Here is a 72,089-nt window from a genome sequence, read left to right on the forward strand (position 1 = left end):
TTTCTTTCTTTCTTTCTTTCTTTCTTTCTTTCTTCTTTCTCTTTCTTTTCTTTTCTTTTCTTTTCTTTCTTCTCTCTCTCTCTTCCTTCCTTCCTTCTTTCCTTCCTTCTTTCTCCCTCTCTCTCTTTCTTCCTTTTTTTTTTTTTTTTTTTGAGATGAAATCTCACTTGGTCATGCAGGCTGGAGTGTAGTGGTGCAATCTTAGCTCACTGCAGCCTCTGCCCCCCGGATTTAAGCAATTCTCATGCATCAGCCTCCCCAGTAGCTGGGATTACAGGCGTGAGACCCCACGCTCTCTGCCTCACAAAAATAAACTTTCTTTTTTCTTTTCTCCTTCCTTCTTTCTTTCTTCCTTCTTTCTTTCTTTCTTTCTTTCTTTCTTTCTTTCTTTCTTTCTTTCTTTCTTTCTTTCTTTCTTTCTGTCTTTCATCCATCCTCTCTCTCTCTCTTTCTTTTTCTCTTCCTGTCCTTGTTTTTGATTAGGTGATTTTCTCTAGCTATGTACTTTGCTTATTTTTTATCTTTTGTGTATCTACGATAGGTTTTTGCTTTGTGCTTACCATGGGGCTCACATAAAACATCTTATAATAAGCCATTTTAAGCTGATAACAACTTAAATTTTATCACATTGAAAAACTCAAAATGTTTATTCTATCCTCCCCATTTTATCTTTTGTGGGTCACAATCTATTTCTTTTCACATTGTGTATCCTTTAACAAATTATTATACTATCATTGTTTTTAATAATTTGGTCTTTTTGCCTTTATACTAAAGATATAAGTGATTAACACACTACTATTATGGTATTACAATATTCTGATTTTGACTGTTTACTTACTTTTGCCAGTGTGTGTTTTTTTTAAATTATTTTATTTTTTATTATTATTATACTTTAAGTTCTAATCTACTCATGTGACAAAGGGCTAATATCCAGAACCTACAAAGAACTCAAACAAATTTACAAGAAAAAAACAAACAACCCCATCAAAAAGTGGGCAAAGGATATGAACAGACATTTCTCAAAAGAAGACATTCATACAGCCAACAGACACATGAAAAAATGCTCATCATCACTGGCCATCAGAGAAATGCAAATCAAAACCACAATGAGATACCATCTCACACCAGTTAGAATGGCGATCATTAAAATGTCAGGAAACAACAGGTGCTGGAGAGGATGTGGAGAAATAGGAACACTTTTACACTGTTGGTGGGATTGTAAACTAGTTCAACCATTATGGAAAACAGTATGGCGATTCCTCAAGGATCTAGAACTAGAGGTACCATATGACCCAGCCATCCCATTACTGGGTATATACCCAAAGGATTATAAATCATGCTGCTATAAAGACACGTGCACACGTATGTTTATTGCGGCACTATTCACAATAGCAAAGACTTGGAATCAACCCAAATGTCCATCAGTGACAGACTGGATTAAGAAAATGTGGCACATATACACCATGGAATACTATGCAGCCATATTTTTATACATTTTCCTATTACCAATTAATTTCTTTCTCTTTTGACTGAAAAACTCTTTTTAGCATTTCCTGTAAGACAGGTCTGGTGGTGGTAAACTCCCTAAGTTTTTGTTTTTTGGGAAAGTCATTGTCTCTCCTTCATTTCTGAAGGATAAGTTTTCCAGATACAGTAATCTTGGTTAGTAGTTTTTTTTTCCCTTTCAACACCTCAGATATATCATCTGACTCTCTCTTGGCCTGCAAAGCTTTTGCTTAAAAATCTGCTGCTAGACTTATTGAAATTCCCTTATATGTGATTTGCTTCTTTTCTCTTTCTGCTTTTAGGATATTCTCATTGTCTTTGATTTTGGATAGTTTGATTATAATATGTATTGATGTAGCCTTGTTTGGATTGAATCTGATTGGACACTTTTAATCTCCTATATATTTATATTTGGAAAGTTATCTGCTTTTATTTTGTAAAAATAAGCTTTCTACTACTTGTCCTCTCTCCCCTCCTTCTTAAACTCCTAAAACTCAAACATTTGCTCTTTTGATACTACCCAATAAATCCCATAATTTTTCTTCATTCCTTTTTATTTTTTCTCCTCTGACTATATATTTTTAAATAAGCTGTCTACAGGTTGACAGATTTTATTTTCTGCTTGATCAGTTCTGCTGTTGATGCTCTCTACTGCTTTTCTCATTTCACTTATTATAATTTTCAGCTCTAGAATTTGTTTTTTAAAAAATAATTTTAATCTCTCCATTAAATTTCTAATTTTGGTCATTTATTGTTTTCCTGATTTCATTGGTTTGTATTTTTTTGAAGTTCACTTATCATTCTTAAAACTATTATTTTGAATTCTTTATCAAGCAGTTCATATATCTTCATTTTTGGACGGTCATTCACTAGGAGATTATTGTGTTCTTTTGCTGGTATTACACATCCTTGGTCTTTCATACTTCTTGTTGCCTTACAGTGATGTCTGTGCATTTGAAGAAAGAGAGAGGCATCCTAGTCTTTGCAGACTGACTTTATTTGGGAAAGTCCTTTGGCTGTCAGCCCACTCAAAGATTTTGGGCAGGCTATTTGGCATGATCCACAGACAGGATTGCTGCTGGAGTTCTCTGGAAGTTCGCCTTGGTGTCTGGGCCCATAAAGTTGAGCCTGAGACTTGGATCCACTGGACCCACCTGTTGGTTGGGTCCACAGAGAGGATGTGATTGCAGCCTGTGTCTGTGAAGCCTGGGTCCATAGAGGCTGCTCTGGTGGTTTGGGTTCTGAGCCTGAGTCTGCAAGGACTGGCCAGGTGCTGGGATTGGCTTGGTACCTGGGTCCACTGGGGTGGGTCTAGCACCTGAGTCCATGGGAATGGCCATGGGCCCTGGGTCTACTGACGGGAACCTGGAGCCTTGGTCCATGGGAACTGGTCTATCTACCAAGGCCTCCCAGACTCCAGCTGGGTCTGTTGAAGCATGGGGCTAGAGGGGTCGGCCTGGTGGGTGAGGCTGCAGGGACCCACCTGGGACTAAGCAAGCCCAGAGTTTGTGTCCACAGGTGCTGCAGGCATAGGGCATGAGGCCAGGGGTGCCAGCCTGGAGCAGGTTCAAATTCTAGGACTCTGTGGGCCAACCTAGTTCTGGGCTGTTCTAAAATCTTGGACAGGCTTGGAGTTTGAGCCACAGGGGCTTGCATGTTGCTAGGTATGCCTGGTGCCTTTACCCACAGGTGGGTCAATGATAATCTTGAAAGACACAATCTCAAATGCCATCATCTCAAATGTTTAAAATTCTGAAAGATCAAAATCCCAAAAATATAATTCTGAAAAAAATAATTAAAAAATTCTTTAAAAGACATTATTTACATTTTAAAAGGAGATTTACTTTACAAACACATAAAAACATGACAGAATACTTCATAGGCCGTTTTACACAATAAAATAGAAAATAATAACTTACATATTATTGCAAAAGACTTATTGCACGTGCTTATTGCAAGCATAAGCACTCAAGTATGCTACTGACAGTAGCATGAGTAGAACAGTTAGGAGCAGAGAATCATATTCATAAAGAATTAGATCAAAAAGCAAAATGTATGAACACACATCACTATGGTTGGTAATTGTGTGCAACCAGCTTTATAACTACAGTGATCTAAAATACCATGATGAGCTATCTAAGTCTTTTGGCAAGATCAGTCAAAAACCACAATGGGTTACTACTGCATATGCAGTTGCCCAAAGAGCTGAGATCTTGAGAATCTTATATTTCACAAATGCAGATGTATAAAAAAGGACATCTCTTCATTTATTGAAGGAAATTTCAATGATTTTACATTGAGAGTCAGAGAAGCTGATGGTATTACTCTCAGTCCAAGCCTGAAAGGCTCAGGACCTAGGTGTCTGGTAGTATAAGCCCTGGAGTCCAAAAGCTGGCAAGCCTGGAGTTCTGATGTCCAAGGAAGCAGAAGAAAAGTCTTTCCCAGCTCTCAGACAGAGATCAGTTTACCTTCTGTATTTCTTCTCTCTGGGACCCTTGCTAATTTGATGGTGCCCATCAAAGCTGAGGACAGATCTTCCCCACCTAGCCCACACAGACTCACATACACACTAATCTACTCTGGAAACACTCTCACAGACACACCCCAAATAATTTTCTATTAGGTTTCTAGATATTCCTTAATTCAGTCAAATTGATTCTAAAAGTAAGTCCACAAGGCTACCCTTTGTCAACCTGTACCCATACATAGCTCCTTAAACCATATTTAATTTTCAATCAAAGGCAGAAACAAAGTATATTTCATCTAAAATGACACAACTATCCTGTGGTTGTGATGTTTGAAATTTTATTTATTTATTTATTTTTGAGATGGAGTCTCACTCCGTCACCCAGGCTGGAGTGCAGTGGCATGATCTCAGCTCACTCCATTTCCTGGGTTCAAGCGATTCTACTGCCTCAGTCTCCTGAGTAGCTGGGAGTAGAGGCGTGTGCCACCCCAGCTGGCTAATTTTTGTGCTTTAGTAGAGATGGGGTTTCACCATGTTGTCCAGGTTGGTCTTGAACTTCTGACCTCAGGGCATCCGTCCGCCTTGGCGTCCCAAAGTGCTGGGATTACAGGAGTGAGCCAACACGTCTGGCTTGATATTTAAAATTTTAGATGTTAGGGATTTTTTACATTTCCGCATTTGGGATTATGGCATTAAGGATTGTATTTTTTGGGATTGTGGTCTAAACTTGCAGGGGTCAGCCTGGAGGATGGGTCCAAGGGTGCTGGCTGGATGACTAGGGCTACAGGAACTGACCTGGTGTGTGGGTGGACCTGAGGCCTGGGCCTGTGGAGCCCAGCCCTGTGATACCTAGTCTATCAGACTGGCCTGGAACTTGGGGTTGCAAGATCCTATTTGTGGCTGGTGCAGACTTAAAGGCTCAGTCCATGGGTGCTGTCCTGGAGCTTAGGGCCACAGGGTCTGGTCTGGTGCTGAGAAAGCCTGTGCCTGTATCTCAACTGATGGGTCCCTGGCCTGTAGGTGCTAGTTTGATGGCTTGGGCTCTGGGTGCCAGCCTGGTGCTGGGCCATGCCTGAAGCCTGGTGCTGTGGGGGTCAGCCTGGTGCTGGAGGTGGTCTAGAGACTGGGTTGGCTGGGGTTGGCTTAGTGGTGGGGTAGTTCAGAGACTGATTCTACATTGCAGGCCTGGGGTTTGGGCCTATGGGATCCAGTCTGGTGCCTGGGTAGGCCTGGAAGTTTAGTCTGTGGGTATTGAGCCTGAGTCTGTGTCCGTCTGCACCTGCCCAGTGCTGGGTTTTACTGCAGTGGGCTGGGTATTGGAGTTCAAGGCAAAGTCCTATGCTCTCCTTCCTTTCCTTCCCCCAAGCAGAAGGTATCTCCTCTCCAGCCTGTGCTGCCTGGACATGGGGGAGAGGTGACATGGGTAATGTGAAACTGTCTTTCTGACCCTCTTCAGTGTGCCTTTTCTCGTTTTGTGCCACACCCAGGTGCTGTAATCTCTTACTTGGTTTCCTTACCTCTTGCAAATGTATTTTCATGCATGGATAGTTGTTCAAATCAATGTTTCTGTGAGAGGCATGAGTGCAGGAAAATTCAATTCCACAATCTTGCCAACATTTTTTCACATAATTTTTCTTAATATCGCTAATGGTCTTTACAACTTTGTAATTGATTTATTTTCCTGTTTGGAGTGTTAAAATGTACAGTGATGGAAAATGATGGTATATTGGAAAGACTTCATCTAAAGATGTGAGAAATTAAAGGAAATTTTAATGCATTCACCAGATATTAATTATATAGCTGCTCTGTGCAAGGTGCATAATAAATGAATATTTACCAAGGACATTTATATTTTAGAATGATCTAGATATTGTATGACATTGATTGGAATGTCCTTTATTTGAATGAACATTGTTACTTGAGCCATGCGTAAAAGAATTTCCTGGGAGAAATGAATCTTTGAGAAAAGCAGTCTTGATTTAGTGGAGATATAGTGGAAAGAACCTTTTCTAAAAATGGGAAGAATGGCAACAAAATAGAGAAATAAAAGTTTTAAAAGGGCTAAATCAAGTATGCATTTTCAGTTTAGGAGCTTTGCCCTAATTGACTTTATGTAAGACAATATATTTAATGTCCTGAAAAAAGGGGATAATGAAATAATGATGTTAGGGAGGCACTGTTACTGAAAAGTTTTAAAGACCATGGTGAGGAAGCCAACTAGACAATAGTTGAGAGATTGATTTTTACACCCTTTTCTTTATGTTTAACCCAATCTTCTGGAGTGGTAATGTTTTCCTCTTTGAGTTGTTAATTAGATCATCTTAATTAAGAATAAAAAATGTGAAAGAAAATACATAGTATTCTTAAGAAAAGTAATTGATCTACTCTCAGTGCCCAGTGAAGTGCCTGGAATGTGATATTTGCTCAATAAGCAAGGAATGTTCAGATGAATGACAGGTCCCAAGCAAGTTCAACTCTTCACTTCCCTGAGCGTTTATTGCACATGCTCATTGTTGATCACAGATTCCTCTTTAACTGAATAATCACTACTCTTTATATGTTGAAATCTCACCCTTGACCATTTCACAGAAACTCAGAAACTTTCCTAGATGGGAATAGTCCGTCTGAACGGTAGTAAACAAGATACTAAAGTTTGCATTATGGAAAACAAATGATGCATAAAAGTTGTGTGCAATGACTTAGAAAGAAAAAAAATGACAATTTTTAACCTACATCTGCTTCTTTAATTGTTTTGGCATGTGAGAATCAGAGTCATGCAGGCATGCAAATATTAGCACATCAGAAGACTGCCCCATGGCTGCTCAGATGCCTTTTTGGTATACCTCTACGCTGCAGAATAGATTCAAAATAGCAAAAAGCAAGTCAGTGTTGTCATATGTGAAATGACTGAAGGTAGTCTTGAACCTTCTCACTGGAGCAACTGTCATGGGGTTAAAGACTTCTACCAAGGCTGCAATGAACCATAAAATCATCCCCACATCTGACATATGGTTCATAACAGGTTGAACACCCATCAAAGATTACAGAGTGATATTTGACAGCAAATACTTTTGTGGTATCATTTGTTTGGATTTTTAAGAGTGAATATATATATTATTAATATTTCCTTTCCTTTGTGTTTATTGCCTTCCCATACATTTTTTTAGGAGTTTGAAAGAAAAACTTCAGAAAAATGCCATAAGTGTCAATAAATTTTCTGAAGAGAGTTTAATGACATAGTGAAGATTTTTCCTTTTTTTTTTTGGATGGAGTCTCGCTCTGTCACCTAGATGGGAGTGTGGTGGTGCGATCTCGGCTCATTGAAACCTCCACCTCCCAGGTTCAAGTGATTCTTCTGCCTCAGCCTCCCAAGTAGCTGGGATTACAAGCATGCACCACCATGCCTGGCTAACTGTTGTATTTTTAGTAGAGATGGGGTTTTGTCATGTTGGCCAGGCTGGTCTTGAACTTCTGACCTCAAGTGATCTGCTTGCCTTGGCTTCCCAAAGTGCTGGGATTATATCACCATGCCTAGCTGTGATATGATCTCGGCTCATTGCCTCCCTCCTGGTTTCCAGCCATTCTCCTGCCTCAGCCTCACGAGTAGCTAGGATTACAGGCATGCACTAGCATGCCCAGCCAATTTTTGTATTGTTAATAGAGATGGGGTTTCGCTATGTTGGCCAGGCTGGTCTCGAACTACTGACCTCAGGTGATCCGCCTGCCTTGGTCTCCCGAAGTGCTGGAATTACAGGTGTGAGCCACCACTCCTGGAAAGATTTCTTAAATAAAAAATTGTCTCTTGTCACAGACATGGATGTTCTTCCGGTTATTGAGTGAAAGGAGACTGCCAACACCACCACAACCACATCGACAATACTGACAATAGCAGAGAACAACCATATTTTACAGATGCAGCAAGTGAGGCTGGTGGTGGGTAAATAGCAAAACCAAGGTTACATCACTACAGCTAGTAAATGGCAAAGCTATGGTTTGATTCCAGGATTTTCCAACTCTCTAAACTACTGTTGAGTTCCCAATTATGTCTTATTACATATACAGTTGTATATCTATCTATCAATACATGAGGTGTCTATGCAAGATTGGTTCCAGAACCTTCCATGGATACCAAAATCCAAGGATACTAAAGTCCCTTGTATAAAATGGTGTAGTATTTGCAAATAACCTATGTACATCCTCCTGTATACTTTAAATCACCTCTAGATTACTGAAAACACCTACTACAAAGCCTACATATGACTTCATTTGTGTGGATTCAAAGTAGTACTTGGCATGCACCAAATTCAAGTTTTGCTTTTTGGAACTTTCTAGAATTTTTTTTTCCATATACTTTCAATCTACAGTTGTTGAATCTACAGACATGGAACCCATTGATATGGAGAGCAGACTACCTATGATGGTGCTAGTCTTGGTGGTTGAGTCATCCAGTATAAGACATATCCCTGCTGTTTCAAGGATCATATTCTTGTCAGGAAGATAAGAAATGTTTAAACAGGCCAGGAACCGTGGCTCACACCTGTAATCCCAGCACTTTGGGAGGCCGAGGTGAGCGGATCACCTGAGGTCGGGAGTTTGAGACCAGCCTGGTCAACATGGAAAAATCTCGTCTCTACTAAAAATACAAAAAAACTAGCCAGGTGTGTTGATGCGTGCCTGCAATCCTAGCCACTCAGGGGACTGAGGCAAGAGAATCGCTTGAACCAGGGAGGCGGAGGTTGCAGTGAGCTGAGATTATGCCACTGCATTCCAGCCTGGGTGACAGAGTGAGACTCCATCTCAAAAACAAAACAAAACAAAACACACACACAAAAAAGAAAAAGAAATGTTTAAACAAGAACTCATCAAAATACAGGGCAATAAACAAGATGTGAAAACTTAACAGAACTCTACACAGGAAAGTGGAGGAGAGAGTTAAAAGAATAGGTAATCATTTTTTTCAAGATAGATGTATGTTTTGGTCCAAATCGGTTGTTTTCTGTAATATAAAACATGCTATTATTTACCAGGACATGCAAATCTACTTGAGGAGAAAAGACACAGCATTTTCATGAACGTTACAGCTCTGTATAGTTTCAGAAGATACTGATGCGATCAGGGAGGGCTACGCAGAAAAAGGTGGGGCTTGAGTGGGGCCTTGAAAGATGAGTGAGATCTGGATGGGAAGAGGAGAATGTTCCAGGCCACTACAACGGTTCACATAACAGCATGGAGTTGAGTGTGTGTGAGGAGTGACTGTAACATACTGAGCAAATTGGCCTTTATAGAAAATAGGTTTTCTGGGGAAGTGGTACAAGATAAGACTAGAAACTTATAATAACCAACAGAGACCACCTGGCAGGAAGAGGGAAGCTAACTGCAGGGGAAAAAGAAGATACACACTTCATCTCTCAAAATTGCCTCGGGGTTGGCTGTGTTCACATATTAACGTTTCAGCCTGAGATCTTTCCTCAAAAACTCTTATTTTACCATTAAGCACCAAAACCAGATGAATACTGAAATAATTATCTGAAAAAGAGGAAGTAAAAGTTGGGAAATTATTTCCATAACAGCAGAGCATTTCCTTAGGTGAAACAATGTGAGTTGTATCTTTTATTATTTTTAATATTTTACTAAAAGTAAAGTCCTTGGAGGGTCAAAAATAAACTTTTATCTTCAGTCATTCTTCTTATCTTTGAAACTTATCCGATAAGAGTATTTTCAACTTTTGAGTTGCAGGAACAAACATTCTTAATAAAATTATATGGTACTTTCTTTGATATCTGATTTCTAGCTCTGTTTATTGTCTTTCTTTTGGCATTACTGTTACTATTACTGTGCTTTTAAAAACAAGTCATGCAGATTTGTTACTTTTAAGTACATAGAAAACCTTCGAATGAAATGTTTTTCTAGACATTTCTTTTATAAGAACAGGAGCAAGTCTATATATTTTTTCTCATTTTAACTGACTACGAATATGCAGTATTAGCAAGTCAATTTTGGGCATTTCAGGAAACAATAATAAAAAAGTAAGATATTCTTATCCTGATATTTTACTTCTTTTTCTATTTCATGGTTATAAATGAAAACATTTAGGAAGTTCTACTTAGAAAGGTCCTCTTGAGTTATATACTCCTTGTTAATAAATTGATGTAGAACGTGATTTTCCTTTCAGGAACCCGTTAGGTGGAGATTTTGTCCTGCTTTAAAGTTAGCTTCCCTTTGTATTCTCCACAGGAAGTATACCAAGGCAAAATGAAGTATGCAGACATTAAAGAAATACACAGTCCTTTAAATCATTGGAGTCAGTCAAGCAAAGACCTTAAGATGCAGTCTCAGGCCTCCCAGATTATGTAAATCTCTCTGAGGGAAAAAGACTTATGTGCAAGAAGTAGTGAAGTGACATTGCAGATTAGAACGCCAAAATTTATTACTATTATGTAGAGGATATTAGAAGAATTCAGAGAAGTTGAGAGGCCAATGAGCAGCACAAGTCATTCTTGACATCTATTCACGGAGGTAATAGGGCAAATTTTACATATATGGAAAGTGTGAGAGGTGCTCTTCAGAGCTAGAGAAACTTGAGTCTGAACTGATGCGGGTAAACTACCTGGGACAGTGGGGGTCGTTTAGACATGGTGGACAAAAGTTGGAGTCAGATTATGAACAGATTTGAAGTCTGGGTTGAAATGTATGGGGGCAGACATCGCCTATGATAAATTCAGTATCTAAGGCATGTTATATGGTACAACATTTATCCATTAAATAATTCTTTCATTTATTTATTGAACAAATAGTCCTTGACTCCTAATATTCGCTGAACATGCAGTCAATTGTTGGGTGTATAAGGTTTTAGAGAAAGGAGAGACTAGAATAAGAGAAACCAAGAGGTTGATGTAGTTGTCCAGATACGAGAAAATGAGAACTATTACTGGAATAAAGTAATGAAAACAAAGAGGAAGGATTGGATTTAGGAGACTTTTTGAACTAGGATTAGACCGATCATTTTAACTGGTTGGCTATGGGGCATAAAGGAAAGAAAAGAGTAGAAGACAGTTTCAGATTTTCAGTGGGCTGACTGAGAGAATCCTATTGATAGAAAGAATGGAATTAAGTAAGCGGATTCAATTTTAGTGTGAAGAGGACAGGCATCACCTTAAAATAGCAGGGTCTTGTATGCAGTTGGAGATATAGGACTGAAGCTTAAATTAAAGATCAAGATTGGAAATAGATATTAGAGTCATTAACAGTATAAAGTTAAAGTCAATACATCTAAATTTAATAAGGCAAATTACCTATTTTCTATGCTTGATATCACAGAGGCAAGAAATAAATATCACACATGTTCACAACTGCTAGGAGAGATCACAGAGAGATGAAGAGAAACTTATGAGGGGCAGAAAAATGGGAGGGAAATGGGAGCAGCCAAGTGTCACATGTGTTGAGGTTTTCAATGTTAATTTTGGTAGACTTCTTATTCACAAATATTGTTGCATGCCTACTATGAGCTAGGTATATTTTTGTCACTAAGTTTCTAAGACTGAGTATAAAAGTCCCTGACTTCATGGAGGTCACCTGTTGGTGGGGTGAGTGCAAGAGAGGTTGAAATACCATAATATTGTGTGATACAATACACAGGCATTTTAACTAACTGACATAGATATATAGATATGAAGATACATACTATGAGCGTAACCCCCAAATAGTATAAAATATATTTTAAAATGGAACATTTTTCCTCTTAGGTTTATGATTCAGTAATCTCAATGACAATAAAATAGAGCCATAAAATAAAGATAAGATGAAATGTGGAATGAACAGAACCTGAGGTGTATGACTTACGCCCATCACCATCGTATATAATATAGTTTCTTTCCAAGTCTATACAATGTTCAAGTCCTTGAAAGAGGGAGTCGGTAAAGGGACAGGGCAGGACTAGGCATCGGAGATGTGTTTGTTACTCTGGGGAATGAAGCTGCTGAGTAGACCTTTTCTGCATTGTTAGAAAAGTGTGTAATAAACGGAAGAAGCTTCAGTAAGCTGGACAACACACATGAGTGATAATCAGAAGGTCTCTCCTTTGCAAATACACATCTTTTGCAAGGATAGTGTTGTATCTTATGGAAAACATCTGCATAAATATCAGGATCCTGTTTATACTAGTTAGACACATAAAACATGCTTTCACATGCTCACATACATAAACACAAACACAGTCACACAGTCGGCCCTTGGGTAATTGTCATCATTTCTCATAAGTTTTTCCACGGAACTGATGATAATTCAGGTAACGGTTAAGTATGGCCCTACATAAATGCTTGCTTGTTTAACCAGGAAGCATTTGGTATGAACGGCAAGGTGTGACTGTAAATGGGTTGCTGATATGTATGTGTGGAGTCAATGTGTATTTTGTGAGTTATGAGATAATTTGTTGCAGGGCTATTGATATTTTGAAAGACAAGGATAAGAACGCCTTTGCTAGGTGGCATGGAAAAGAAATAAAGACATTTTGAAACTTTTAAAGACCTATGTGATAGGTCTCTGATATAGGTCATTAAAATAATCATTAATTTACTGAAGAGTCATCAAACCATAACTATTTATGAGGTTTGGAGAAGGTGAAAGAAAACTAACAAAATAAGCCTTTGCAAAGTGCCAGACGATAGTGCAGAAAATAAAAATGATGGGAGTTTAGAAAGGGTGGAGAGTAATGAGATAACCAAATATGAAAAATAATGGACAGTGTCTTAACAATTATGGTGGTGTGTGTCATGTAAGATAAAGTGAATCCTGTAGAGATAGCAGTTCGGGCTGGACAGATGATTTTATTTTCACCTCCTTGGTCCTTGGGAGATGAGAGATTCTTTTGAAGGGAGGCTGGATGTAGGAGCAACTTTAAGCACAGGACCTTATTGAGTGGCCTGGGGGAGGTATCAGTGTTTGGCTTGAGGGAATTTTTCGGTTCAACAGTAGACTTTTCAGGTGAAGAAGAAAGAAACCAAATTTCCTAGTATGAGCAGAGAGACGAGAGCTGAAAATGTTGGAAGAGACAACGTATGGGGATTTCGTGACCAAAGGCAGCAAACCCTGCAATGCTGGTGATTCATTCATGGTCCTTTATATCATAAGAATTAACACCCAGGTTATAAAGTTAATTATATTATATCGCTTCAGCATTTGGGAGAACATAATTTGACACAGCACATTAAAAGTTCCCAGCATAATGAATATATTACTCTAGGATTCTAGCAAGATCTAACGAATAAATATTTAAAGTTTAAGCACATTCCCAAGAACTTAGTCTAGATTCACTTGATAAACTAGATAAGCTTACAGTTAATGAATTTGTTCTGGTTGACTGAGTTAATAATGAGTGCTTGAAACTCGCCTAATGCATATTTACTCAAAAGTCTTAGGATGGTATGAGTGATGACTCTATGTGCAGTTGGAAACCCAGTGTAATAAATATGTATTCAAAAGCTTCAAAAACGATTACTACGCATTAGAATTACATAATTTTTATTTTGCTTTCTGCCCTCTACCCCACCTAATTGCTATATGGCAGGACTTTATTTTTATTACTGCAAATAAATAGTGTAATTATCCTTTAAAGAAATGTGTATGGTCTGCTGGAGAATTAATAAAAATCATTATAATTGCACTGTGTACAAATGAAATATTTTCAACACATATCTTGGCAGTAGCTATTTGGAAATGTAACAAATAATTTTTATTCTCTACCTCTGCAACTTCTGTGTTTGTTACTTTTAAATTTAAGTCTATGGGGAAGATTCTTTTGGTTTGGAAATGAGCAACATTTTAAATATTTGGATTCAGGGCTAATATGAATATAAGTATGCAATAAATTTCCTTTGTGATAATGAGAGATATGGCAAATCAAATGTTATAGTCATAATCTTTACGCAACTTTCCACCTTGTTGTGCCCCAAGCCAAATGCTCTAGGGAGAGATTGCCTTGATACTCCTCTTAGCCTTTTAAGTTTTCTGTTGTTCACTGACTCCTCAGGCATTTTTGTGGGTACCTTATATCTAAGGCAACTCCAGTGACAGGGATCAACAGGTCTGTAAATTAGGAATCCTCCTAGCTGCAAGTGATAACATATCTGGGTAACAACAGATTAAGTAAGTAGGTGTTTGTTTTGCTTAGGTGTCAAGTCTACAGGCTGGCAGCTGTTGGCTTTGCTTCAGTGGCTCAACACTGCTATAGCTGGTTCTGTGCTGTTCTATAGTCGCAGTTGCAGCACCAGGCAACCCTTTGTCTTTAAGGCAGGAGGAGGTGGGAGAAGGGTCAATGGCAGGTGCCTCTATTACCTCGATAGCAACATCAACAAAAAATTACCAAAGGCTTTGCTAGAATCTTCCTGAAGAGATTTCTGCTTCTATGTAATTGTCTAAAAATGTGTTAACATGGCTACCTAGCTGCAAATGAAGGTTGACATGTGTGTTTTTAGTTGAGGTGGGAATCGGAGAGGGGGTTGGAAATGAGTGCTGGGTTAACCAGACAATAATGTCTGCCACACCTGAAAAGCCTGTGCCTTACTGGTGAGGGGCAGAGATTCCTAGGGCCAGTGGGAAGGAAGAAGGTACAGATGGCAGAAACTGCAAGACCAATGGAGACATTCATTTCTCTCCACTCCTTCCATACTCAACAGACCCATACATTGACCCCAGGGGAGCCATGTTAACCCTTGAAGCCACTTTTAATATTTCTTTCTCTTGATTTTATTGTCGCAGATATCATAGGATAGTAAAGAAAAATATTGAAAAAGCAACCTCAAGGTCTCATTTCCTTAAAAAAAAAAACAAAAAAACCATTAATGTTTCTCCTCCTTTTTATTTCCTATCATTTGCATGGATTGCAATATAAATATAATTAACTACCAGTTTGCTTTCTTCACTTAACATGATTTCATAACCCTTTTCCTTCCCTGTCTCATTTTGTTCTTAATGAATATCTGTATTATCTTCACTGACTCCTTTAAAGGATTGACATTAGCGATACAGCTTAGAAGGCTTAGCCTTATGTTTCTTATGCCACGAGGCATAAAAGAGTCATTATGTCCTAGTAGCCAAAGGACAGAATTGTATTTGTTATTTTTCAAAGCTATTCTTTTAAAATTCTTCTGATTTGAGAACAGTAACCACAATGACTTAAGAATTCACTTATACTGTATAAATCAATCAAGCAGCCGAAAGCCCTGCTGGTTTGACATGTAAGTAATCTTTGTATTTAAACATCCTAAACTACTATTTTTAATTTTAAATGATGATACTGTCTCTCTTATTACTTATTGGTGTATTTGTTGGTATGTACTTATTCCCAGCAAAGGCAATGATCATTTCTTAGAATTAATTTTTCCCTACCAGCTTTATAACACTGAACCGGTTTTACATGTACTACTTAGCAAATTAATAGAAGGTCAAACCACTGGAATTTAGAAAATAAAAGAAACTTGGTTACATAACTCCAAAACAATTTTTAAAGCTGATGTATACTTTGTACATTCTTAGCTGATGTTTAACATTTGTTATTATAAGGTTAAATAATTACAAGTTCAATTTCTGACAAAAGCTGAAAATACAATTTGATAAAAATGGAAATTTAAAACTAAAGTGATACATCACTTTTAAATATATCCATTGAAATCTACACAGCTCATAGTTATGATATTTATTACCTGTTTTTTTAAAAATGAGAAGCTCTGCCTTCATTTTTGAGAATTTTACATTGTTTTTCTTTTGACTTGAATTTATGTTAATCCATTTTCCATTATAGAATTTTATTCTAATGTAATATATTTATGAAAATTTTGACACTTTGTGTATTTTTGGATAAATATTATGTAGTTTAGTGCTGTGGTCAACAGTACAGAATATACAGCTAAACTTCTGGAGTTCAAGTTTCGCCCGTTGAAAGCTGAGAGACATTGGGAAATTTATTTAACAATTCTGTGCCTAAGTTCCCTCAATTATAAAAGTGGGAGAAATATTACCTATCCTGTAGAGTTTTTGTGAGGACTAAATGAGTTCACATATATAAATAACTTAGACGAAAGCCTGGAATGCAATGTACACTATCCTGTTATTGTTAGACTGAGGCAGAGTTCAACCACCATTTTGTGCCTCTTTTTTATGGATTTCAGTGCTTATAAACCTTGTTCACATAAAGAGGAAGATGATAACGAGAGGATTTTTGGTATATATTGTCCCTCAGATTTCCAAGTTACACACAAAAACAATATCACATAGTGGTCTATCATCAAAACCTTTTTAAAATGTAAGGATTAACAACTTGATGGAATCCTCTTTCAGTTTTCTTGAAAATAAATAATTGGAATTACCCATCTTTCAAAATGTTTCTTGAACTGAAGTCATTTGCTGTCTCAATTTCTGGAAAGTGTGCCACCAAAGGCTTTCCTAGATGTATCAAAGAGTTCTAGACTCTTCTTCTTCCACTTAGAGTCTGCAAATTTAACTCTATTCTCGGAAAAGGGTTGGGAAGATAAAAGTATTAGATACATTTCCTGCTACATCTTGGGCAATAAAGTATTTGATCAGCTTTATTATAATAACATTTACATAGAATAAGATTCACTAATTTTAAATGTACAGTTCTGTGAATTTTGACAAGTGTACAAAGTTGTGGATCTACCACCAAAGTTATGATATAGAACATTTCTGTCACTCCCAAACGGTGTGTCATGTCTTTTTGCTGTAATTGCCTCCCCAGATGCTTGATGCCTGATTGGCTTTTTGTCACCATTTTACTTCTGGTTACCTTGAGTAAATACCTAGGAGGGAGACTGCTGGGTTTCATGGTCAGTGTATGTTTATAAGAAGCTACAACATGTTTTTGAAAGTGGTTGTACCACTTAGCAATCTACATTCTTGTGAACACTTATTATTATCAGCACTTTTTTCTTTTTAGTTATTTTATTGAGCATGCAGTGGTACCTTATTGTGGCTTTAATTTGGATTTATCTAATATTAAGTCATGTTGAGTATCTTCTCATGAATGTACCTCCCATTGCCATGTGCTTGTTTGCTTTTAGTACAATTTTTTGCTGAAGTATCTATTCAAAGTCTTCTGCTCATTTTTCAGTTGGGTTCCTTGACTTCTTATTATTGAGTTTCAAGAGTTCTTTATGTATTTTAGGTCAATTATTTTATAATGTGCTTTCGTATGTTTTAAATATATTTTTTAAACCTTAGAGCTATAGATTGAGCTCATGTAATTTACAAGAAATGTCTTTTATATTTCTTAATTAGCAGAGAAACCAGTCAATTACATCAGACTTTTTGTCAGAAAAAAATTGTTTGACTTCTCTTTTCAGTCTTAACAATATATCAACATGGGCCTCTGTGTTGACCATTTCACATCTGAATTCCAACTTAACATAGATAGATAAGGCTCAAACATTTGTCATAGTTTGGTATCTCTTGGAGGAAAAAATACCCTGTGTCCTCTTTCAATGTCTCTAACCAACGCTACTTTGTTTGCTCTCACAGTATTACTCTCAAAGGTGATGGCTTTTGTGGTTAAATATTGGGATGGAAGTGCTGGCATGTTAATGGAAAATTGTCTTCACTCCTAGACCACTTTATATATTCAAAATGTTTGAACACAAGCCCAAATACTTCATTTCTAAATCATGAAATACATTCCTATACAAATATTCCAACACAGGCCCAAATACTTCCTTTCTAAGTCATTGAGTACATATCTATACAATTGGGAAAAATAAGCTTTTCTCAGGTATCAATATTTTGAATTGTTTGCTTGGTGTTAAAAAAATATTCCTACCCTTGACCAATGTACCATAGTAAGATTAGGCCTGAGAATAAGGCCTGGACGTGAAAGAGGAGGTGGAAATGGAGAACCCAGGACAACTCAAACACTGGGCATTTCAGGCAGGGCAGTTTCAGGAAGGCATACATCTGGAAGTTGAAGAAATGGAAACTTACTCCCTATCTATGCCTGCATACCCTTTGAACAATTGCATGAACTCCCAGAGGTAACCATACCACAGTTTGAAGTTTGCAATTTGAAGACTGTTGTTCTAAACTTATGTAGTTTTTGAAAAGGTAAAGGATTGAGAAGCAATGGGATATCAAATATTCCAAGGAGATAAATTGTTTCCTGCTGGAAGAGAGTGAGAGTTTCCTAGATGGAAAAGAGAATGACGTCTTTGAGGAGGAGTCAAATGAGGTTGATAACCTGAATTTCTTCAAGTCTCATTTATGAGAGATTTTAATGCAAGAGCTCCATAATTCTTTGTGTACGTGTATATTATATATATGACATATATATAATATATACATATATTATCTACCACCATTTTGTAGGAGGTGAAAGCTTTATTTATAAGTTCATGAAATACTTGTATTATTTTAAATAGGTTACCATTTTATATATATACACACACACATATGTATATATATGTATATACATCACCATTTTGTAGAAGATGGTGACTTCATATGTAAGTTCATAAAATACTTTCATTATTATTTTAAATCAGCTATCACTGTCAAACTATTTTTAAGAGTCTTTAATTAATGTTCCCCCGTATGATTTCTGGAGGAAAATCCCAGTCAGTATCAGTGGGAGACCGAATTACGAGAGTGTTTAATTAAGAGTTTCTTTCAGGCACTTTTCAAAGAACAATTTAATATCTGAGAAACTCCACCTTATTTGTATCTCTAGAACTGAGCAGTGAGAAAATCTTGACACAAGTCACAAAGATTCAACTAGACCAAACATTACAAAAATCATTTTCATTTATTTAAGCCTTTAAAATAAAATATTCATTTAATATGATACTCACAGAGGCAATAAAATACATAATTTAATCGACTTTTCAAATTCGTTTAAAAATAGAGAGCTATCGTTTTAGAAAGCTCAACTATTTTTCTTCCCACTAGCACGGTAGGGAAAAAGACACAAGTCACAAGATACCGCATCATGTAAGAAAGCCAAGTTCTGTCTCGTTCACCTATCTGGATCAACAGGGAGGAGAAACCTGCTTGCTGCAGTTGCTGGCATCCGGGCCCTTGATTTTGGGTATGTTGAAATTACGATACGAGTTCTCAGGGTCCCTTTAGTGCACCTGTCTATCTTTTGATGGGATGAGAAATGTGTAGGAGGTACTTAGCCACTAGACTGAAAATCTTCCTTTCCATCATTGGGAGCATATTCTTTGACACTCACTAAGAAGGAAATCTGTACCCCCTCTCCTCCACTATTTCTTAAAATTATTTAGTCCATTTTGTATTTGTCTAATGATGGAAAAATATGAAGCACTTATTCAACTGTAAATGGAAACCTAGTATAAAAAGATAAATGCTATGAATTTTAAAAGCAGAATCCATCCCTCATTCCTCTACTGGAAGAGCTAAGTTGAGTTCCTGTTTCCATAATGCATGGGTGCGCCAGCAGGATCTGAACTCAGAACATGCAAATGCAAAAAGCCCTTTCAGCCAAAACACTTGAAATGGACTCTATGAGGCAGTGAAAATATCCAGCACAAAATGGAACAAAACCACTAAGGACCGAGTGGATAAGATTGTGTACTCTGATTGCTGCAGAAAGAGGGAAAGGAAATTAAATTCGATCTTATAATTGAAAGCTCAGCACTTAACAAGTTATTTTCCCCCGGCAACCAGAAACCCCTGCTGCCATATGTCAGATGCTCGTGGCTTCCCTTGGCTACACCTACTTACAGCATCCGAACAACTTGCCTGGCTGGTGGGGCCCTTCTGACTTTAGGGCCCTGGGACATGTTCTCTGTTTCAAATACTGTTTAATACTCATTTCCTGATCACTCCCAGACTTGATTCTTCTTATGCTACTTACTCCTGCACATCTAATTGGCTCTAATTAAGCATTTCAACTGGGTTTCTGTTACTTGTGTTTTCTATGTATTTTATACTATCACCCATTGAATTCATTCCTCCAGTAGAGTCATGCTGTTTCTCCCAATACTTCTGTCTTTGCACCTCCTGCTACCTCCCTGACCATGTTGCTTACTGTGGGTGGTCACTGTGAACGGAATAGTTGTCATATTAGCTACGTGGACCCGCTGCACACAGGAAAACCTTGAGGAAGTCCCTCTTCCAGGTTTGAAGAGCTCTTTGCCAAATACAAACCACTTGAAAGAATTGTGTTTTTCCTTGAAAGATCTAGTGGGTATCACTGGACCCCTGAGGTAGAGCAACAGATGTGCAATATTCCAGCTGAGTTAAGAGCCTGCATCCAATATGGTTATTGAATTCTACTTCGTAATAATTTCCTCTCAGTTCTGCTTTTGGACTGTCCCTGGAGAAGGCAATTTTTAAAAAATACAGAAGTCAGATATTTGCCCGTGTTATATTACATAGTTATATAACATAGTTATATAAATAAATGGGTTGCAAAGCTTTCAAAATAATGATTCAAATATCAGTGAAAGATGTTCGTGTCAATTTTTATAATCATAAACACTGAAGAAAATCTTGACCACTATAATAATAATAATAATTCATTACATCTACTTTAACATACAGAAAGTCAGGTCCTCATCTCTGGGCTAGGAGGTTCTGCGTAAGAATTCAGTTTTGGTGTGACGAAGTTCTCATTCTCGGTGTTCCCTATGTCAGGTTTAGCTTGAGAATATTATGGGGGAATATTTCAATGACAATGTATCTATATGAGTATACATACATATATAAAACTTATGTATATATATATATGAAACAATATTTGTCCCATTAAAGAATTGGGCCACCAGTCACTTGGTACTGAAACCAATACATGAATTCAAATGAAATTCAGATTTCCACTTTAACTCTTTTCTGCCAATTGTCCTACCAAAACAAATAATTAAATATAGTTATGGTTTAAGAATGTAATTTAGAACTCGTCTCTTTTGTCCACTTGATGTCTACTTTTCATCAGGTTTAAATCCTCCATTTATCTTATAAAACGATGACTCCGGCTCCATTTCATTTTCTTTGCTCTCTGGAATTTCTGCCTTGTTTTTTCCATGACATTTCTTGTATGCCACATAAACTAGAAAACAATACACAGGTGGTTAAGTAAATTTTATAATAATACACTGCAAAATTACTTTGCCTAGAGATTCTAACCTATGATTCACATGGCAGATCACATTTTCTGTAGACTGGAGGCTGCTTAGAGAAAGAAATCACCATTCTTAGTTCCATGGTTACTCATGGCGAGAGGGATGACTGCACTTCAGGAAGACCTAGCGTAAATCTTTATGAGACATTTGCTCAGAGCAGCCACAAGCCTTCTTCGGGCATTCAGCCCTGCACGTGGTACTTGACAATGATGAGAACAATAGCGAGGATTTATTGTGTACTACCATATCCCAGTTAATGTGCTCGTTCTTAATACATATACACATGGTGTAGTGCAACCTCCGGGACCTTGGTTCGATGGTCTGCTGTAGAAGGACTTGAACTAGAACAACATTCCAGTTCCCTCCCTGCCTTCATTCAATCTTCATTCCCGGAGAGAAGAGACTCGGCTGATGGGCGATCAGCCTTCCTCTTTTCTGTTTAGCTGCTGGTCTCTGGTAGCAAGCATTTCTCGGCTTATTTTTAAGGTCAGCTCATCAGGGTAGGCTCTGCCCTGCGAGGCAAGACCTGTGGTGTCTATGTATGTGTGAGTACATGTCTGCACATGTGTGAGGCAGTGGAGGAAAGGGTGGTTTCAACAAGCCCATTTGGTTGCAGATTCAAGTCATGTTTTTCAATTAAGTTTTATCCATAGTAAAAGGGCTATTTTGTTATCTGAATATCTGATTTTTCTTCTACTTCTCAATTGGTCACAAAGGCAAGAGGAGGACAGAAAATACTACTTATAGGGCCCCTCAAATTCTAATGCCTCACATATAAAATGGCCATAGTAATATTATCTACCTCATAGGGCAATTGTGAACATTAAATGAGATAAAATTAAATGCCTAGCATGGTCTGTGAAGAATAGTAAATGCTCAATAAATGTTAACTTTCATTATGATACACAGCCAAGAGAGACAATGACTTGCTTCAAAGATCTTATTAACCCAAGATCAATATCTCCTTTAGATTGGTCCCTGAACTTCTAGTAATATATTATTTTCGAAGCCACTGAACCACACTATTGAATTTAATTGAGCTTGTGGTCAATTTGAAGATCCGCCACTTATTATAAACTCTTTTGAGCTGAGAGTCCTTCAGCTTAAACTTATGCCAATGATTTCATTTAACCAAACTATACTTCTTATTTATCCCTTTTTCTTTCCCCCCTTCTCTTCCTGCCTTCCTCCCTCCTTCCCTCCCTCCTTCCCTCCCCCATCCTTCCTTTTTTCCCTTTTCTTTTTTTCCTCTCCTTTATCCAAAAAATATTTAGATTCCTAGTCTTATCACCAAAATATGTTTCCAGGCATTGTATACACTTAACAAAGATTCCGCCCTTATTTTTATACTTACTGATATAACTGTGGGAAATTTCAAGACCGACTTGAGTGCTCCCTTTTCCTCATTCCTTCAACTTGATTTTTTATTAATCAATCTCTTTGGAGTTAGTTTTCAACTAGTGCATTTACTTAATTGTTCTATCAACCAGTCCACTTTCTCTGGCTTATCTACTGACACCATTAAGTAATTATTTGGAAAAATCCCACTGTGTGCCAAATTAGCAGAGCTCTGTACAAACAAGGTTATTATACAGAAAACAAGGTAATTAGGCCTGGACTCCTGCTTCCTGGAGTAGCGATAAATCTGTGGAATATTTTCAGTGGATCCAGAGTATTCTATTCTAGAAAGGAAGCCTTTGATTTGAGAATGACATTCAAGACAGTAGTGCAGAGGAGATCCGCATCCGAGGGCAGGTTGAAGAGTTGATGAAGTTAAGTAGAAAAGTAAAGCAAAACCATATTTTTAGTAGAGACGGGGTTTCACCATGTTAGCCAGGATAGTCTTGATCTCCTGACCTCCCGATCCGCCCGCCTCGGATCCCCGTCTCTACTAAAAATACAAACACAAAATTAGCCGGGCGTGGTGGCGGGCGCCTGTAGTCCTAGCTACTTGGGAGGCTGAGGTGGGAGAATGGCGTGAACCTGCTAGGCAGAGGTTGCAGTGAGCCAAGATCTTCAAAGAAGATCATTATGAAATGATGCAGTCCACTGCACTCCAGCCTGGGTGACGGAACAAGACTCCATCTCACAAAAAAAAAAAAAAAAAAAAAAAAAAAAAAAAGGTAAAGTAAAGCAAAACCAAACAAAACCAAACTGTATCTCTGGACATTTAGTGACTTAACATTTACATTAGTTTTGTTGTGTGCCTTCACTTTATATTCCCCATTAAAATGTCATGAGGCTTTAAAAACTAGCTTTTTAATAAAAAAATAAATAAAATGTAAAAATAGAGGTTAGATATTATCAGCCCTTGGAAAGGAAAATGTAGAAAGAATTTTCAACTAGGTGAAGGCCAGTGGGTGGTGGGGCCTGACGGGAAACGCTGAGAGCTTCATGTCACAGGACAGGAGAAGTAGGAATTACTTAAACTACACCTAGTACTTTACATGAAGAATATTTTTGCTTCAATCACTTCAATTATATGGGTATTTAAAATATATATATGTGTGTGTGTGTATGTGTGTGTGTGTATACACATATGCACACACACACATCTGCCTTGTAAGTTAGCCTGTTAAATTTTCTTTGTGTACCAGTTTTCTGATAAATATCCTATATTTATAAAGCATATCAAGACAATGTTTTGAAAAAGATCCCAAATCCTGAGTTCCTGGGCGAATGCCGGAAGGCGCACAATAAAATGGTCCGGACAGGTTCCTCTGCCTTCCTAATTACTCAGGAAAAGAAAGTCAATGGAGAGAATTGACCTCCATTACTTTTCACTTAAAAATAATCTTTGCTAGAATCTTTTGGTAAAACTACCATCTTTTCATCAGCAATTGGAAAGTCATGATAACATGACGGTGGCTTTTTCCTCTCATATATTTGTACAATTCACCACCAGGAATGGGGAGTTTTAAAAAAATGTTGTTTTAGCAACTCCAGGATTTTTCAAAGATCATCATGAAATGGGATTGGCATGATTCCTTACATCCTAAGAATATTGCGGCAAAGGCGAGCTGGAAAATGCTGTAGATGAGCGGGAAGGTGAATACGATATTGAGCTCCTCAGGAGTGAAGGAGAGCTGAACGATGGTGGAACATAGCTGCGTGTTCTGCATCCCCGTTTCAAAAGCAACCGTTCGGCACCTAAAGAAGATGTTAAGAGAGCATATGTTTTATCTGTTGTTTTGTTATTGTGAAACATTACAAGCAGATACAATAATAAGTACATAAATGTGCATCTTGTCTCTGCTTTTAATGCATATATTTAAGATAGGCTTATTCAATATATGACTTTCTATGGAATAAATGTAATACTTATTATGGTATATTATACATCATATCACCTATTGTATATAATATACATAAATATATTTAATATGTACATATGAAGAGTTGGCTCATTTACCACAGTGTTCGGTAAGTGGCCAAGAGGGTTCATTTCACCCTTTTCAATTATGATTTTGGTAACAGTCTAGAGCACAGGGCAGCAGCTCAGAAAATGCTCAAGATACGGTATTTGTTGTCGCTGTTTTATTGTTTAATTTGTTTTGTTTAGGCTGGGCTAAACAGGTGGCTCACACCAGTAATCCCAGCACTTTGGGAGGCTGAAGTGGGAGGATTTCTTGAGCCCAAGTGTCCAGGAGTTCAAGATCACCCTGGGCCGCATAATGAGACCCTGTTTCTAAAAAACAAGACAAAACAAAAAAAATTAGCCAGGTAAGGTGGTGTGTGCCTGTAGTCCCAGCTTCTCTGGAGGCTGAGGCAGGAGAATCACTTGAGCTGAGGCTTCAGGGAGCTATGATTGTGTCACTGGACTCCATCCTGAGTGACAGAGTGAGACCCTGTCTCAAAAAAAAAAAATGTTTAAATCTTGACAAAAAGTCTGTAAGGTAGAAATTATTGTCCCCACTCTACAGATGATAAAACTCAGAGAAAGAGAGAGTGCTGGGCCTGAGGTCCCCCGGGTGGTGTGTGGTAGGATTGGAAGGGAAGCCCAGGTCTGCCTGACTCAAACACTGTGCCCTTCTCGCTGCCCGTTGCCACTCCTCTCTTTCCCAACTTCATACGTGCATCTTTCCCTACACCTGTGTTCTCTCTGCCTGTGGATTCGATGGATTAGTCAAAAAGAATTGTTTTTACCCAGTGTCAAATCCAGAAGTGCAAAACCCTTTCTAATATTTGGCGCCTTTGGAGGATGAGCTCACCCTGCTGCCAGCTGGAGGAACGCTTGTCTATTCCAGGGCAGCCCAACTGCTTTCATTAATGTCACTCCACTCAGAGAATAAGAATGCTTAGCAGTGGAAGAGCCCCATCTGCACAGAAAGTGGAATGGTCCAGAATACTTTGACCAAAAAAGAGGCAGTCAGTATTTTCTTTCTGGGGACTTGCATGACTTTGGAATGAATGGGCCTATTTAGAATGACATATTCAGAAATAGGATGAATGTGATTGATGAAAGGCTAAGGATTTTGATCCTGTCTTCAGTGTTTGCAGCTGTTTTGGGTTGATTATGTCTCCCTCTCTGCCAAATTCATGTGTTGAAGTCCTAACACTCCGCACCTCAGGATGTGACCTTATGTGGAAACAGGGTCATTGCAGATATAATTAGTTAAGATGAGTTCATTAGAGGGGGCCCTCATCCAATGACTGGTGTCCTTATCAAAAAGGGAGTCTGGCCACAGAGATGTGCACTGAGGGAAGACACAGGAAGAAGACGGCTGTTTGCAGCCACGAGGGAGGCCAATAAGGGATCCCTCCATCATAACCCTCAGAAAGAATCAATCCAATGACACCTTCATTTTCACTTCTAGTCTCTGAAACTGCGAGACAATAACAGTCTGTTGTTTAAGTCACTCAGTTTGTGGTTCTGTCTTATGGCAACTCTAGCAAAGGAATACAACAGATATTACAGATTAAAATTCCCAATGTGGTTTACTAAAGTGCCATACCTGTGCCAGGGTAGACCAGCGATTCTAGCTAGAAGAAACCCCAGGGAGTAACCTGCCACAGGAAATATTGTCCCTATAATCCACAATTTGGGAGCGATGATCCAGGCGCTTTGGTACAATATTCCTCCAACCACAGCTATGAGCACAATAAGGATGGCGCCCGCAATGGACCCAATCTGTAAAAAAGGGAACAAGTGAACAAGTAATCATGAGTCAAAGCAAATCCAGGTATGCTCGTCAGAGACGAAACCTCAGCAGTCTCCTTGCCCTTGGGGAAAGTGATGGTAAAATTGTCTTTCTATGTGCTTCTAGCCGGGAGGCTGCAATCAGGCCACTGGAAATCCTGGTGCTTGTCCCATGCTTTAAGCTTTAATTACACAACAGGACAAGTAGCATCCATTTGCAATTAGCCTGAATATTTTCTGGCTTGCAAATTATCCTTGTCAGAACAAAAAGACAGCCCATTTCAATGAGAACCTGGAAGACTTGGCCTCCGGATTCAACTACTCCTATTCTGTTTCCTTCAGTAAATCACGAACTTTCTGAACTGTAGTTTCTTCATTTGTAATTGGGGATAAAATCTCGCCCCAGCTTCCTTTTATGATTGTTATGATGATGAGAAAATGGGTATAGAACTCTATACAACTTTAAAAAAGGTATAAGCAAATGAAAAGCACTGTTGCTATTTTTTTTCTCCTTTTCACATTTAAAACAAAATTTGGAGATTATAAACATATTTTTTGTCAAGAAAAGTAAGGAATACAATGGACTTACTTTGCCCCCTGAGCAGCAGAATCTATCTATATTATCTACAACTACATCCAGATCATCTAGCTAGAATATAGTTAGTGAAGGGGAGTGAATAGTTACTATATAAATAGCATTTACTGATTGCCAGCAATGAAATGGCCATATGGATACAGACATAAGAAAGATAAGTTCTATTTTCTAAGAAAGCCATTTAGATATATTGTATAACACAAATTCACATAACAGAGATAACAGTAATATGTGGTGAGGACAGAATAGAGTACAATCAGGAGGTGATAGTTCAGTTGAGTGTCTTAAAGAATGGGTAGAAATTTTTCCTGTGACTGCAATAAAGAAGGGTATGCTAGGCTGGGTGCAGTGTCTCATACCTGTAATCCCAGCACTTTGGGAGGATCACTTGAGCACAGGAGTTCAAGAATAGCATTAGCAACACAGTAAGATCCCAGCTCTCTCCTCTACACACATATAAAGAAGGGCATTCTAAAAGAGAAGACTGCATGGCTGATGACTTCAGGCCTCCACTCAACAGTAATCATATAATGAGAATAAAAGCATTTCATGGATGGAAAACCCTATCGTTTTGATTGTCATGGTGGAACATTTAACGGTGTGAACTGGGATACTTACTTTAAGTATGATCTTTGCTTTTTGGGGCCATTTGTGATTAACAAACATTCCAATGGAAACAGGAACAACAAGAGCAACCAGAGACGTACCTAAAGATGACAGAAGGGCAATGTCATCAGCAGAACAGGTGACACAGGAAAGAGAAACACAGAAGAACAAACAGCCTGAAGAAGGCTTAAGTAGTATTGCAGTCTTCCTTCTTGAATACACAAAACAGTATACAGAATTACACACACACACACACACACATGCACACACACACACTCACTCTACTTCTTCACCCACTCCAGTAAATAATTTAATATTATTGGTAGATAAATGATAATATCAATGTTATAAATTCTTTCACTAAATTCTGCATTAATTTTTTAGAGTTTCTTATATTGCCAGTATATGTTAGCTTCAGTTTGTCAGAGTCTTGACTTCTTTAGTCTTTGGATCTTTATAGTTCTAGGAAGAATAGCTCACCAAGGTTTTTTTTTTTGTGTGTGTGTGTGTGTGTGTGTGTATGTGTGTGTATGGCATACAAAGATGATATTTTACATGTGTTTGCTAGTTCATGGTAGTAGAAATAAAAAATAAATTTAAAATATTGTAAAATGAAAGAAAATGTCCAAAATTAGCTCAAGATCACCAGGTGTTCTGACATCTCATGACTTCTGGTTAAAACTAGCTTTAGTTATTCAAATTTACAGCAGAGAGGTGAGAATATAAGTTGAGAAAGCGTGCTTTAAATTTTCCATGAGATAATATATTTGACGACCTCTCATGTAATTATAGTTCTTTGCAGTAACATGCTCATCCGGCCAGATAAAAGAGTCATACTTCAATTTCACTACGTTAAATTTACTGCTGTTCTTGCATCATATGGTTTGTTTCTCCATGTTATTTAACACTCATTTGTCCAATAGCTGATTTCATATAATTTAGCACCAACAACTTCTAACTTTTCGTAGGTTGTTTCTTTTTCAAACATCCTTTTAAAGCAGTATAAGAAAGTGATATTGAACGGTGACATTCTGAGAGTGGATGTTGCATAGTATTGATTGAACTAGGTAGAGTGAGCTAGGACTGGAAAACAGATTCTAGAATCCAAGGCAATAGATATTAATTTAAAGTGAATGCAATAATGATGAAAACATAATTTCCTTGCAGTCTTCTAGCCCTCCTGGCAATATAAGGGTCAGTGATGACTTTTGCACAGAAATTAGTTGGCAGAATTAAATAATGACTAAGGGTACTCAGAGTAGGAAAAAAGATAAATGCGGGAGAGTAAGGAGGGAATAATGGAAAAAAGAATGTGAAAGAGAGGCCTTGACACATGCACTGCTGAGATGACCCAGAAAACCCTCTCTTGGGTATCCTTGCATCCTGCTGTTTTGGGAGTGATATGGTTTGGCTCTCTGTCCCCACCCATATCTCATGTTGAATTATAATCCCCAGTTGGAGGATTACAACTAGAGGAGGGGTCTGTTGGAGGAGGGGCCTGGTGGGAGGTGATTGAATTGTGGGGGCAAACTTCCCCCTTATTGTTCTTGTGATAGTGAGTTCCCATGTGATCTAGTTGTCTATAAGTGTGCACACATCCCTCTTTACTCTCTTTCTCCTGCTCCAGCCATATAGAAGGTGCCTGCTTCCCCTTCACCTTCTGCACGATTGTAAGTTTCCTGAGGCCTCCCCTGCCGTGCTTCCTGTACAGTCTGTGGAACTGTGAGCCAACTAAACTTCTTTTCTTTATAAATTACCCAGTCTCAGGTAATTCTTTATAGCAATAAGAGGACAGGTGAATACAAGGAGGAAACACCCTGTCCTGGGTCTTTAGACCATTGCCTAAATTTTTGAAGTTTGTAGGTCTTAAAACCATCTGGATATATGACTTGTTTGTGATGTGGTAGCTTAAATCTAGGTGCAAGTCCTGTGCTTGGAATGTTAGTGTGGTTAGGTTTTCGTCCTATATTTTAATGTGCTGATTCTGTTTGGCCCCTCCTGCTAAGAGTCTTCATCTCTTTGAGGCAGCCCAAGCCAATGGGATGACACACAAGCAGCACCACCTGCCAAAATCCATGGCAGAATTGGTTTTCCTTTCCTGACCAGATGAGGCCAGGTGAAGTTTTTCAGGGACCTGGGGTTGACTGGGAAAGGGGCTCTGTTTTTCTTTACACCCACAGTGTGTGGCTCCTGCTTGTAGAGGTGGATGTTTTAACTTTGGTCTCCAGTGGGCCGATAATCTTGTTCTTTTATTTCCCCAGGCTCTGTTTGTTTTATGTATGCCTTATATGCTGATGCTCCCCCTGTAAAGTGCCTGTCTATGTAGATGAAAAAGCATCCACTCATGGTTACACATTGAATCCGTAACTTGGTCTTTAACCAAGTTTACACAGTTGATATTAGAGGAAGGAAAGGTAGAAAGAAGAATGAGAATGAAAGAGAGTGGTGGTGAATGGATTCATGTGGTGGGACTGGGAGTCAGATAGATTTGGAGCTAAACATTTCAGTATTCCCAAACTGTGGGAACTGTGTAAGACGTTGAACCCCTCTAAGCTTTGGTTTCCTTATTTGTAAAATGGGCAGAGTTATGTCTGCCTCACAGTGCTGTTGTGATAATTAAATGATGAAATGGCTATAAACTTCTTGGCACAAGACACAAATGTGGAGTAGAGAGGAGTGAGTACAACAATTTGCAGCAGTAGTTTTATTTTAGTGGTACCAGCTGCATGGTCTGCCTCCTCCCCATCCAGATGTCAGCATCTGAGGGGGCTTTCAGGTGTTTACTGGATCACTGGAGCATGAAGTTGTGCCAAATATGTCTGCCCATAGAGCTGTGTAGAGAATAGACTGTGGGCTATTCCAGCTTCCTAGTGACCCTGGGCAAATAATTACCCTGAGCCACAATTTAGAAAGCAGTGATAACATCTTGTGAAGCAGTCAGTTCATTTATTTTCTATGTTAAATAACTAGAAAAACCAACGCAAAAAGATGAGCTTGGAGGCCTGGGCACAGGGTTAATATCTGTAGGAAGTAAAAAGTTTCCTCTTCAAAGTTTCCCTTCTTGTTAAAGGAAAATAATAATAATAATAATAAACATTAGAAATAATTTCTTTTAAAGACTAACTTCCTTTAAGCCTCCTTGCTTTGTGCTAATAACTCTTTGTTAAGCCCTATTCTATGTAGCTGTTAGATATAAAGGAATAAGTACATTCTGTGTCCTTGTATTTTAACCAAGTTATTTGTGCTGAACATGCTCACAGGCATGTTGTAGCTCACAGTGTATGACCCTTCCTTATTTGGAAATATTATTACTTTTCTAAGTCCTTTCACAAGCGACTTCCTCTTTTCCTTTGTTCTCTATTGCCTATACCTATTTAGAAAAGTTTTAAATTATTAGCCAGTCAAGTTTTAGCTTAGATTGTGAGGTCTGGTTCCAGTCAATGGAGAGAGACACAGTAGTTGGGACAAGCTGCGTAAGGGATACAAATTACTTCCCTCCATTGTTCAGGTGTGCTCTTGCCATTGTTTCATCTGCGAGGAGCACTCTTTCTGCAGAAAGTAAAATTGCCTTGCTGTGAAAACTTCTGGTCTGAATGCTGATTTTTCCTTGCAGTACTGAGGAACAAGCATTCTGTTTCTGAATAAACATTTTACATATAACAATATCTTTGTTTTTGAAACTTCTTTCTTTTTCCCTTTTCTTTTCTCTCTTCCTATTTTTCTTTTCTTTTCTTTTCACTCTTGACCTCTTTTATGATGACTGTTTCCTCCATTGAGGTGCTGATTGATTTTTCATTTTCTCCTTATTTCAAAATTTATTTACATTACAGAATATGGTATAAGTCTTTCATACTGTAGTTAGAATTATTCAGTATTTCCATGAGCCATTTTCCAGAAGGGAATGTATATCAAAAAGAGAATATTTTATGGCTTAAATTATTAAATTATTATAGTGAGTAATGTGGAATCGAAATTCCTCACTCAGCAGGCAGGTTCTTTGAGAGGGATATAATAGTTACCACTCACATTAACTATGGTTTTTAGCTCTGTGGGAGGCATCCACTGAGAGAGCAGCTAGAGAGTCAAGCAGCGTGAAGGCAAAGACAGGTGGTCATGGAGGGTCACCCTAAAGTCTGTTGTCAGGAGGTTATATATGATATGAAGGTTCTCTCCAGGGGTCAGAAGAATCTTGTATATCAAAAAAAACACACTGAATAGGGCATATCAAGGAGGACAATTCTTTTTTATGGTCTAATGGTAATGGTAAGAGTAGGAGAGAGAGAAGAGGCTACAAACATTGTAATACAGATCATCCCCAATTAGTATTCACAAAGTTTGTTCTAATTCAGTTGTATATTTCCTCAATCACACTAAATCATGGAAGCAGTCTTTCTTGGAAATGGAAGGCATTTCAGCCCAGCTTCTCATCCCAATAGGAGTCCCTCTTATAAGCATCCAGGTGGCTCACCATTTAGCCTTTGCTTGGGTGCTTTCTTCAATGGGAAACCCACACCTTTTTAAGGCAGCTCATTGGGATTTGTTTCCAAGGTCAGTGGGGGGAAAAAAATCCAGGTATTTAGCGTGTAGTGTACCTGGTGATTGTTGTACTATTTTGCCTACATCTTGTCTTTTATTCGTGATAGTTCTATGGGAAATGCCTATTCCTGGTATACCAGGAACTCTCTTGTTCTTCTCTTGACCCTCGTCCCTAAGTTACAACAATAACTTAATCTCCCACTATAATTTGTTTCCCCAGAAACAGAAAATAAGTTTTTTGGGATGGGGGTGAAATGAGACAGAGTCATTACTAGTAAATTTGACTCCTGGAGCATGAAATACAGACTTTGCCATTAAATCAACTTTTGCATCACAGTGTGGCTCACAGTTGAGTGTTAGAAACAGTGTGTTTCATCTAGTGGTTTTCTATTGTGACACTCTGGACTGCTTACTCAGTGCTCTACTTTGAAACCGTTATGTGATTTTTAAAAATTTCTTCAGGCTAGGTGTGGTGGCTCATGTCTGTAATCCCACTTTGGGAGGCTGAGGTGGGCGGATCACTTGAGGTCAGGAGTTCGAGACCAGCCTGACCAACATGGCGAAACCCCATCCCCACTAAAAATACAAAAATTAGCCAGGCGTGGTAGTGCATGCTTGTAATCCCAGCTACTAGGGAGGCTGAGGCAGGAGAATTGCTTGAACCCAGGGGGTGGAGGTTGCAGTGAGCCGAGATCATGCCGCTGCACTCCAGCCTGGGTGGCAGAGCGAGATTCAATCTCAAAGGAAAAAAAAATTTCTTCAATTCAAGTGTCTGGATGCAAAATCCTATGACCATGAACTAGTGACACTCTGGGTTAAGGAATAGGTGGAGGCTCCCACGTCCCCAAAGCTTAAGCCTCCTCAGTCCAGACTGACAGGGCTGGGGAGGGGGCTCCTCTCCCTGGTGATTCAAATTGAAGAAAAGACAGGTGATCCCATAAGGTCAAGGTTTGGAATTTACATTCTGCCAACACTCTTCAAACGCAGGGGTGACTTCATAATGAAATCGGGCAGAAACTCCTGCTAGGGCAATAACAGTTGGGTGTGAGCCTGGTCTGAGAGCCTAGCAGGGGGTAAGCAGAGAGTTTGAGGGTAACAGTCAACGGTCTTGCAGAGGGACGACTTACCTATGTTATCATAGGGAATTACGATGCTCCCAGAGTCGACCCACATTTTGGTATAGATAAGGAGGCACAGCGGCATCATTCCGAGGGCAAGCAGTGTGGAGCATGTGGTCATGCTGACGCTGAAAGGCAACGGGCAGATTGACACATCCACCTGTGTGTTCTAGGGAAGACGCTGTTTTATTTTTACTTTTTAATTTCACTTTTATTTTAAGTTGAGGGGTACATGTGCACATTTGTTATATAGGTAAACTTGTGTCACGGGGTTTGTCATATAGATTATTTCATCGCCTAGGTATTAAGCCTAGTACCCATTAGTTATGTTTTCTGATCCTCTCCCTCCTCCCATCCTTTAGCCTCCAATAGGCCCCAGTGTGTGTTGTTCCCCTCTGTGTGTCCATGTGTTCTCATCATTTAGCTCCCACTTGTAAGTCAGAACATGCTGTATTTGGTTTTCTGTCCTTGTGTTACTTTGCTAAGGATAATGGCCTCCAGCTCCATCCATGTTCCTGCAAAAGACATGATCTCGTCCATTTTTATGGCTGCATGGTATTCCATGGTGTGTATGTACCACATTTTCTTTATCCAGTCTACCACTGATGGGCATTTAGGTTGAATCTATGCGTATGCTATTGTAAATAGTGCTGCAATGGACATATGTGTGCATGTGTCTTTATAACAGAACGATTTGTATTCTTTTGGGTATATACCCAGTAATGGGATTGATGGGTTGAGTGGTATTTCTGTTTTTAGGTCTTTGAGGAATTGCCACAGTGCTTTCCACAATTGATGAACTAATTTACACTCCCACCAACAGAAGATAAGTGTTCCTTTTTCTCTGTAACCTTGCCAGCATCTGTTAATTTTTGCCTTTTTATTAATAGCCATTCTGACTCGTGTGATACGGCATCTCATTGTGGTTTTGATTTGCATTTCTCTAATGATCAGTGATGATGAACTTTTTTTCATATGATTGTTGGCTGCATGTGTGACTTCTTTTGAAAAGCGTCCGTTCCAGTCCTTTGCCCACATTTTAATGGGTTTGTTTGTTGTTTTGTTGGAATATAACTAAACTAAAAAGTTTCTGCACAGCAAAGGAAACTATCAACAGAGTAGACAAACAACCTCCAGAATGGGAGACTATTTTTATTTTCGATTCATGATAAGGAAGTCCTGCAAGAATCTGTCTCAACCTATAGCATCATCTGGTGTAATGAACAGAAATACACATGTGCTGGAGTGTATTCAGGGCCTAGCCTTGAGCACAATGGGCCATATTTGGTGTCTTTCCACTTTGCCTTGTGCCATCCTTCCCTCCCCTTTTATTCTTAAGGGTCAGAAACAGTATTAAACAATGGGTTAAAAATCATCATTAAACAATGTATAAGGTTTGCTGGGTGTGCCATCCTTCAAACATTGAATCAAAGAAAAGCAAACACATTTAAAGCAGCCGACACCATCAGGGCTGCACATTTAAAGCAGCTGACACCATCAGGGCTGCATGTGTCTGACCATGCTGAGACGGAACCGGCCTTCCTGGGCCCCTGGAATAGAATGCATGTCCAAGGGAGGAGGCCTCGGTGTACTGCCATAAAGCAGAAAAATTACTGCCCAAGTGACCCTAGCTTGATAAAAGAAGAGGAAACTGACTTAAAAATCAAAAGAAAGCATGCAAGCAGGCAGGGTAGACCTGAATTCTTAGCACTGAGTAAGTCACTGACAATTTAGCAAATGTGTGTTCAGAAGAACTAGTGTCTGGTATCATCCCTGCTCAGAGCGTTTTATTTCAGTAAGAGGGTCTGGCTGAGCAGGCTCTCTACATGGAGAAATTAATGCCAAATCATGCTATCTCTAGTACTAAGACAGTGGGTCAAAGAAAGATTTCTGGGGAGTGAGTCTTCCTGGTCCTCTTCGAGGTGATCTGTACACAGCATACATTCTCTGCCTTTAAAGGCTGAGCTCTAAAGCCACACAGTGTCTGGGCTGAAAGCAGGCGGTGCCGTGCCACTTAGTGTGTTAATTTGAGTAATTTAGTTGACTTCTCTTTACCAGTTTCCTTATTTAAAATGGCTGTAAGGATAGGATGAGCCAACGGTGTCCAGCACTTAGAACAACGCAAAGCACTCTATTAAGAGCTGGTTGCTACTACCATTTTTTTTTTTTTTTTTAATAGGGTCTATCTCTGTCACCCAGGCTGGAGTACAGGGTCACTCTCTTGGCTCACTGAAACCTGGGCTCAAGTGATCTTTGCACGTCAGCCTCCCGAGTAGCTGGGATTACAGGCACGAGCCACCATGCCATGCTAATTTTTACATTTTTTGTAGACATGGGGTTTCACCGTGTTGTTCAGCCTGGTCTCAAACTCCTGGGCTCAGGTGATCTGCTTGCCTAGGCCTTCCAAAGTGCTGGGATTACAGGCAGGAGCCTCTGCACCCTGCATCTCTCTGCTGTGATCATTTATGTTACCATGTTTGTGGTATTTTGTGTTCCACCAAATAGAATCAGGAAACTTAGAGAAATGAGAAATTTATCTGAAAGGCCCTTCTCCCAACAGGTCGTCATTGAGGTAGTCAAGAGTAGTAATTTCTTAAGGGTATTATGTGTGTACTTGAAAGAAAATGCTAAATATTTATATTACCTGCCCCCCAAAACAACAACAACAACAACAACGACAACAACAACAACACACTATACTAAGAAAGGAGCTAACAATGAGAAATTTCGTTTCAAGGTTTGTAGATAAATTTACACATTTGGCAAAACACAGGGTGGGACAAAGTTCATCAGAGAGCTTAACTTCTCTAATAATATATTTATTTTTAACCAGAACGACCTCATTTAAAATAGGTTTAAATAATTTGGATAAAAATACTTGTTTTAGTAGAGCTAAAATATTATAACAGTAACAAATGCTGTGGATGTATTTAAAACTCTGAGCAGTTCAATCTATTCTGGTTATAGGTTAACTTAATTTAGGTGTAAAAGAGATGCTAAGGCAGAATTGTACACCAGACAAACAAGTTAATTTGTTATTAACAGTACTTTGTCCTACTTATAATGAAAGTACTGGAGTTTGAAGGTGATTTTTTTCTCTGTTCCTTCCTCCCTTCTCTCAGGGTTCTCTTTTTTATCTTTTATTTTTTAAAATATATTAGAATGGATTTAAAGTTGTCCCTATAATAAAATCACTTTTGTTTCTGTGCATCCAATATTTTTTTCTAGAGTGTGGTGGGAGTCTGGTGGGGAAGTGAGGAGGGTTTATTAACTGGATCCCAGTGAAGAGAAGTCTGAGAATTTTTGTTTTAAAATGTGAGAAAATGTTAAAGAAGGAAGTCTTTTTCTGTCTTTGGTTTTCTTTCGAAGATCCTTGACAAACTTTTAATTCTGAATATTGCTACGACAATCTATGATGTTGTATCATAATTTTGAGTTTGTTGAGAGCAGTTTCTTAAGGATTGTGATGAAGGACAAAAGAGGATTTGGAGAAGGAAAGGTTTAGACTTGTGAGGACCCTTGATGAAGAGACCTTGCAGATGAACAGACGAATAGGTGGCTGGAAGTTGATGCTATTTGAATGAATACAATAACAAAATCAAATCACTCAAAATGAGATTCAAAACAATTCACAGATAATGAATTTTAAGAAATAATATAGGAGCCTAAATTAGCAAAAGAAAATATCGTCTTACACAAAAAAATCTGAAGTTCTATAAAAGGCATGGATATAAAAAATACATATACTACCTTGAATTTATATTAGAATGAGAGAAAAGAGTAAAGTATAAGAAAAAAAGAATAAACACTTGGCCTTAATTTTGACTTGCCAGGGAGATTTTCTTTCGCGTGTATGGAAATAAAAGAAAGAATCAATATAAATTTAGTGAATGTTGAGGAATTCAGTGAAATCAGTGTTAAGCAATGTAAAAGACTGTAATCATATTAGAAGTAAAATACCAAGTGTGAAGGATCTAATGTAGTGTATATAGGCAGTGCTAGAAATTGGAGAAATGAAAAGTGATGGAAAGAGTGTAGAGAAAGCTGATGAGCCTGCATATGGGGTTGTGGGTAGATCTGAATGATTCCAATTCTGATTCAGGCATACATTGACTCAATGACCTTGGTCAAGGTTATGAATCTTAACTTTATTATCTGCCAAATGCAGAAAATAATAGTACTAACTCTAGAGGATTCTTGGGAGGATGAAATACACCAACGTATTTTGAGTACTTAGCACTGTGCATGGCATGTACTAGTGTTTAATAAATATTAGCTAGTAAAATAAATGCTACTGGAGAGAAACAATTTTTGGTTACTTTGAGGGAGAATAAAGGAAAAAGCCAAATGGTTTTGGGTTAGGTCTCCCAGAGTAGACAGGAGACATTTAGGGGTTGACATAGGAAGGATTTATTGCTGTGAATTTGTGATTAGCCAGAGGGTCAGGTTTCTTGAATATCTAAAATATCAGTGAATGCTACACTGGAAGCTGAAAAATCTAACAGCATTTGGCCAAAGAACAAAGGATGTGGTAGGAAAGTCTATAAAATAATAAAAAGGAATGTAGAAAGTAGGTGGCAGGGAAGGAATCGGGGGCAACTGGGAGAAGGATGCATAAGAATGGATTCCCCAAAGAGGAAGCCAAAGAAAGGAAATGAGAAGTCCTTGCATGATGTGACTGAGGCCATTAAGAAGCATGAAGACACCGGATATTTGCCTGCGTCTGGGTAGAGAGCAGACACAAAGGACATAAGAGGTTTCTGTGTCCCCTCAACTATGGGTTTTAGCCACCAGCAGATTCACCTGAAATGTCACCTTCTCTTCTCCCTGATCTTTTTGTGCATGTGATGTCCATGGCACAGCTGTAACTTAGGTGAAAATATATGTGCACCAATCAGATTCACAAACAACTTTCCAGGCTGGGAGTGGTCAGAGAAGGAGCTGAAATAGTACTTGCTGAATTCCAATGATCAAAGATTATTGTCTATTATTTTTTATTTTTCAAAGTCACCAGAGATTGCAAAATGCAGTGGCTTTCCAGGTTCATAAGAGATGATAGGGTGAGAGGGAAATGTTTTGGTTTCTTCTCCCAAGAACCATAACCAAAAGAGTTAAAATCAGGTGGAATGGTTTTGCTGGCATTGTGTGGCATTAGCTCAATTAGTGGAGCTGCCTGTTAATATAAACAGTCATGTCTTCTTGCCATTGCTAGAGTTCAAGTGGAGATGGAGAAGGTAAAATTCCAAGCATATACAATTGGAAATATAAATGTTAGATAGGATTGTATCTAAATAAATTATCAAAAGTCTTTAGTTATCCAATTCTTAATCCAGAAGAATAAAAAGTTTTGGAAAACTGTTACCCAATAACTCAGGTTCTACTCTTTTAATTAATTTGTATTAAAGAACTATTGGAATATTGTTTTCCTAACACACAATGCATAATATCATCATCTTACATAGCAGTATAATTTAACTTCTTCTCAATGATTAAGACCCATCCTGACAAACATGATTATCGGTTATTCTAAAATACAGTGACAACTTCTTGTGTTTGTAGAATAAGTGACACAGAGACCAGAGACTAGAATAAGTGCTATAGAAACCAGAGAGAATAATTGATAATGAAGAGAGAATATGTGATAGAGAATAAGCGATAGAGAGATGGCTGTGTGTTGTCAGTGTCTGCTTTGCTTTGTAGGTATTTTGATCTGCTCTTTTGCCCTTCCTAACACTCTGCTTCCTTCCCCACTTCTCATTTCTGGAAAATAGCACAACAGAGATTTAGAATAAAAATAGTTATGTAGGTCCTGCATGAGGAGTGTTTATGAGATTAAGTGAAATTTATTTTGGGTGTGCAGTGTCTTTTATTGGGTCTTGTTGAGCTCTGGATACGTGAGGTTGCTCCATGTTGCGTTATAGGGCTTATTCTGACTTGCTGGAAGAATTCATTTGCACGGGTTTAGCTGGAGGTTTCTACCAAGGCTTCATATTCTACTTTTAGTTCTTATTGAAAAAATAATTTATAGGAATTGTTATGATAGGTAGACAGGATTACATAATCATCTCCTGTTTCAGGAGAAATAAGATTTCCTTAAAACCACAGAAAAATGTAACTTGGAGCTTTTAGGTTATATCTTACTGTTTTTAGCTGACAGAAGAGAATTCATTTCAACAACCTAATAGTCCAGCACCACACACATTTTTTTCTGTCTTATAAAAGGGTTCCATGTGTGGCATTACATTGAGGTACAAAACTCCTCTGCATTAAAAGTTACAAATATTATGAGAAAGCTGTTTATCGGAGGTCAAGGCCCATTGTTCCATGTAGCTCACTTTTCTCAGTGTAATAGTTGCTGGCATTTACAATTCTCACTTCTGTGTATCAGTGTCCAGGTCAAACTAAATCGAAGTCTAAAAAGACCTTATTGCTATATTGTGGTTCACAGATTAACTAAATCTGAATAGCACTTGCCATCCTTTGTTGTTTTATAGGGCTTTCCTTAAATTAAAAAAAAAAAAAAAAAGCAATTGCATGGTGGATATCATGTGCTTTCTTATGTAAAAGACTAAGCCATGTGAAGGTATAGGGTTTGTATGACTTTTCCAAAGCTTCTGGAGAAACCTGCACCAGTTGAAATGAGACAGCAGGTTCCTAAGTGCTCACTGGGTACTCTATCAATCCAGTGGCTACATTTCTACACTTTGTGCTTCTCTCCTCTGCCTGTAGTAGCTGGGGATGAACAGAGCTAATTGCATACTGTACAGTATTTAATAAGCACACGTTGCGTTAGCACCTGGATGGTTTGCAGAAGGAAATGCATACCTTTCAAGGGAAATGAGGAATTATGAGCTAAGAAAAAAGACATTTGTCTATTCAACTTTCAGCATTAAATTTCTCAGTCTCGTCACATTAATGCTTCATCTTATTTCTATTAGTGTTTTTTTTTTTTTTTTTTTTCCAGTGCTAGTTCAGACTGGCACAGGATGAATTGGGCAAACATTGCAATTTAGATTACTTTGTGGGAAGTGGAGAAACCATTTTCTGTTTATTTCATAGTAAGGTAAGCATAATTTTAAAAAAAGCTGCTGTAGGCTTTTCCCCCACTTTTAATGCCAGTAGAGGTGAAACAAATATATGAACTCTTCCTTAGGTTTTATACCAGGAAAGTGTTTGCCCAAAGAACTGGCTATATTTGATGGAGTTGATCACTGTCTCACTAGAGGTTCTAATGTTTGACAAACAGTTTTATTTTCTGATTGCACCCAGAGCTCCTCATCATTACAAAGAAAGTGTATTTTCCTTTTTTTTTTTTTCCCCTGCTACCAACAGGATAAACCTCCTCAGCTGCAGCTTGTGGTTTGGAAAAGATTACTTTTTAAAAAAAGCTTTGAATCTTTTCCTAGAGATCAACAGCAATTATGCAACTCCCTGTTAACTGAGTTAGATTTAAAAACACAAACACAAAATATAAATCCCCCAATTCAAATAGCTAAACAGCTGTGCTAGAAGGCATGTGAATGCATTTATTCTGTCCTGTTTAATTCCTTAGTCATACTTTAGATGGGTAGCAAATCAGTTGGACATTCAGTATGCCATAGGCTTCTGGAAGGATTACTCCAAGGTGATTGAGTAGTTAGAGGTGTAGATAGATAATCTTACCTCAGGTCCATGTCGCCATCGACCCAATAGGCCAAGATATTGGAGGAAGTTCCTCCGGGGCAGCATCCCATAATGAGCACCACCACGGCCTGGATGGGGAGGATGTCAAAGGCCACAGACAGGACGAATCCTGTGAGGGGCATGATTCCAAACTGACAGAGGAAGCCAACACAAATGCCCCACGGCCGCTTTATGTGCCCTAGAAATTTCTTGATTTCCACGTTGCATCCCATGGAGAACATCACCAAGGCCAACAGGATGGTCAGCACCGTACTTAGGACCACACTTAGGGTGTTATTGAAATTGCTGTCAGGTACCACACAGGATGCACCAGAGCAAACTGTTGCATTGTCCACACAGCTGTTCGGATCATTCATTGCTGGGTCTGCTGCTCAAAAGGCCAAGTCCACAGAAGCGCTGGTCCCTGGGGCCTGGCTCTGCTGCCAGTTGAGATAAGCAACGTTTACTTCTACCCCATCAAACTTTTAAACCCCTTCTAAAAATATGTCACTTGGTGTCTCTTTTGAAAGCCACATTAGGGAAGTAATAAAAAACAATAAATGCTAGGATGTCAGTTTCAAGAGGTAGCATTACAACAGAGCACGTTGTGAATCATAAAAGCCCGGCAAAATTATTGGTCAAGACAGAGAGTTACGATTAATCATTTATTGGCATGATAATGAACCATGCCATATAAAAAGAGCTGCGTTAATGTTTAATGCCACGAAGGTTTGTTGGATAATTTCAGTTAAGTGACACTTAAAATCAACTCGGAATAGTACCGAATCTTATAGGGATTGAGCCATAGGAACCAAGCCATATAAAAAGAGCCATATTAATGTTTAATGACATGAAGGTTTGTTGGATAATTTCAGTTAAGTGACACTTAAAATCAACTCTGAATAGTACAGAATCTTGGAGGGACTGAGCCATAGGAACACATATTGTTCCCTCATTTTCCTTTCAATAGAAGGGTTTAGGGTCCGGAATAGTTGAGTGCCCTGTGCCAAATTATGTTGCAAATTAGGTGTCAGACTCTGAACTGGGACCCAGATCTCCATCCAGTTTCCTCTCCCAATAGTTTTGCTACTGTATCAGTGTTTCCTGGAATTGCTCTATAGTGTCCATAAAGCATATGGAAGTTTAAGAAACTTCTAGGGTCTTGGTGCAAATCTGAGAGAGTAACATTTGGGAAGAGAGAATGTTTTCTGGTGGAAAGGAGTCTGACTTGTACAGCCACCCTCAACCACTTACACATGCAATTATGTGTGCGTTGTCATAGTAACAGAGTGCTTTATAGATGGAGACAATACAATTATTTAGAGGGATGAACCTCAGAGAATTAGGTCAAAGTGACAGGATCTCTTTGTGCTTGGAGTCATAAATTGAAATTCGATCTTTTTTTTTTGGCAGGGGGATTCCAAGGGACATTTTTGTAAATGTCAAATAGTCGACCTCATTATGGGCAGAATGCTATATTTCAGTACATAGGGAAGATAAAGAAAGAGGTAGAGAAGAGATTGTCCTGTTTTCAGGAGTGTATAACCCAGTTATTGAGTCAGGACACAGAGTAATAAGAAAATTGAATATTCCAATCATGATGCACAATTTGTAGGACAAATTCTAGTTTAATATTCAACTTAATCATCTTAAATTAAGCAGGATTATCTCTCCCATTTTACAGATGAGGACTTAAGGGTTGAGGAAATTGAGTGCTTTAGATAAGGTTAAAGGGAAATGAGAGAACAACGTGCTTTATCTATGGCTGGTATCTGGAGTACTGGAACCGAGCGTTCTGATTATGCGAAGAAAAGGATCGGTTTGGCTTGCTGGGGATTGGAGTAATATCTTAGAACAGAGCTTCTCAAAACTCAGTGTGAACAGGATTCCCTGGGGGGCCTTGTTAAAATGCAGATTCTGATTCTGGAAGTGTAGGGTGAGTTTTCTTTCTAGCAAGCTTGTAGTTGATGGCAATGACACTGATCTGCGCTCACACTTTTAGTATCATGGCCTCAGGATATCAGGGTGACAACAGTTGTACCCATATTGGTGACAACGGAACTTACTGGTCACAACTGAAAGCAGCTTTTGCAGAGAAACTCAATATGGGAAAATTAACCTTTTTCATAACTTGAGTAAATGTGAGCCGTGGCTAGCAGAATGGGCCACTGAGCAGAAGAGCTAATAGAGCGAAATGTCCAAACCACTGGTGGGGGTGCCTAGGCGTGGAGCTACTGGGAAAAACCTGAGCCATTTCCTTCCAGGGCAATGGCGATTTGTACTTGTTGATGTGGTTCCCAGCCCAGGAGAGAATCTCTGAGCTATCAAGTCCTGCCTGCCTTTCTAGCACAAGTGGGCTGCCATTACTTCTGTCCTGGCTGCCTGCCAATTCCTAGGAGAGCCTTCTGTCTTTCCCACCTCTTCCCCACCCCAACAGCTAAATGATAAACCAGGTAATTCCCAAAGAGGCCTCCCCTCCCACTCCTAGGTGTATCATGACTTGGCCCTACCCTGCTGGCTGCTCCAAGCATTTCCTGAGACTGACCTCTGGCCTATTTCTGTCGGGAGCTGGCCCTCCCCAGGGCAGATGGGCCAAGTGCACTCCCTGCTGCCACACCTGAGCATCTGCACCTGGCCGCTCACACCTGGGCACCTGCACTCAAGCACCTGTGGCTGGCTCTTCCCCCGACTCCCAAAGCTGGGTGAGGCAGATGCCCACGCAGTGTTGATCAGTTTACAGTCTCTCTTTTCTGCTTTCTCTTAACCTCAAACACTAGGTGAAAGGCAGAAAGCTAGCCTAGGATTGAACAGCAAATAGCCTCTTCACCAGGTCTGATCTGCAAAAGAAAATTTGAGCCCTGCAGAGGCTCTGAGGATTCTGAAATTTCTTTTAAAGTTGGAAGGCTGCAGTGCAAGGTCCAATGCACGGGGCTCAAGACAAGCATATTTAGACACCCTCCTTTGAACTCAAATGGGTTTCCCAGGGCAGGCCTCCTGTTTTGGGCCACGGCTGTTGCTGGGTTGGCCAGGTGTAATCCATCCTTAGGCTTTTTGCCCACAGTGCTGGAAACAGGGAAGAAAAGTGAAGAGAGCAGAAAGCAGGTTCCGAACAAAGCTCTTCTCAAATTTCAGATGACTTGCTAAGGAGATTTTAGGCTCCCAGGGGCAGAATGCTTTGCATATAGACAACTTGCAAATGAGCAGTCTGTTCGACTAGACAGAGTGCTACAGTTCTGCTTAAAAAAAGTGCCAGTGCATTTCTAATTTTCACAATGTTTTTACATAAATTTGCACATTAGGCTCGAGAGGTTTTATATTCAAGTATTGGAATGATTCACAATTAATTAGTACCCTTAACTTCAGCTATATTCAAATCCAGACACTGAAAGTATCTAAATGTATAAAAATAATTCTCTTTAATTGTAATACGGAATTGGGAACAGATGCCCACCTGAGAGGGGTAAGTCAGGAGGCTGGAGCTTCATGTTCATTGTCATCCTTCTCAGTCTTTTCTGCTACATTTTGTCACATCATGGGCTCACATGCAGGCCACCCTCAAGAAACCAGGAGCCGATTCCTGCTTCTGGCCGCCTGGGTGCAGACATGGGAATTGTGGTTTAATTTGACATCTGAGACTTCCCTTTGGTTCCTGTGTATCATTTTGAGGAGGCCAGGGTTTAATAGCTTTCTAGCGTGTTTGCCCTGAAGTTCATGTGATAAAAGATGAGCTTCCTATCTTCTATTGTGTTTCATCAGAAATGGCTCTATTCAGGTCAATGACCCTCTGGGATCTGAGTGATTGTGTTAAGTACTTTCCTGTGACTGAAGTTATCTCCCTCTCTCTCCTCTCTAGTTCCTTCCTACAGATTGATCTTTTATAGAACCTGAAAGTCCCACAATTAGAGCTCTTTGGAGTTACCACTGACCCTCTTTAAGACAAAAAGTACCCTGGGGAGAATGCCCCGTGAATGACTAGCTATTCATTCTTGAGTCTTTAGAGGAAAAAGACAGCACAGTATTGAGGAGAAGAAAGTAGGATAGAAGAACCTGGAATCCACTGGATGGAAAACGTACTAGGCTTGGAATCAGAACTGAGTTCTCGATCTGCTTCTTTTGAAAATACTGTGCAGACTATTCAGGTTTTTATGAATGAATGCAAATCCTTATTAAACGTCTGTAGCATGGTCCCACCACTTTGGAAAATGATTATAGCTAAATGTCCACATGCCCTCTAACCCAGTCATTTCAGTCCTAGGTTTCAATCTAAAGAAATCTATAAATGAGGTTCCCCAAGAGACATGAACTAGAATGTTCACAGTGACTCCATTCATAATAGCGCCAAACTGGAAACTATCCAAATGTCCATGAAAGGTAGAATAGGTAAATATATTATAGTATATTCACACGATGGACTTCTATATATCAGCTGGATGAGTAATCTACTACCACAAATCTAATGTGGAGTGAAAGAAACCAGAAACTAAGGAACACATACAAAAACAGGAAAGTGAATCTATGGTGTTAGAAGTTAGGATAGTTGTTACCTTGGAAGTATGGAAGATCAGAGACTAGGAAGGGTCACAAGTACCAATACTTCAATATAAACAAAAACAAAACCAAAAGTCAACCTGACACATTTGATAAGAAGAGATCAGGGAGCAGTCTGTGCCCAGGTCTAGAGAAGGCAGAAAATGACACTGAACTTGAGCAGAATTCAGGAGAGAATAAGACGGGGAGTAGAGATGGGAGGGGAGGTTGGGGGATAGGGCTAGGAGGTGTGTAGGTGGATGGCTAGTTCACCTTCATCATTTTAGCAAGGGTTGGCTCTGTTAATTATCCTATGTCTCACTCATTTTGTTGTTGTTATCAATCAATCATTTTCTAAGTATCTGAAAACATTAAGTTCTCTGAACCTATAATTAAATACTTTTTGGTTAATCAGTCCTAGATAAACCTCCAAGCAAATCCTCTTCGTAGACAGCAACTTTTGCATGCTTTCTGGTTCACTAGAAACACGTAATCTTAAAGTAGAAAATTAATCGATGTATTTTGCTAACAGCTCCTGTTGTCCCTTGCAAGCATGACAAACATTTTGTTACTCACATTTTTGTCTTTGCTTTTATAACGTGAGTGAATAGCAAATTCCTGTAAATCCATGACCTTGCGGTGGCTGATTGTATTACTGCTCTCAGTTAATTGCTTCCTACTTCTCTGTAAAGGGATTCTATAGTCACAGCTGTTGAAATTGGCTTGCAGCGCTTCCCTGTTGAAGGAATAGCCAATTTTTTTTTTTTTAATCTTTTTGTGCAGGGTAGGGGGACAGAGTCGTCCTCTGTCACGCAGATCGGAGTGCAGTGGTGTGATCACAGTTCACTGTAGCCTCCATTGCCCAGGCTCAAGCTGTTCTCCCACCTCACCCTCTCTACTAGTTGGGACCACAGGCATGCACTACCATGCCTGGCTAACTTTTAAATTTTTTGTAAAGATGGGGGTGGGTGGGATGGGGTCGGGGATGGGCTGGAGGGAGTCTCACTATGTTGCCCAGAGTGGTCTCAAACTCCTGGGCTCGAGCAATCCTTCCATCTCGGCTTCCTAATGTTCTGGGATTACAGGCATAGGCCACCACACCTGCCCAGAATAGCCAATTGTTAAGCATTAGTGTTGAGCCATGGGATTGCTTTGGCCAAGTAAGCAATAGTGATAGTGATAGGTATGCTACCTCCAAGCAGAAACTCCTAAAATCACTGTGTGTTTGCACCACATTTTCCCCACTCTTTCCCCTTTGCATGGGAATGGCAAATCCCTGCTAAAAGCTCTTCCCTCATCTATTCCTACAATGAGAAGACACGTGGAGCAGAGCCATGGAAGCCACAGAAACACGAGGTTGTGCTATAAACAACAGGGAGCGTGGGGCCTTTTGTCATATAATATAAAATAGTAAAAACTGACTGTTACTTATCTGCTGTGATTTTCAAGCTAATCAGATCAGCATTTTTTATGAGTTACTATAATTACGCATTAGAGATTGATTGTGTCCCCACAAAATTCATGAATCAGAAGGTTTAATCCCTGGTACCTCAGAATGTAATAATGTTTGGAGATAAGGTCTTTAAAGTGGTGGTTAAGTTATAATGTAGCCGTTAGAGTGGTGTCCTCAGAAAAAGAGGGAATTTGGACATGTTGAGTGACACCAGGAATGCCTGCCAATCTATCTCTGGTGATGCTTTTTGTCTTAAAGTAAATTTTATCAGTTTTAAAAAATATGACTGCCGGGCGCGGTGGCTCACGCCTGTAATCCCAGCACTTTGGGAGGCCGAGGCGGGAGGATCACAAGGTCAGGAGATCGAGACCATCCTGGCTAACACGGTGAAACCCCGTCTCTACTAAAAATACAAAAAAATTAGCCGGGCGCGATGGCGGGCGCCTGTAGTCCCAGCTACTCAGGAGGCTGAGGCAGGAGAATGGCAGGAACCCGGGAGGCGGAGCTTGCAGTGAGCCGAGATCGTGCCATTGCACTCCAGCCTGGGCAACAGAGCGCGACTCCGTCTCAAAAAAAAAAAAAAAAAAAAAATGACTGTACTAGTCTGTTCTCCTGCTGCTAATAAAGATATATCTGAGACTGGGTAATTTATAAAGGAAAGAGGTTTAATGCACTCACAGTTCCACATGGCTGGGGGGTCTCACCATCATGGCATAAGAGCAAGGGACGTCTTACATGGCGGCAGACAAGAGAGCATGTACAGAGGAACTCCCACTTATAAAACCATCAGATCTCATGAGACTTATTCACTATTACGAGAATATTATGGGGGAAACTGACTGCATGATTCAGTAATCTCCACCTGGCACCGCCCTTGACACATGATGATTATTATAATTCAAAGTGAGATTTGGGTGGAGACACAGGGCTAAACCATATCAATGACTACAGCAGATTTCTCCTTGTCATGCTTGTGTGGCATATCTTTTTGTATCCTTTCATTTGTAATCTTTCTTTTTCTTTAAATTTAAGATGTGTGTTTTTGTTTTTTTGTTTTTTTTTTTTTGAGACGGAGTCTCGCTCTGTCGCCCAGGCTGGAGTGCAGTGGCCGGATCTCAGCTCACTGCAAGCTCCGCCTCCCGGGTTCACGCCATTCTCCGGCCTCAGCCTCCCGAGTAGCTGGGACTACAGGCGCCCGCCACCTCGCCCGGCTAGTTTTTTTTTTTTTTTTTTCTTAATAGAGACGGGGTTTCACCGTGTTAGCCAGGATGGTCTCGATCTCCTGACCTCGTGATCCGCCCGTCTCGGCCTCCCAAAGTGCTGGGATTACAGGCAAGATGTGTTTTTTTTTAAATAGCAATGCAGAGTTTATTTATTCTGAAAACTCCTTTCACTTACATTTAATATGATGTATTCTATATTTGGGTTTAAATCTTTAGTTTTACCAAATACTTTCTATTTGAATACATATTTTATATTCCCTTTTTCTTTCTTGCCTTGTTTTTAATTTATTATTTTCTATTATTGCATTTGTCTTATGTGTTAGATTGGGAGTTTTAAACAGTGTTGCTATTATTATTTTAGCGGTGGCATTAGACATTACACCATGCCTCCTTTAGTTTTCAAGCCATTGTTTTTGTATTTTTGTCTCATTCTCAGATAATGTAAGAACCCTTATGGACACATGTCATTGAAGCTGTGAATTTTATGTCTCTCTAGCTTAAATTAAGAAAAAGAACCATTATTTTCATTTGCAAGTTAATATTCATTACATTTATCCAAATACTTCTTATTTTGTTGCTCCCCATTTTTTTTTTTCTTCATTTCTGAACAACTGTCTGGTTTTTTCTTCCTGAAGGCAACACTTAGCATTTTCTTTAGGGAGGGGTTTCTAGCAGCAATTGTTTTTTCAGTTATGATTTGCTATCTCCATTCTTGCAGGATATTTTAACTAAGTATGAAATTATATTTTAGGAGTGATTTACCTTCAGCACTTTGAAGTTATAACTACATTTTATTCTGAATTCCATTGTGTCTATTGAGTGATTATCTATAACGCTTATTGTTGTTACTTTGAAAGTAACTTATCCTTTTTCTCCCTTCTTTCTGATTTAATATTTTCTCTTTGTCTTTGGTTTTCAGCATTTAATACAATGTACTTACATATACTTTTTTTATTTATCTTGCCTGAGCTTCATAATGATTTTAAATATATCACTAAACATCTTGTCTCAATTTTGGCAAGCTGTCAGTCACCATCTTAGCAAACATTACTTCTTTTTTTTTTCTCAGACACAAATTGCCCATACTTTAGGCTTTCTCACTGTGCCTTCTGAGTTGCTCACTCTTTCTTATATATCATCTATAATATTTTTTCCATCCTTTATTTTGAACCTATTCTTCTGGTCTATACCAGTTCACCAATTCTCTCTTCATTCAACTGTGTTTATTCTGCTGCTAAGCTGATCTATATGTTTCTAATTTCAATTATTGTACCTTTTATTTTCAGTTTTTCAAGTTATCTAGTTCTATGACGAGAATTTTGTTTGTGATACTCTTGAACACAGTAAGCAGACTTCCTTAAAAATATAGACTTTCTAGTAGCTGGAACCACCATGGATCTGATTCCATTGCCTTTTTTTTTTTCCCCCCATACTGGGTTTCATTTATGTTGGCCTGTCTCCTTGATGATTTTTAAAAAGTTCTGTACCAGACTCCAATCACTGTCCTCTATTCTTAAAACATTGTCAGCTGTGCAGCTAATTCTCTCTATTATCTCTTCTAGTATTCCAAGAACAATCCTTTGGGAAAAATGGCGTCCGCCATTTGTTTAACCTCCTTGGAGCTCTATTTCCCATCTTATTAGCTATCTGTTATCTTCCAGCAGATTATTTTTAAGGTTTTTACACCTATTTTCGTCTCATGAAAATGTTGGTCAAAAATGCTTACTCTGCTTTAACTTAGGTACTTTTATTTTGAAGAACTATCAAATGTTTGTTTTTAGTGTTACTTTCCTTTTGTCCTTTTATTGATTGACATTCATTTGTGAATGTATTTCTGTCAATGAGTTAGTCAAGCAGAATTTGCAATTAATGTGGAAGCTTTATTTCGAGAAAAATGTGGTATTAAGTCATACTAGTAAGCACCATCTCAAACCTTACCATGTAGTTTATTGCTGGCTGCTGTCTGTCTTTGATCCTTACCATTGTATTTTGTTTTATGCTCAAATAGTCACTAAATATTGTAGGTATGACTGTACTTAGAATTTATTTTAGTCTATTCCCCTTACTTGATAGAAGTGGGGGTTGCTATTGTGTATCTTGAGGAATATTCTATTTCTTCTTCTCAAACTACCCTTTTCTGGTCTTCAAAGATAATCTCTTTCACGAAGCCTGATTTCAACCAGCCAATTGACAGGAAAGAGGGGCCAGGGATGGAAACTTCTCACTCTTATTATGAGCTGATAGTTTAATCTTCACACTATGTGGTCTTCCAGTAAACTTGCCTTTAAAATATGTTGATATGTACAAACTACCGCAAGAAAACTTAATTCCCAGGGTTCTAAGAAGAGACATTAGAGGAGTAAAGAGGAATATCATATGTAACTAAATGCAATAAAGAACAAACTTTTTAGTTTTTATACATCGATTGAACTAAATATTGTCACTATTGACAATTCCTTTGGTATTTGGGACATATTGATTGAACTTAATTATGGAATGAGTGAAGCTGATGATATTATATGGGAAAGCCTTGTTTAAAAACATCTGAGCCTTGTCTCTACTAAAAATACAAAAATTAGCCGGGTGTGGTGGCACATGTCTGTAGTCCCAGCTACTCAGGAAGCTGAAGCAGGAGAGTTTCTTGAGGCCGGGAGGCAGAGGTTGCAGTGAGCTGAGATCGTGCCACTGCACTCCAACCTGAGTGACAGAGTGATACTCTGTCTCAAAAAACAAACAAACAAAATCTGAAATGTATATTTTGAAAAATAAATGGGTGTCAATTCCCATCAAGCATCATAAGGCCCCACAATTTACTCACATATGGGCTTGATTTTCCTGTGGCATATCTCATTTTCATAAACAGAAAATCTTATTGATTTGGAAGTTATTAATCAGAACGCCCTTCTCTGTTACTGAGTGCTGAAAAGGAAGAGCAGAGCTTCTCAAATGTGGTCGGAACTCCAAAAATCTTCACTACATCTTGAGGAATACTGCTCTGGAATTTTGGACTGTCTGCAAGGTTGCTGCAGCCCCAATAAATGTTTAAAAATTTAACTACAATTTGTTCCATCTGTTTCTTTGAGGGTTTTCTTAACATTGGATAATTACTGAAGAGAACATTTTGAATTTTTGCTGCATGTGTGGTAGAATAATTCTTTGATGATGATGATGATTATTATTATTATTATTGCTGTAAGAATTTCTTTTTATTCCAAGAAGTTGGTCACTTTTTGGGTTTCTATCACTCAGGAGGTTGTAGATGGATTGCATAGCTAAGCAGGAACCAGGATAGGGCCTCCTTATGTCTTCGCTTCTGGTTTGCTGGTGCAGAGTGGTTGGAGTTTATCAACTTTCCAATGACTGGTTCCTTAAATCAACTCACAAGACAGTGATATTTGAACCAAAATGCCAAATAATTATTAATTGCAATGGGGAAAATTTATTTCTGGTGGTCTCTATTCACATACCTCCTTTGCAGTCTCAGGGTACCTTAAGGGTACTCAGAATTTTGCTTGCTAAAAAGAACGAAAGGAGAAAGATAATCTTAACACCTTTTTTTTTTTTCCAGGCTATGTAAAATCCAGAGAGCTCTCCCTGCCTTCCAGATTTCACAACTCTAGTGAGTTTTAGAGAGAACAGCATTTCTGTCCCCAATTCAGTCTTGCTTTCTTCTGAATACTTGATAAAGAGACAGGAATTTCTTTGATTTGTACTTGCCTTTATTTGACCTCTGCTGAACATTGCCTTGATGTTTACACATTATTTTTTCAGAATAATAATCCCATTGAACATTTTCTGGATAATTAGTTAAGTTTTTTCTCGGCTAGTCTGTTCTCCTGCTGCTAATAAAGACAAACCTGAGACTGAGTAATTTATAAAGGAAAGAGGTTTAATTGACTCACAGTTCCACATGACTGGGGAGGCCTCACAATCATGGTGGAAGAGCAAGGGATGTCTTACATGGTGGCAGGCAAGAAAGAGCTTGTGAAGGGGAACTTCTCTTTTTAAAACCATCAGATCTTGTGAGACTTATTCACTATCATGAGAACAGCATGGGAAAGACCTATCCCCATGATTCAGTTACCTCCCACCAGGTCCCTCTCACAACGCATGGCAACTGTGGAAGCTACAATTCAAGATGAGATTTGGGTGGGGACACAGCCAAACCATATCACAGGCTTTGCTTTTTGAGGATTTTACCTAAAAACATTGTCTTTCTGAAGACTTTTGCAACAAATTATCTTTTCCTTGACATGTTTATTTTACTAATTTAATTTGCAGAAGATAACCATCTTAGCTATTTGATGGGCATTATCTAGTTTATAAATTATGTTCATAAGTTAATATACACAAACATATTTACATGTTTCATATCAAGTCTCTCAAAATAATACTTTTTACCCCTAAAAACATCTAAATTTTTTCTCAAATAAAGAAAGGAAGATCATTCCTTCGAAATAAAAATAGCATTTGTGTAGTTGGGAGCCTTTCTTGAATGATATCTTGAAACTAAAATGGGAAATAATTACTAAAAAGAATCAACGTGTATTTCCTGTCCAAATGTAGTAAGTAAAGAATGATTGGACAGTGTTTCATCTTTGGAGCAATGTGTGAAAGGTGGTACAGAAAGGCTTGGTTTGGTCCCAGTAATAGTGTGAATCTGTGTAGGAGAAGCCAGTGGCAGGTTGTCCCCAGGTGTCCCTGGATTGATTTAATAGCCTCTACTGGGAAGCAAGAATTGGAAGAACAGGCAATTGAAAAGAATAAGTAGCAATATGGTTAAATAACAAGTCTTGAGGTCCTCAAAAAATGAAAAATGGAATTACCATATGATCCAGCATTCCCACTTGTGGGTATATATCCAAAAGGACAGAAAACAGTATCTCAAAGGGTTATTTGCACATTTATGTTTCATTGCACAATTGTTCACAATAGCCAAGAGGCGGGAACAACTTAAATAAACATGGACAGATGGATGGCTGACAAGATGTGTTGTATATATGGAATATTATGGAGCCTTGAAACAGAAGGAAGTCCCGTCATGTGCTATGGCATGGATGAACCTTGAAAATATTCTGCTAAATGAAAAAAGCCAGTCACAAAAAGACAAATACTGCCTAATTCCACTTACAGGAGATATCTAGAGTAGTCAGACTCTTAGAAACAGAAAGTAGAAAAGTGGTCCCCAGGGGCTATGGGAGGGGAAAATGGGGAGTTGTTGTTCAGTGGGCACAGAGTTTTGGTTTTGCAGGATGGAAAGTTCTAGAGATCGGTTGCACAACAATGTGAATATGGTTAATACTATGCACTTAAAAATGGTTAAGATTGCAACTTTTATGTTACTTATTTTTTCAACCACAATTTAAACATGAAAGGATAGTCTTGGATCATATGGCTTTTTCTCAGCTTCAGACCAATACCAGGACACTTGCCACCTCCATCAGAGCTTTGCACTGTCCCACAGATCTTCACACTTTTCCTGGCCTTGCTTTCATTGCACATGAATTTTCCTGTCCATGGTTCTTGGTTCACCCAATGGTGCTTCCTCAAGCGCCCACATTCTCCAAGGGTTAGGAGGCAAAGTGCTGAGAGGTTCAGAGGGAGACAAAAGCATTGCTTGTTGTGGGAGAGGGAGAAAACAGTTGCTTTCAAAGTCCTTCCTGATCTTGGCCTCATTTTCTTGTTCTTTACCAGTAAGTCCCAGGGATAATGTTTGGGTGGACACAGAGTCTGTGAACTCCTAGGAGATACTGTACAAGCACCCAGGCTCAGGTTTCTGGAGGTGATAATATAAAGTGTATGAGAGTGGGGTGGCTGAACTAGTTAAACTTTAAAGTTCTTTCAACCTCTGAGATTCCTTTATTCCCTCCAAATCTTTTTGTCTTTTATTGTTATAAACACAGGCTTTTGTGATGTGTTTATTGAAGATGTCCCTGTTGACATTTTATATTATTCTAAATGTCACTTTCCTATCAATTATATATGAAATTCATATTAGTTGCTATATGGGACAATTTATGCAAAATAAGAGGGCTTTGTATGGTTTTGAGATTCTGAAACTTTTGATTTATATAAGATATTTAACAGAATTTTCTACAATAACTTCCCATTTCTGCATTATTTTCTGACTTTGAAAGTGAAGGAGGCCATAAACTATATTTTACAGTTAACAGACCTTTAAAAAATATCAATAGAGTCTTAGCTTTGGTATCAGTATGCCATCTAGGGACAAATAGGTCTGTCCCAACAATTTTATTTATTTTACTTATCTTAACACATAATTTATTAGCAAAGATTCCACAAAGCTAGCCTTCTCCTAATACAATGCATTAATCGAAGTGGGACATAAACACTGAGGCCAAACCACAACAACCTGCACTATTCAAAGCAGGACAATTATTTCCTGAAGAGGAAAGTCTCTTTATGAGTGCTGTCAATTCTTCATCTTTTTCCATAGTAAAAATGCTTTTTAACTGGTTCCTATTGGTATTCCAGGTAGCTAACATTTAAATCATGACTTATTTGTGAGAAATCCCATCTATCAAGAAGTGGGAACAGGCAGTACTATGTTGAGAGAAAGGGGACTTGTAGTGCATCCAAATTAATCTGTTTATGTTTTAAGTATCCGCATTCTATACACATGGAAAATGGATATTTTTAACATTCATCAATAGCTTCACGCAGAACACATTTTGGAAATCCCTAAGACTTTATAACATTCAGGATACTCAAATTTGAATTTTCATAGATCAGGCAATAAAGTAACAACCCTCAATACCTAGGACTTCTCTCTCTCCTGTGTCACATTTCCTTAACATTTCTTAGTGAATGTTTATGAATGTTTTGATTCATTTTAACTCCGTAGTGGCCAACGTTAAGTTAAGCAGTCACTTGTAAAAGGTTTCATGACTCTACTTTCCCAGTGACATCAGAATTGCTATTGTCTGTACTATGCCGTATGGGTGGGTATGGAGCTGACCCTTGGAATCAGACATTAGACTGCAGCACAGACCAGAATGATTTGCACTGGCTGCAATGAAGGAGAATGCAATGAACAAACAAATGCTTTCATTATGTTAGATGGCACAGTTTTGGCTTCCTTCTCCTTAACATTTCTTCCTTTTGAAGTAGAGAGGAATCTATCTGGTTCATTTGCGGATCATCAGAAATAAAATAAGGATAGCTTTTTAAAATATAAAATTAAAAAGGAAGCTATTAAGTGTCTACAGAAAATTCCAGAAGCTTATTAGTTTTAATTTTTAAAGTTACCTCTATTACTTACTACAGAGTGGCAACAGAACATTCTAGAGCCAGACCGCTGGGTCTGAATCTCAGCCCCTCCTTTCCTACTCATCTGACCTGGGGCAAATTAACGGAAGCATTTTGTGTCTTTGTTTCCTCTTTAGTAAAATGGGTTATAAATAGCACCTAGTTCATGATGACAGCATGAGAACTAAATGACTGTTCAAAGAACATGGAGCAAAGCTTGTCACATTTAGCTTATTGGAAAAGGCAGTTTCTTACTTTAATTAAAGAGAAACAAACCAAACCCAATCCTGCGGTTAGCTTTCTAATAACTCCAGTGAAGGGGAAGTGAATGGAAAAAGCCCTTCATTATATGAAAACAAATAAATATTAAGTTCCTACCATAAGCAAAGTAGTACACTAGGGAGAGGCTTAGAAGTGAAAGGTATAGCTCCAAGTGCCGATGTGCGACGCAGTTAGACAGGAGACAAGAGGCAGAGGCTCACTGAGGGTCTCCCATGGTGCCCCGTGCACCTCTCTCATAGCTCTTGTTACCCTGTGTCATTCTTGCTGGTTTCAAGGGTACCTCTGCCTTCTAACAACAGGATCTTTGTTTTAGCCTTAATGCCTAACAGTTCCTGGAGGACACTAAATATTCAACCCATATTTGTTGATTGAATGAATAAATGCATGAATCCTTTTGAAATAAAATGGCTATGAAACTATTCACTAAAGAAATGAGATTTGATATGGGCTTTGAATGATGCAAGAATTTACATGAGCATTGCCGGATCAAATACAGGATGTCCAGTTGAATAAGAATTTCAGATAAGCATCAAATATTTTTTTCAGTGTAAATATGTTTCATGCAATATTTGGGACATACTTATACTAAAAATGATTCACTGTTTACATTTCAGACAGACAATCTTTTTTTTGTATAAGTATATACAAAATATGGCATGGAATATACTTTTACTAAAATGTATTCATTATTTTTCTGAAATTCAAACTTCGTTTGATGTCCTGTATTTTTATTTGCTAAATCTTGCAACCCCAATAACAGAAATAGGGAATAGAAGGAATTTTAATTGAAGGAAATGGCAAGAGAAATAGATGTAGGCACTTTGTTTTTGAGAAAATTGGGTTTTGAGTAGAAATATCTGAATGAAGAATTGGGGTGGGAATAATCCCTGGAATAGTACTCTTTCTTTCCTTTTTTTTTTTTTTTTTTAACTGTGTATTTCTGAGCACCCTCCCCTGACCCTACCTTGATCTTCCTTGATCCTCCAGCATAGATGTTCTGTATAAGGGTTTCCAAGACACGTAGCCTTTTGGTCATTCAACCTATAAAATTACCTTAAATGCTACCGCCTGTATAAGAGACAGGTACATGACTGTGTGTTCACAAAAACAATGACTCACAATAAGCATACATTTAGACATTTCAAACAGATTTATTGTAGCTCTTTAAAGTAAATAGAAACTGACCGTATTGTTTTCTTTAGATAGACTCAACCCTGAATTTTGACAGGTGCTTCGGTAAGTTAGCTGAAAGCCTTCCCTTTGCTCTTTCAATGTTCTTATTATGAAAGACAGCCTGGGCTACCTCTCCCAATATCAGTGTTCCTTTTTCTTTTTTCTTTCCTTCTTTCCTTCCTCTCTTCCTTCTTTCTATTTCTCTGTCTTTCTTTTTACTAGTTCCGTGATTCAGTACCTTTTAAAAAAATCTGGAAACAAACAAACAAACTGTATTGGGAGTTTTTATGTTTATCATATTGTATTAAATACCTAGTGTTCATCATAATTCGCTGGGCTCTGAGAGCCTTATAAATATCTAATAAATAAAAACAACATATTCTTCCAGGTGCTCCTGTTGAAAAACAAGACAAAACATTTGACCTATCTCTTAAATTAACATTCTTTTCCTTAAACTACTTAAAATATTGACTATAAAGACATAGGACCCAATTGTGCTCATTAACAGTAAATCTTCTCATCTTTTCCACCTTTCAACTTTTAGACTTGAAGGCATTTAAAAGGCACGGATCCAGAAAGGCAAAACCACAGAGACCAAGCAGCAAAATGAAAGGAAGATAAAAAGATATTTATTTTCTATCAGCATTCATAACTTTTTATTATTCAACCTAATTTCATTTTTCTGCATATGTGAAGTGAATTGTTTATAATGAGAAAAGGGAGAGAATACTGAATTTCATGGGATGAAAGACTCTTTTAAAGATAAACCAAAGGGCAATTGAGAAGTATGGTCCCAAAGAATAATAATAGAATCTTGCCTTTTAAACTTTATTTTATTTCAGTGACTCCATGGCCTGGTGCATTATGCGGTCACCTGAGAACGTGAAGTACTGGTGGCCTTTCATCTGGAAACATTAAATATAATGCCTGGTTCTCTCTTCTCTCTCTCTCTCTCTCTCTCTCTGGCTTTCAGTATATAGATACAGCTATGGAAAATACTGTTCACTGGCAGTAACAGGAACAGAAGGGAAAAATAAATGTTAGGTTGATATAGTTACTAATATTTGCAAAATAAAACAAATTTAAATAAATATAAGGTGAATAAAGGATATTTCTCCATGATACAGTATTCAATTCAATTTGAAAAATATTTACTCAGTGCTTTCAGCAGGCCAAGCTCTGTTTTAGGCATCGGAGGAAATGTAATGATACAGTCTTTATGCTCAGGCTGATTATGGTTTGATGGTGGCAAGGAAAAAATTCAATATACAAGTGATTACCATACATAGCAGAATGTAGTAAGAGCCTAAGGAGGGCTATACCCACAGCACCAAGACATGTTTGATGCAGACGAGATTACATCTTGTTGTGAGAGCAGGAGGATAGGGTGATTGTGGTCAGGAAGGAAGTAAAATTTGAAATGGAAATTGACTGGGGGAGAAATGGGAGAATAAGTTTCTGGTGGAAATAAAGTTGCAGATCATTAAAAGGATCGCTGAAAAAGATCTGGCCCTGCTGGAGAGTATGGTGTTTGTAGGCAATGAAAGGAGATAAGGCTAGAAAGTGAGGTTGGGGCTAAACTTCTGAAGGGCTTTGAATGCCAGAATCCGTCTTTTCTACCTAATGCGGCTGGCTGCAAGAAACCATTGAAGATCAGAATGCAATAATCCGATTAATTTGGCATCCATTTGAAAAGTGCTGTGGATCAGAAGGAATTTGCCAGTAAGAACAAGAAAGACTTGGAAGCAATTTAGAATCCATGTGAGAGGTGATAAGACTCTAAAGAAAGTTGGTGGCAGTAATGGTGGATCTGAGGAGAGCCGAGATCATCACTTGTGTTATAGCCTGCTTCTGTGTTTCAAAGAGGCTTGGTTAGACCAAATCAATCAGCTCCCCGCTACTTCTGGACTTAGATGTGTCTCACTTTCCTTCCTAAGTCCTGGGCTTTCTAGGCTTGCCCAGGAAAAGGGAACGGGGGATAGCGTGTGCAAAGGTTGCTATCTAGTTTATGGCAAATTTTCTTTCCACTTGAGTGTCACGAAAGCAACATTTAAAAATGTTATTTATCACTCTATAAACCACAAACTGATGGCAGAAAGAGTGAGCTGAAACAAGTTCCAAAAGTGCACTTATACTGATTTACCCAGCGCTTGCTCAAGATGCTGTTTTCCAGTTCATGCACTTGAGCAGCTCCCTCTCACTGCACAGGTGCTTGTTTATCAACGTTCAGTTACCTTGGGAAGGGTGTTGGGAGGGAGGTACTGGAGGACAGGTATTGCATCTTTACTCCAGACAGCCAGGAAAGATTGGAGCCTGAAGACAGATACAAAGCCTGCCTACTTAAAAGAGAGAAAGTCTGAAGTCAAGAGTCAGCTTGTGATGAGAACAATGTTGATGAAAAAGGATTGAATAAGATAAAAATGCCTAGGATTGGGATACCTGGAACATGGTCCCATTGTGTAGTGGGCCCAATAATAATAGGTAATATTTATTTAATATTCATTGTATAATAGTGAAGTTGCAGATATTGTAACCTGCATTTTTTTCCCTCTCTCTGATGGTGATATTGAATCAGAGAATGGCATGCCTCAGTTCTGTGAGGTTTCAATGCATTCATATTCAGTTCTTCCACCAGCTTTATGAAGTGGGGTCTATTTTATCTGAACTTCATAGGTGAAGAACTTCACAAGGAGGGTGAAGTGACTTGTTCCAGATCACATAGCCTGGAAGTGGTGAAGTTAGAATTTAGCTTATAGAGAAAAATAGGAAAAGAAAAATGGAAGGTAAGTAGCCTAGGAGAGTTAAAAAATAGTAAGTCCAGTGTTTCAACAGTAAAGTCATGGAAATTTAGGTAAAAATTGCACATGGATATCATCTAGGACTCACTAGAGTAACCGAAATAAATGGTACTTAGATTAGGTACTTACAACATTAAGATTTGGTCTTCAAAACAGACTTTTTAAAAATTAAAAAATTATATTTATTTTCCAGGCAGGGTCTAGCTATGATGCCCAGGCTGGTCTCAAACTTCTGTCCTGAAGCAATCCTCTCAGCTTAGCCTTCCAAAGCATTGGGATTATAGGTTTGAACCACAGCATCCAGCTTTTATTTTTTATACTTTACAAACTGTATCCACAACAATGCTAACATTGGAGTAGGAAGTCTTTGGTGTAAATTTATTTGGCCTTGTTACTTTGTTGGCCTTGTTACTTTGATTGAAATCATACACAGACATAGACTATAAAGATATATTTTTCATTTTCCCATTCCCACTCTGCTAGACTTTGCCTGCAGTTCTGTGATGGGAACAAATGCATTTGTCTTTACAATAAATGGGCTCCAAGCTACTGGGCGTTTGTCTGGAAGGACATTCCAGATCTTGGGCACATCAAGTGTGGAGGCCTTTTGCATCTCTCTGAGTCAACAGTCAACCTTGTGAGGGCAAAGTCCTCATTAAAGAAATGGATGCTAAATAGTGTTAGCCTGGTGACCAAACACGCCTGGGGAGCTATGTGCTGAGCATGGGGATCCACTGCCTCTCCAGGAAAGTAAAGCAGTCCTTGTTGCGCTGAGAGAAATAATTGTCAAGTTTGTTAAGTTGTTTTCTTGGTTCTCTGGGAGAAAATGTTGGATTCTCTCCCTGATAAGCCAGATAGATACTTTGAGCCGACTTTCAGGGGGCCAAGAGTGTCAAGGTAAAGTTCCCTACTTCTTGGAGGAAATGCAAAGTAAATTGGAATGTACTATAGTGTTTCATCAACTAGGCAATGGGTAACCATATTTGCTGAAGGTGTGTTAGTTTAGCAATTGCCCTTTTATAGAATAGCTACTTTTGCATGAAGAGATGTCTTCCAGAAGTTGCCATGTCCAGCCCAGCCCTATTACCTCTATAGAAGCCCACTGTCCTCTTCCCTAGCCTGGAAGTGGATCTACAGGGCAAGCCAGGTGAATTCTTATGATGGAGAATCACCAGGAGAAGTTTCTGGAGACACCAAACTTGCATTTCTCTTTTTCTCCTGAGCAGAGCATTATAAACACCTTCCAAAACCATGATGATCTCTGACTCTTCCCTTGGAGCCTTGCTATCTTTTCCTCTCTGCTTCCTTCTCTCAGTTAAACTTGCCACACTGTTGCCTTCATTGCTGCTGTCCTTCCAGAGTGAGCACAGTTACTAGGAATTCACAGGGACAGCTGGGTTAATAGGGGTGGGGTGAAGGAAATTAATGGTAAATTGTAATCTGCATCCCAGAAATAGAAGGTATTGATGACTCAAAGGTGAGGTTTATGTGGATTAAATGGACATGATGGATATGAAAATGTTCAAGCAATTTATTATGAATAAGGCTGCTCTCATGGGTCTAGATGTGCTATCATCCTGTCCCTTGTGTCCTTGGTTTTGGGATCCTTTTCAGTATGTGCACCGTATGAAATTGGTACATGAGTTGAAAACTATTTATTGGCCTAGTTATAAACATAATTTCTTGGTCTAAGGGCATATCACTTATAATTACCATGATACAAAGATTTTCCCACTCTGTATTTATACCTAGAAAAATGCATTTCTTTCTCATTTGTTCGAGGAATGAATATTCATTTTTAGGTATACTAAGATCTTTGCTTTTCTTCTTCAGGTTGACCTATTTTGACTCTTCTCTGCTTATTAGCACTTTATAAGCATAAATAGAACAAATAGAATGAAATAAAACACATTATTTAAGTGTGGTAGATGTTGTAGTAAAGAGAAAAGGGAAGTTTTTTGGAAGGTAGGAGACAGTTATTGGCTCATTAATTTCAATTATGTTGTTACTTATTAGCACAAGTAATTAACAATTGGCTGTACATAGGAACTTAACAAGAGACCTAAAGATCTTCGATGAGTGGCTATAAGGCTTACCTTTATGTGTGTGCAAAATATTGCTTTTAAATAATACTAATACCTAGAAAGTTATGTCTGTGGCCAGCAATTAGCATTTGTTTTCAGTTAAAAGTTTAATTGTTTCAATAGCTGAGTGAATGTATCTTGAAGTAGGAAACTAATGACATAAACTACTATCTTATTGAATATGCAGGGCAATAATAATCTCATTGAACCTGTAGTGTGAGTGAGATTCAATTTCACCAAGGCCAAAGTGGTAGACAAGGTATATCAAAAGTATAGGAAGAAGACAGTTAAGCAGAAATACCGAAACTGACATGTCATTTTTTTAATATGTTTTATACCAACAAAATATCAGGTGAAAGAGGCAAGTTACTTATCACCATGTAGGGGCAGAACAAATTTTGATTATGTGATCTACAAGAGTATAGTTGCAGTGACTCAAGAAGCAGTAAGGTAAGAGCTATTAGCTGATAAATAGCTTTTTTTAGATTTGTTTTGTTTTGATTTAGAGGAGGACATTTATTGACTACCCACTGTGCCAGATCATTTTTCATTTGCTAACTTACTTGATTCTTCCAATAACCTTGTTATTACTGGCAAATTAGAAGATTTATTTTTGTTAATATTCATTACCAATAGTAGACGTGGTCAGTATCAATCAATTGTTGGGATGTTTATCATAAAATGCAGATATAGGTTTGGAGAGGACTGAATAAAGAACCAAGAAAGGCTGAACCAAAATTATTTTGGGATGCTGACATCATATATTACATCCTAAAAGAAGTGCGAATCATTTATGATAGTGCCATACAGCAAGACAGTTAGTTAGAAAGAACTCTGCAAAGTGTTAGTGGTGGCCACGAGTTCAGTTTTTTTTTTTTTTTTCATAGAATCTTTAGCAACTCTCTATTTCAAGCCAGTAGACTATAACCCTAGCAATCTGCCTTGTAAATATATATTCTTAGCAACTAGAAAAACCAGGTGTGGTGATTTAAAATTCTGTCCACACTCATTTCTTTAAAAGGTAGAGAGTACTTCTATTCCCTTCGAATGTGAGCCACATTTATGACTTGTTTCTAATGAATAGGATGAGGCAAAAATGATGGTGTGTGACTTAGAAGGTCATAAAAGGCATTGCATCTTCCTTGCTGCCCTCTCGTGGAACACTCATTCTGGAGGACATGTAAGCAGCCTTATGGAGAGATACATTTGGTGAAGAACTGAGGCCTTCTGCTAAGAGTTAGTAAGAAACCAAGGCTTCTGGAAATAGCTGTGAGTGTGCCATCTTGGAAGCAGATGGCCCAGCCCCAGTTGAGTTTTCAGAGAAGGCTGCAGTTCTGCCTGCTATCTTGACTGCAACCTCTGGAGAGACCTTGAGCCATAACTTCCCAGCTAAGCAGCTTCTGCATGTCTTACCCATGCAAACCATGAGATAATAAGTGTTTCTTGATTTAAGCCACTAAGTGTTGACTAATTTGTTATACAACAATAGATAATTAATATGCAAAGACAGAGAACATATGTGTCAGCACAAATTAACCTATATTATTTGAAGAAAATAAGTTGGTTGCCCAAAGAAAACAGACCCTCAAGTCAAGCTTGTGTGCTTATGCTTTGCCAGAGAATATAATTGGAGGGAGGAAATAATGAGGGGAAAAAGAAAGTGAGGCAAGGAAGACAGGAAACAATTCAAAGTGGTGCCTAATAGAACAGGCTACAATATTGGGGGAACCTGCCCCTAATATTTTAACATAGGTTCTTTCTATTTTCCATAAGTGTCAGCCAGCTGAGAAATAAAGAGAAAGAGTACAAAGAGAGGAATTTTACAGCTGGGCTGCTGGGGGTGACATCGCATATCGGTAGCACCATGATGCCCATCCGAGGCTCAAACCAGCAAGTTTTTTATTAAGGGTTTCAAAAGGGGAAGGGATGTAAAACAGGGAGTAGGTACAAAGATCACATGCTTCAAAGGGGCAAAAAGCAGAACAACGATCACATGCTTCTGAGGGAACAGGACAAAGGCAAAACGGAACTACTGTTAACTGTCTATGTTCGACTGTGCATGTACTGTCTTGATAAACATCTTAAGCAACAGAAAACAGGGTTCAAGAGCAGAGAACTGGTTTGACCACAAATTTACCAGGGCAGAGTATTTCCCCACCCTAATAAGCCTGAGGGTACTGCAGGAGACCAGTCGTATCTCAGTCCTTATCTCAACCGCATAAGACAGACACTCCCAGAATGACCATTTATAGACCTTCCCCCTAGGAATGCATTCCTTTCCCAGAGTATTAATATTAATATTCCTTACTAGGAAAAGAAATTAGCAATATCTCTCCTACTTGCATGTCTGTTTATAGGCTCTCTGCAAGAAGAAAAATATGGCTCTTTTTTCCCAACCCTGCAGGCAGTCAGACCTTATGGCTGTCTTCCCTTATTCCCTAAAAATCGCTGTTATTCTGTTCTTTTTCAAGGTGCACTGATTTCATATTGTTCAAACACATGTTTAACAATCAATTTGTACAGTTAAAGCAATCATCACAGTGGTCCTGAGGTGACGTACATTCTCAATTTACGAAGATAACAGGATTAAGATATTAAAGTAAAGACAGGCATAATAAATTATAAAAGTATTATTTGTGAACTGACAGATGTCCATGAAGTTTTCACGATTCATATTCCTCTGCCACGGCTACAGTCAGTCCCTCCGTTTGGGGTCCCTGACTTCCCACAACACTACAACTTTGAAAGATTACATAGTTGGTTGCTCAGTTACTGGGACTGTATCTAGAGAGTTGGAGAAGTGACATGGAATCACTGTGTCTTGGAGCAGTCAAGTAGGAAGGAAGGAAGAAGAATTGATCTCCTGGCTTCTTCCTGTCTATCAAAGGTCACATTACTTTCCATGAGGCATTAACTCCTCATCCTTCTTAGCAGTATTAATTTGTCACTCTGGACATCTTGTGCAATAGCTAGACCCTGGGTGGGACCAATCACATTGGATCTGGGCATTGAGATGGTTGTATTTCCTGCAGGAATGAGTGAGATAAAAGCCAAGACAAAGCCTGACTTTTATCCTCTAGGGAGACTGAGAAAATTGATGGTGTTATGAGATGCAGAGAAATGATTGCAGAAGCTTCTGTCTTTACTGCAGCCATTGTGGCCAGAAGATGAAGCAAGTGGCTGGGACCCAGGGGGCAGAGGGGCCTGGTGGATCTGGGGTGATAATAAAGTAGTCTGGCATCCAATTCAAGGCACATGATATAAATGTATGAGGACTATTCTGCTGTCAGGAAGATAAGACCATCCTTGTGGAGGTAGCATCTTGTAGCGGGTAGGAGTTCCAGCTCTGGAATTTGAATCCCAGCTCCTGAATTTACTAGCTAGGTGACCTTGGGCAAGTTTCATGTCCTTTATAGGCATCGGTTATCTAATCTTTATACTAGAGAAAATAATAGCGCCTACCACCCAAGGTTGTTGGGAAATTTAAATGTGTTAATAGATCCACAATACTTGCAACTAAGTGCCAGATAAACATGAGCTATTGCTGATATTACTGCCTACTAGGAGCTTATGTACATGAAGAACTGATAGACAAAAGCATTAAATGTAGAACTAATAAGTGAGCAGACAAAAACTCTCAAAGTAGTATGGGTCAAAACTGGATTAAACATTTTGCATGTAAAACGCAAAGTAGCTGTGTAATTGGGGTGGCAAATTAACTGTTGAGTGTTTCTGTTAACTTGTATTTGGGAATGGAAAAGTGGTGGGTCCTTTGATGATTTCTGTGTTGATGAAGGCTGGTAAGTGAGAGTAGGAGAATAACAGCACATTTATTAAGTACTATTTATGTGTTACCTAATTTTTTGGATATGTATTACCACATATGTTATTTGATTTTCCTAGACATGCTAAGGGAGGAAGTTCACATCTTTCCCTTTCTCTTACTAATTTAGTTGGATTTGGGATACAGAAAATCAAAAATCAAGTCAAGAAATAAATAGGAATCAGGGTAGATTTACCTGTCTTGGCTTAAATTACATAGCTCAACACCTGAATTGAAGGAAGCAGAGAGAATAATGGGGGAAATAAGGTTCATAAAAAATAAAATTAAGTCAGCCTGCCAGTACACATCTGGGAGACTGGAGGTCAGAGTCGGGAGAGAAGAAGAAAGCACACATTCCACAAACATTTTATGCCAATGTTCATTATATGCCAGGCATTTTGCTAAATTCAGGTTTCATAAATATGAAAGACAAAAGATTCTTGACCTCAAAGTGTTTTAGCAGGGTATTGTAGATTAATTTTAAAAAGCTATAATTCAATGACACATTGTATATTAAATGTATGTATAAATGCATAGAGATTTTCAACTATGAAAGAAATTGGGGCCAGGGACAGTGGCTCACACCTGTAATCCCAACACTTTGGGAGGCCAAGGCAGGTGGATCACTTGAGGTAAGGAGTTTGAGACCAACCTGGTCAAGCAACATAGCAAAACCCCTCTCTACCAAAACCACCAAAAAATTAGCTGGGCATGGTGGCACATGCCTGTAATCCTACAGTCAGTTAGTTAGAGGCTGAGGCGGGAAAATTCCTTGAACTTGGGAGACAGAGGTTGCAGTTAGCCAAGATTGGGCTGCTGCATTCCAGTCTGGGTGACAGAACAAGACTCTGTCGCTCCCCGCTCCCTGAAAAAAAAAAAAAAAAGAGAAGAAAATAGGTAATATAGGACTCATTTTTCTCTGCAATCAACTGCAATGTTGGCTGATATACAGGAAATAACTTTTCAGATATTTGGCAATAAGCAGCTCAGTCTTCTAATGCCTGAGAAAAGGGGAACTAACAATGTGAGTCCCATAGGTTCCTCAGATTTCTTCCTGAAAACACATTTTGGAACATGATATGAGGAGAGGGAACACAAGCAGACCATAGTGGTTGCACTGAACTGAGAAGACAGAGAAGGAGGAGGCTGGAATTTACAGGGCAGAGTACTCAGGAGACTGAGGCAGGAGAATTGCTTGAGCCCAGGAAGTTGAGGTGCAGTGAGCTATGATCACACCATTTCACTCTAGCCTGGGCAACAGAGTAAGACTGTATCTCAAGACACACACACAAACACACACACACACACAAGCAAATTGAATTAAGTGATATATAGAAAACATATTATATTAACCATTATGTTAGTATAATGGTTACATTGTTGGTTTATTTCCAAACAATAAAACAACTTTTCATTCCAGAGATAAACTCTTACTATAAAAGAAAATCTTATTAACTCCTACTATAAAAGGAAACTCATGTCATCTTGATGGTTGAGGAAAAGAATTTCACAAAATACAACATTCACTCATGGTAAAAACTCTCAATAAACTAGGAGTAGAAGAAAATTTCCTCAACCTGGTAAGGGGTGTCTATAAAAGAAACCTACTTCAGTCACGCCTACCAACGTTAGGCGCCTAAGACAGAAATAAGACAAAGCTAGTCATCTTCATCACTTAAATTCAGTATTGTACCCAAGGTTTTTCTATGCAGTGCAATATGATAAGAAAAACAAAGACTTTAGATTGGAAAGGAAGAAGTGTCTTTATATATGGATGGCATGAATCGTATATATATAACCTTAGAAGTCTATAGGCTTTACAAAACAGATACTAGAACTAATGAGTAAATTTTTAGTAAAATGGCAGGATATAGGCTTAATACACAAAAATCAGCTTTGTTTCTATGTATTAGCTATAAAAATATAAAAATAAATAAAAATATCATTTCTCTAAGACATCAAATTGCTGAAAAACAGTTATAAGAGAAAAATCTTAGAAGCAAGAGAAAAAAAATGACACATAAGAGAACAAAGTTAAAAGTGACCACTGATTTCTCATAAGAAACAATGCAAGCCAGAATTACAATCTTAATACCTTAGTGAACATAAATTCAAAAATTCTTAGCAAAATACTAGTAAGTTAGAAATAGCCATAGAAAAACATAAAGTCTTTTCTATAGCATATAAAAATGTGAAATACTTAAAAATAAATTAGACAAAATGTGCACTCTGGTTTGAATTTGTCTCCCCAAAATTCATATGTTGAAATCCTAGCCCCCATGGTGTTGATATGAGAAGGCTGGGCCTTTGGGAAGTAGTGAGGTCGTAAGGGTGAAGCCCTCATGAATGGGATTAGTGCCCTTATAAAGGAAGCCTGAAGGAGCTCAGATACCCCTTCCACTGTGTGAGGACAGAGCTAGAAGGTGCCATCTATGAACCAGAAAGCAGTCCTTCACCAGACACTCAATATGCTGGCATCTTGATCTTGGACCTTTCAGCCTCCAGAACTGTGAGAAATGTTTCTGCTCTTTGCAAGTAACCCAGTCTGTGGTGTTTTTTTCTAACAGCCAGGATGAACTAAGACATTGTGTAAGATCTGTGTGGAGAAATTTACAAAGAATAAAGAGAGAAGTTAAAGATAATATAAATAAATGGGAATTTATTTAGATTTTAGGACATGATATTAAGATATGAATTTTCCCCATTGACCTATGGATTCTACACAATCCCAATCAAAATCCTAGAAAGCATTTTTTTTTGGTAGAAATTTACAAAGTGATTCTAAAATTTCAATGGAAAGGCAAAGAACTTTATTGTACAATATGGTAACCACTAGCCACATGTAAGTATTTAAAGTCAAATTTAAATTAAGTAAAATTAAAAATTTGGTTTCTCAGTTATAAAGTCCAAATTTTTCATACACTTAGGTACATGTGGCTGTGGATATTGTATTGGACAGCACAAATATAGAACATTTTTATCATCAAAAAATGTATATTGGATGGTGGTAAGAAACAGCTTAAAGTTTCTGAAAAAACAGAATGAAGGGGAATCTCTTATACTGCTTGATTTCAAGGTGTGTTAGTCCATTTTCACACTGCAGATAAAGACATACTTGAGCCTAGACTGCTGATAAAGACATAACTGAGCCTCTCAAAAGAGGTTTAATATGGACTTACAGTTCCAAGTGGCTGGGGAAGCCTCAATCGTGGCACAAAGCAAGGAGGAGCAAGTCACATCTTACATGGATGGCAGCAGGCAAAGAAAAAGAGCTTGTCTTGGGAAACATTCCTTATAATACGATCAGATATCATGAGACCCACCCACCATCATGAGAACGCCATGAGAAAGACCTGCCTCCATGACCCAGTTACCTCCCACTGAGTTCCTCTCACAATGCATGGGAATTCAGGATGAGATTTGGGTGGGGACACAGCCAAACCATATCTTTCCACCCCTGGCCCTTCCCAAATCTCATGTCCTCACATTTCAAAACCACTCATGGCTTCCCAACAGTCCCCTAAAGTCTTAACTCATTTCAGCATTAACTCAAAAGTCCAAGTACAGTCTCATCTGAGATAAGGCAAGCAAGCCTCTTCCACCTATGAGCCTGTAAAACCAAAAGCAGGTTAGTTACTTCTTAGATACAATGGGGGTACAAACATTGGATAAATACAGCTATTTCAAATGGGAGACTTTGGCCAAAACAAAGGGATTACAGGCCCCATACAAGTCTGAAATCCAGCAGGGCAGACATACCTTAAAGCTCCAGAATGATGTCCTTCAACTCCATGTCTCACATCCAGGTCATGCTGATGCAAGAGGTGGATACACATGGTCTTGGGCAGCTCTGCCCCTGTGACTTTGCAGGGCACAACCTCCCTCCCAACTGCTTTCACAGGCTGGTATTGAGTGGGGCTTTTCCAGGCACATGGTGCAAGCTGTCAGTGGATCTACCATCCTGGGGTCTGGAGGACAGAGGTCATCACCTCACAGCTCCACTAGATGATGTCCCAATGGGGACTCTGTGGGGGGCTCTGAACCCACATTTCCCTTCCTCACTGCCCTAGCTGAGGTTCTCCATGAGGGTCCCTCCCCTGCAGCAAACATTTGCCTGTACATCCAGGCATTTCCATACTTCTTCTGAAATCTTAGGTGGAGGTTCCCAAACCCCAATTCTTGACTTCTGTGCACTGGCAGGCTTAACGCCATGTGGAAGTTGCCAAGGCCTGAGGCTTGCACACTCTGAAGCCATGTCCTGAGCTCTACGTTGGCCTCTTTCAGTTGTGGCTGGAGTGACTGGGATGTAGGGCACCAAGTCCCTAGGCTGCACACAGCATGGGGACCCTGAGCCCAGCCCATGAAACCATTTTTATCCTCCTACGTCTCTGGGCCTGTGATGGGAGGGGCTACCTTGGAGACCTCTGACATGCCTTGAAGACATTTTTCCCATTGCCTTGGGGATTAACATTCAGCTCCTTGTAACTTATGCGAATTTCTTCAGGCAACTTGAATTTCTCCTCAAAAAATGGGGTTTTATTTTCCATCACATTGTCAAGCTGCAAATTTTCCAAACTTTAACGCTCTGCTTCCCCTATAAAACTGAATGCTTTTAACAGCACCCAAGTCACATCTTGAATGCTTTTTGCTTAAAAATTTCTTCTGCTAGATACCCTAAATCATTTCTCATAAATTCAAATTTCTACAGATCTCTAGGGCAGGGGCAAAATGCCACCAGTCTTTTTGCTAAAATATAACAAGATTCACCTTTGATGCAGTTCCCAAAAACTTCCTCATGTCCATCTGACACAACCTCAGCCTGGATTTCATTGTCCATATCATTATCAGCATTTTGGTCAAAGCCAATCAACAAGTCTCTAGGGAGTTCCAAACTTTCCCACATTTTCCTGTCTTCTTCTGAACCATCCAAAATGTTCCAACCTCTGCCTCTTACCCAGCTCCAAAGTCACTTCCACATTTTTGGGTATTGTTTCAGCAACACCCCACTCCTGGTACCAATTTACTGTATTAGTCTGTTTTCACACTGTTGATAAAGACATACCTGAGACTGGGTAATTTACAAAAAAGCGGTTTAATATGGACTTACAGTTTCAAGTGGCTGGGGAAGTTTCAAAATCATGGCAGAAGGCAAGGAGAAGCAAGTCATGTCTCACATGGATGGCGTCAGGCAAAAGAAAAGAGCTTGTGCTGGGAAACTCCTCCTTATAATACCATCAGATCTCATGAGACTCACCCACCACCATGAGAACATCATGGGAAAGACCTGCTTTCATGATCCACTTACCTCCCACTGAGTAACTCCCACAAGACATGGGAATTCAAGATGAGATTTGGGTAGGGACACAACCAAGATGAGATTTGGGTGGGGACACAAGGCTTAGTTGTGTTCAAGACTGATATTGGCCTAAGAAAAACACATGGAGCAATGAAACAGAATATTGAGTCTAAAAATAGACACATACATATGCAGTCAATTGATTTTCAAAAAAAGTGTTACAATTGTTCACTGGGGAAACATCATTTCTTAAAAAATAAATTGTTCTGGAGGAGCTGGATATATGTATAAGGAAAATAAACCTCAGCCATTACTTTGCAATTTACACAAAAACATACTTTAAATATATCATAGAGTTAAATGTTAAAGCTGAAACCATACAACTATGAGACAAAAACATGCAAGAAAATGTTTGTGACATTGGGGTAAGCAAAAATTCCTCAGAAAACAAAAGCTAAATATAACAAACAATGATTAATTTGACTATATCCAAAGCTCTTTTCTTTAAAAGACATGGTTAAGAATATGAGATGCAAGCTGAAGATTGTGAGAGGATATTAGATTATTTATATTTATATTATAATATAATTATTTATATTAGTCATTATATTAGGATGTATTTCACAAGGGACTTGTAGTTAGAATACATAAAGAGTTTCTACAACTTAATAAGAAAAAAAAATATTTGAATAGGAACTTCATAGAAGACAGTATATGAATGGGCAAGGAGCACATGAAAAGATCATCAACATCATTCATCATTGGGGAAAATAAATGAAAATCGCTTTAAGATACTGCCGTACACCCACTAGAAAGACAAAAAGTAAAGACTTACATCACAAAATATTGGTAACGTCATTGAGTATTGGAAGTCATACATCACTGGGGGAAATCAAAATAGGAGATAACCTGGAAGTTTCTTATAAATATGCACTTGCCATTTTACCTAACAATTTAATTCCAAGAGAAATGAAAATGTATGTTTATATGAAGACTTGTAATGAAATGTTCATGGCAGCTTTATTCATGATGCCTAAAAGACAGAAACAATCAAATGTCCATCTACAGCAAAGCTATATACAAACTGTGTGGTATAGCCATATAATGGGTAAAAAAAAAATAAATTAAAAACAGTAAAAAATTAGCTAATGATAGATTTAACAATATAGGCACATCTCAAAACATTAATCTGGGAAAAGAAACCAGAAAAAAATGAAAGCAAACTGTAGGATTTGATTTATATCAAATTATAGATCAGGTAAAATGAATCTGTAGTGAGAGAAAGTAGATCAGTAATTTCCCAGGGTAGGGGTAGAATGGACTTGAGTGGATCAGGACACAAAGGACCTTTCAGGGGGAGGGATGGAAGTATTTTGTGTCTCATAAGTAG

At 38.6% G+C, this 72,089-nt stretch overlaps 1 protein-coding gene across 1 annotated transcript; it reads right to left on the reverse strand.

Annotated features, from left to right (window-relative positions):
* Nucleotides 1-18,754: 18,754 nt before the first annotated feature.
* On the reverse strand, nt 18,755-42,015 carry SLC10A2 (solute carrier family 10 member 2). The gene is made up of 6 exons (XM_025364676.1): nt 40,772-42,015; nt 33,119-33,237; nt 27,468-27,556; nt 26,070-26,245; nt 24,107-24,264; nt 18,755-21,041 (listed from the first exon to the last, which is right to left on the reverse strand). The coding sequence occupies exons 1-6, from the start codon at nt 41,146-41,148 to the stop codon at nt 20,914-20,916; spliced, it is 1,047 nt and encodes a 348-aa protein (XP_025220461.1). The 5' UTR covers nt 41,149-42,015; the 3' UTR covers nt 18,755-20,913.
* Between the last annotated feature and the right edge of the window lie 30,074 nt (nt 42,016-72,089).

Source organism: Theropithecus gelada, chromosome 17 (assembly GCF_003255815.1).
Source record: "Theropithecus gelada isolate Dixy chromosome 17, Tgel_1.0, whole genome shotgun sequence".
NCBI lineage: Eukaryota > Metazoa > Chordata > Mammalia > Primates > Cercopithecidae > Theropithecus > Theropithecus gelada.

Coding starts and splice junctions, on each gene's coding strand:
- SLC10A2 (XM_025364676.1), bottom strand. CDS start 41,148: ATGAATGATCCGAACAGCTGTGTGGACAATGCAACAGTTTGCTCTGGT. Junction 26,246..27,467: donor AAGCAAAGATCATACTTAAA/GTAAGTATCCCA, acceptor CCTTTTTTACAG/ATTGGGTCCATTGCGGGCGC. Junction 24,265..26,069: donor GCTGGTCTACCCTGGCACAG/GTATGGCACTTT, acceptor CATCTTCTTTAG/GTGCCGAACGGTTGCTTTTG.